At 38.8% G+C, this 72,089-nt stretch overlaps 1 protein-coding gene and 1 long non-coding RNA gene across 2 annotated transcripts in view; one reads left to right on the top strand and one right to left on the bottom strand.

Annotated features, from left to right (window-relative positions):
• The first annotated feature begins 39,450 nt into the window (after positions 1–39,450).
• Positions 39,451–41,342, top strand: Fibin (fin bud initiation factor homolog). The gene has a single exon (XM_006980815.4). The coding sequence runs from the start codon at positions 39,847–39,849 to the stop codon at positions 40,498–40,500; it is 654 nt and encodes a 217-aa protein (XP_006980877.1). The 5' UTR covers positions 39,451–39,846; the 3' UTR covers positions 40,501–41,342.
• An 8,720-nt stretch (positions 41,343–50,062) lies between these two features.
• The window catches only part of LOC143272947 (uncharacterized), a 100,212-nt gene continuing 78,185 nt past the window's right edge, over positions 50,063–72,089 (bottom strand). The window contains exon 5 of the long non-coding RNA XR_013050636.1: positions 50,063–51,502. This is a non-coding gene — a long non-coding RNA (uncharacterized LOC143272947). The remainder of the gene's footprint in view (positions 51,503–72,089) is intronic.

The raw sequence follows: 72,089 nt of genomic DNA, 5'->3' as shown, positions 1-72,089 counted from the left end.
GTGAAGCTGGCCCTGGTGGTATGGGTGTGAGTGAGCTGGAATGAGGGCCTGAGAGCAGAGCAGAATTGGTTCTGCTCCTTGCAGCAGAGACTACATTGCAGCAAGTTGCAATGGTGGGCTGGCTGAGGCAGAGATGGAGAATGCATTGGGGGAGGGGGTTGACAATGGGGGAAACTTGGTGGACTGACTAATTCATCTGACCCCCAGGACCAGGACCAGGGCTGTGAGTTGGCCCACCCCAACATCTACCTCATCTATGAACAGTTAGAGTAGGAGGTGGCAGGGTCCTGTGCTGTTGTTCCCTTTGGGGAAGGAGGTGAGTAGGCACATAGTCAATGACACAAACTCTGGGAGAATGTAGAAACAAGCCCAGTTTGTTAGGAAGAGACAAACCTTATATGCCCTCCACCATGTCCTGGGTGAAGGTCTGATGAATATAAATCTGCTGGTGTGACATGGCTGCCTTTCATTGGTCCAGGTCATCTCCAGATCATGTCTCAGCTGCTGTTGTTAAGGCTGTTAGGCAGACCCAGGTTGGCTCTCAGGAAGTATCTTATGACTGTTTTGGGCTGGCTGGCCCTCAAGCTTGTTAGAGCTGAGTCATCCCATAGCAGGAGAAGGGTAAGAACCTACAAATCCCAAACTACAGGATCTCCACTACACAAGACAATGGGTAGGGGGGAAGAAGTGCAGGTGGGGGTTGGGGTGAAAGCCATTGTTGGTGACTTGACAGAGGACTGAGGCCTTGAACCAGACCTATGACTCAGGTCAATGAACACCTGTAAAAGAAGATGAAAGGCCTAAAGGATGAAGCCTCGCCACAACTTCCACAATAAAATTCTTTTTTTTTTTCCTGTCTTCCCCACCCCCTTCTTTCTTGTTTGACTTTGCTTTGTTTTGTTTATCTGGTTTGGTTTTGGGTTGTTCTTTTAAATTTTGTTTTGTTTTGGGGGGAGGTTGTAAGGGCAGAAGGCAGGTACAGGTGGATGGGGAGATGGGCAGGATCGGGATACATGATGTGAAAACCACAAAGAATCAATAAAAGTTATTTATAAAAAATGAAAGAAAGAAAGAAAGAGAGAGAGAGAGAGAGAGAGAGAGAGAGAGAGAGAGAGAGAGAGAAAGAAAGAAAGAAAGAAAGAAAGAAAGAAAGAAAGAAAGAAAGAAAGAAAGAAAGAAAGAAAGGTTATCTTCAGCACTCATGGGACCACCCCATCCTACATTCCTGTTAGTATGATTCTATTTACATGGCATAAGCCTATACTTCTTTATATAATAATCAAACACCTCTGTTGCCTTGATATTTATTTTAAAGGCTATCTTTCTGGGACTGTAGTTAATAATTCATTGTTAAGTACTTATTGAAAACTGACTAATATGCAGTAGGCTTCATAATACATGCAAAGAGAGGATTCAAAGCTGCTGACTCTCCTGAGAGACTTAAAAGTTAGTCTGCAACCTCAAGAAGTATGTCACTATACTACATCAACTATTTCCAAAGTCAAAAGACCTAAGGCAACCAACAGACAGAGATTTTATATGTGCTAAAATGATAAAGGGTCACTCCAAAGAGAACATAGCACTTTTCACTTGAATTACCCCCTAAGGAGAAGAATTCATTTATCATACAAATATTTATTTTTATATTGATAGCATGCCAGAAAATAGAATAACATTATTTTATTAAGAAAATTCTCTGATGTAACCTAGTTTTCAAAAGCATCAAGGGTTTCCCAAGTGCTCAAATGCTTTGCTAAATAGGCCTTCAGGAAAAAGAGATGATGCCAAAGTCAGTTAACACTTCCTTTGCAGAAGTCCACTGGGAAGAAAAGGAAGACACAAGAACCATGTATCCACATCTGTCGCCAATTATCTTTGATTTTCACTCTGCTAAGATGCATTTAACATCAATACCCTTGTTGGCTTATACAACTGAGTCATTGGCATTAGTCAGGAAAAAAATAAAAGACTACAGGCTGCTCATAGGCTGATGATTACACATTAGCTCATGATGAAAGACCCATGTATAGTCTTGCCTCATCACTACCCTCAGAGACCAGAAACATAAATCCAAATAATCTGACATCTACTATTGCTCTGTTAAAGTACAACAGGACTTAGACCCCAGAAAATATCTAGTGCGTAGAAAGACAAAATATTTACCTTATAATTTCATGTATATTCCTTTTTTCATATTTATTTATTTTTCTATTATCAGCTTGATACAGCATAAATTCTTATCCTAATAGTGAAATGTTTCAATGAGGCTTGCCCAGTAATTGAGTAAAACCAAAACTTATTATAAGCCATAGTCATCCTAGGGTCCCCCTTCTATATAGCCTCCCTGGTTCTGTGGGTTGCAGTCTGATTGTTCTTTGCTTTATATCTAGTATCCACTTATGAGTGAGTACATACCATGTTTGTCATTCTGGGTTTGGGTTACCTCACTCACGATGATATTTTCTAGTTCCATCCATTTGCCTGCAAATTTCATGCTGTCATTGTTTTTCTCTGTTGAGTAGTACTCCATTGTATATATGTACATTCTTGACATAAAAAGGTTCCAATAAAATAGAAGTAGCTTGTTGTAGCACTGTGTTGAGAGACTTCTAATCTTCTGGCTGGACTTGATGGGAAAATGTTCAGTAACTCATTAGTAATGCCTGCTTTCTGCATAGGAGAAAGAGGTAGTAGTTAAAGAAGTGCCATGTGTTTACAAACTAGGCCAATACTCTCCATATACAAATGGAAATACTGGGGCCAGGGATTCCAGGCTTCACTCAAGGTCACAGAGCTGGTTTAATATGAACTGACTTTATGATCAATGGGGTCTTTTCAATTGCTGTTTGTCTTTTTATTTAATATCCACCTTTGGTTTGCGAAAATTAAGCATATTAAGTATACCTAGACTCCAAGAGTGAGAAGCTCTTGGGTTTGATTCTGGCTGTGCTAACTAGAAAAATGAGTAAGACAAAATATGAACTGGCATACAACTACCTCAAGCACGTGCATTCATTCCATGGGTAAGAAAACAGATCTAAGTAGAGGTTTCAGTGAATTTATATTTATAATTTTAATATATATATAAAATCTGTATATAATTTTAATAATATACAGAAACTATAATTGAGTCATGCCTCCTATCTTCCATTTTCTGGTATCCTCCATGGTGACATTCCTAATTTATAAAATCCTCTTATTAAGGATTAGAAAGACAGTTCAGCAGGTAAGAATACATATTGCTCTTACAGAGGACTCAAGTGATTTCAGTTCCCAGTACCCACACTGAGTAACTCACAACCACTGGTTTCCTCTAGGAATCAATACCCTCTTCTGGCCTCTGAGGGTACCTGCATCACACATACACACACACACACACACACACACACACACACACACACACACACACGCACACATATTTAAAAATAACATAAATCTTTCTAAAAATTTATTTATGTAAATGAGATAGAAGAAATTATATTTGTTGTAAAAATCACTTATTAAATAAGCATTTGTAACCAGGTGGTGGTAGCACACACCTTTAATCTCAGCACTCAGGAGGCAGAGCCAGGCAGATCTCTGTGAGTTCGAGGCCAGCCTGGGCTACCAAGTGAGTTCCAGGAAGGGCTCAAAGCTACACAGAGAAACCCTGTCTCAAAAAAACAAAATAAAATAAAATAAAAATAAATAAGCATTTGTTTAGAGCCTATTATGTGACAAGCATTGGGCTATAGGCATGAGATTTGAAAAACAAAAGCAGTGGCTCAGTGGAGGAACTGATTTTGTTGACTGAGAACCACCCCCAAAAAAGGCTATGTAAACTTCTAAGAAACAAGGGAAAGGGCAGCTATCTTTCCAGGACATAGCAAACCCAAAGAGGAGGTGAGGCGTAAGATCAGCTCCCAGCTTTGGGAAGATAACTAAATTAGTAGAAATAAAGTAATCAGAGATGTGAGAGGCCAGCCAGGAAACAGCTTGAAAGCCCTATAGGAGAGAAACCGCTATCTAGGTTAAGTTGATATCACTATCAGAAATGACCAGGGACTAATTCAGTGACAATTACAAAGCAAGACCCATTGTATCAGCCACACACAATGAGAAAAAGCCAAGAAATAAACATAATGCATGCTGCTTACTCTTCCCTGTGGAAGAAATAAACTAATGTATGTATAGTAACCCTTTCAGCATCTCCTATGGTGCTAGTTTGATGGCCATGAACTCCCTTTGGTTCGTTTGTCTTCAAAGGTCCTTCCTTATTCCTTAGTCAACTTTAAGATGGCTTTGTTGGACTTAGCCATCTTTACTGGAAGTCATTTAATTTCAGGTTTTGAAAGATGCTCTGTCTTTTAGAGTTGCGTTGCTAGTGACAGATCTCCTAACTCTGATGTATTTTGACTTTGAAGATGAGTGTTTTCCTGCCACAGCTTTTGTTTCTTGCTTGGTATAGCTGGTGTTTTGACTAGATGTCATGTAGTAGTTCTTCTCTGGTCAAACCTATTTGTGATTCTAAATAAATTCTTCATGATTTTGGATCTCTATTTTGCTCTGTAAATTTTGGGAAATTCCTGCTATAATTTCACTGAGTAGATTTACTGTGCCATTAGAGGTTATTCATGTTTTCTAGTTAAACATCACTGTGGATGTAGAAGAGAAGGTATTATTTAATTTTTTATTTATTATGGCTTGCTTTGTGACCTACTTTAGAGAAGGTCCTTTCTCTACTGAGAAGAATGTGTATTTATTATCTATTGGAATTTTCTATAGATATGTTATGTACAATAGATCTGTGGTATAATTTAGCTTGAGAGTTATTTATTTAATTTTTTATTTGAAAGACCTATCTGGATATGAGTGTGGGTTGTTGAAGTCTCTATTATTACTGGGTATGTATCAGGCTTAGTTAAGGTTTTTATTGCTGTGAAGAGAAACCATGACCATGGCAACTCTTAGAAACATTTCATTGGGGTGGCTTGCTCATAGTTTCAGAGGTTCAATTCATTATCATCATGATGGGGAGCATGGCTGCAGGCAGACATGGTGCTGAGCTGAGAGTGCTACATCTTACAGGAAACAGTACGTCAACTGACAGTCACAATGAGGGAAGCTTGAGCATAAGAGATCTCAAAGCCTGCCCCCACAGTGACACAATTCCTCCAACAAGGTCATACCTCCAAATGGTGCCACTCCCTTTGGGGGCCATTTTTCTTTCAAATCACCATAGTACCCATGTGTTCTTTTATGTCATTGGGTGTTTATTTTATGCAAATACAATCCCCCTTGGTCTTGCCTGTTGGTGCTTTTATTATTATTATTATTATTATTATTATTATTATTATTATTGTGTTTGATAGATTGAGTCATTTCCAAAATTTCTGTTCAATACCTTTTTTGTGCCTCTATTTCCTTTCTCAATTTTCTTTACACAAAATTTTTTTCTCCATAGTTCTGATTCTTTCACACACTTTGATAATGTTCTTATCTGTCTTGAATTGACTTTATAAGCTTTTTCCATATCTTGGACTCAATTCCTTGTCTATTTGAGTCCTTTCCTTGCTCTTTGACATTTTTTTAAGAATAATATTCTGGGGACTTGGAAGATGTTTCACTTGTTAAGAGCCCTTATTGTTTTTGCAGAGGCCTGTGTTTAGTACCCAATACCCACTTGGTGGCTCATAACCCATCTATTACTACAGTTGCAGGTGATCAGAAATACATGCATGCATGCATGTAAAACACTCATACATATGAAAAAAGAAAGTACTTATGTTCTGAACTCTTTTTCTGCCATGTCTGAAAACTGATCATCTTTATTTTTGTTTACTCTTTATGGAGTTATCATGGTGCAATGCTCTCTCTCTCTTTCTCTTTGTTGTGTTTTATACATCTGCTAGAGTATATGTCTTCTGTAGCTTTTCTCACTTTATTACAGTTTTTATTTTGTTTTATGTGAGTTCTTCTGGTAGATTGTCTTCACTTGGATTTATGACTGGAGGAAATTTAACTTTTATAATAATTATGATGGCTTCATAAAAATTGATGATTGTTACAGAGGATGAAAATATGTTCTTGACTTTTATAAACTATGAGATGTGAAAACAGGAGGACTACAATACAATCTCTCCATATGCTATTCAAGGTCACTTGTTTTGAAGTTTCTAATGATGCAGTTCACAGAGATTCCTAATGCACCAGGAATCCTTTGAGAAGGTATCCAGCTTTCAACACTTCTATGGCTACCCCTGGAGACTTGCTTCTAATAGCCTGCTCTCGGGCCCCTTATTTTCCACTCTGTCCTTCACTGCCACGTGCTATACTCCATATCTCTGGGCCAGAGTGACCCAAGTGATTCACCCATAAGGTCATTCTGCTCCCTGCCTCTGCATGCTTTGACTCTCAGGGATTTGGGCAAGCTGGATAGTTCCATTCCCCTTCCTAAAGGGTCTGGGAAACCCATATAACCCCCTCGCCCTCCCCATTTCATCCATGGTCAGTCACTGTTTGTTTTTTCTTAAAGAAACTTTCCTACCTCATGAAAAAGGTATCTTCTCACAGTTTCTAGTCGTAAATGACATAAGAGCCCTTAAAGGAAATCACTGTAATTGAGTGGCAGACGATCTTTAAATGTGTGAATCTGTTTTGGCTGCTCTACTAGTAAGCAGCCAAATTGCACATTTTGATAATTAGCAAAACATCTGCACTGGGATTAATGTGTCAGAAAAAGCAGCTGCTTCCTTGATAAGAGAGTAAAGCAGGGGATTTGGGCATGAACTTCACTTTAGCCCAGCTGTTTTCCATTTGAAGAAAGGATAAAGGGTAGACACTGAGTCAGTGGGAAAGCATCAAGACAGAAATGAAAGGGACATGAATTGAAATCACACTGGCCCTAAGTTGACTCAAGTACATACCATTGGCATGTGGTGAACAAAGTTCTCCCGCTCTCCACAGTCCTGGGAGCAGGCCTCATCTGCCAAAAATTGTTCCAGTAAAAACATTTATATGAAAACAACACAAAGGCAGTGTTAAGAGCACTGATGACCTCTTGCAGTTTCAATCTTGTCTCTCCATAGCAACAGGACTTGAAAATTCTTCTCCCAGAGAATGATGCAAGACTCTGAGTGACACTAGGTGTTTTGAGCACATCTTCCTGGCAATGACCACAGACTAGGAGGAGCATAAGGAAAGCACAAGTGGATTATAGGAATCCTTCCTTGGAAGAGGCTGTTTCACTGGGAAAAGCTGGGAAAGTTATTACAAGAACTGAGCTCTGGCTATGTACCAAGAAAATGTACCTGGCTAAATTAATTCATTTATTCAAGTAAATCAACATATACTTATTGAGCACATACTATATTCAGGGCCATGTGCTAAATGCAAGGAAATAGATACACAAGGTTCTACCCTTATTATCTCAATAATCCATGAAAGATTAAAGATCTTAAAAGAATTCCTAAAATGGTTATTTAAACTTCAGTTGTATTACAAAAGTCAACCATGCAATGAATTTTGAGAGTTCACAGTTTTTACTACCTTTGATTGGTCTGTACAATAGTGTTTGTTAAGTGTGGTTAATACAACCTCTGTATCTATATCCATGAACCTTGGACTGTCCGTTCATTTACAACACCATCAGCTTAGATCACATTAGCTTGAGTCCTACAATTACAGTTTTCTGCATACCCTTCTTGCAGTATCTTCTTAGTTTCTAACTCATTAGCTCCCACTCTAAACCTTGTTTGTAATTCATTATACATCTATTTCTCCATATTCAGTACTCAGTAGATACCCTTTCAAGACATGATTCAATAAAAATGATAACATTTAATGAATGGCAGACATAGGCATAAGCTATGCTAAATTGCTGTTTTGTTTTGCTTGCTTATTTGTGTGTTTTTTTGTTGCTGTTTTTGCAGTAGCAAAGAGTTTAATAAAACCTTTGGTCAAATAATTGCATGACTTTTCCTAGAGACACATGAACAAATGCCTGCTCACCGTAGGTAGTAAACCAACAACAGATGAAAGTAATGATTCTACCAAAGTCCAACTTGGTGAACCAATGAGTTTATTGGAGCTACCAACAAAACATGAGTGATGGCTTACAGAAGCATAAGTAACTCAAAAACAGCTGCCTCACTTAAAAGCACATAATAATCGGAATGACGCAAGTAGCTGGAGAGGTCAGAGAATCTCCTTTCTACTCAGAAGTCTTGATTGATTATATAATCTTAGAGAGAGATGTTGTGAAACTTGTAAGTTTAGAAGACTTCCTGACATTTGTGAGTTGTTTACTTCCTCCACAATAAACTTTCTCCTTTGGAACTTCTTGAGTCTAAGTGAAACTCATTTCAGGATAGAAATACTTGGATTCCAAAACTATTGTTACATAATGGGTGGGAAGATAATCCCTGTCTTTAATGTCCTGGGCAGTGCCAAATATATACATGAGACATGATGGTGAAAGTCAAAATGAACAGATATGGGTTGTCTTAAACTCTTTCAAAGTGATATTGTTGCTGTCAAAGATACATCCATCAACCTCAACTTCAGCAGCACATGTTGGGAAAAATGTCATCAATGGGAAAGTTATCTCCACCTTGCAGTAGTAAGAGCTCACCGAAATCAATGTGATACTGGTACCAAGTATGCTGTGGAATACAATAGTGTCTTAACTACCATGGAGAAAGCTGGAAACCACTGAAATGGTGTGAAGCCAACAGAGCCATCTCCTCTGATTTTTATGAATGAGAAGAATGGCAATTCTCTCAATACTGTCAAAAATGCCTCCTGTACTATCAGTTATTTAGCCTCTGGCCAAAGTCAACCAAGACAACCTCAGCATTGTGAGGAGACATATGACCACAGTGCATGACATTGCTTCCACCCAGAAGATCATGGATGCCCCTCTGGGAAACTGGCATGATGACCATATCAAGAAGGTAGCTAAGAAGGCTTTGCAGGAGCCTCTAAAGGGTATCCTGAGCTGTACTGAGAACCATGTTGTCTCTTGTGACTTTAATAATGCCAACTATTTCATAACACTTTTGATTCTGGAGTTGGCATTGCCCTCACTGACCACTTTATCAAGCTTTTTAATCACCTTGGCTATTGCAAAAGGTGATAGAACTTATGGATCACATAAGCTATAAGAACTATGATCCTTGGACAACTCAACACAGCAAGAACAGGAGATGAATAGAGACTCTGCTGTAACTCAGCACTGAATACTCCTCTCACATTTCCATGCCAGCTTCCTTGAATAAGATAGACTTTCTTACTTTTTTACATGCCATCAATAAAGTTTACTATACCCCAAAACCCAAGATTGAGTATCTTTATTTTTAGCATTACTAAGAACAATAACTTTATATATTTTGTGTGTGTGTGTGTGTGTGTGTGTGTGTGTGTGTGTGTGTGTGTGTATCCTAGAGTCTGACTCATCAGGAGAATTCGATAAATACTTACCAGGGGAATTCTCTCTTTCTTTCTCTCTGTGTGTTTTGATTAAGGTAAGATAAATTTAAATTCAATTAAATTCAAGAAAATGAGATTGAAAAAACATTAACCTATATTTTCAAAAATTATACTTAATTATTTTCTTGTAATCCCACTGATAAAGATGATGGGGGACTCACTGTTCCTTGGGACACTGGGTGGGTATTAACCACCATGAAATGAAGCTAAAATTTGTTTTAAATATTACTATCAGTGTTTATGCTAATTTCTTCCCTGAGTTCATATTCCAAGCATTCCTTCTGGTGTTCAATCTCCTGTGAATAAGCAAAAACACTAGGATGGGGGCAATCTGATTCCATAATTAGCATGTGTTGGACACTCTCTTACTGCCTTGAGTAGAAGGACTGTCAGAACTGAGACACTGTGGCTTAATGAGGCCCTTCTGTAACTCTTTCCAGTCATATGCCTCTGGTTTTTAATTGTCAGGAAATCACAAGGATGGTCCACTAAACCCCATCTTACATATGAAAAGAACCAAGAGTGGTCAAGTAACTAGCTCAGAATATCTCCATGTATTTGGAGAATATGGAAAAGAGAGTGGATCCTCCTGGGTGGCCTATAGGAACTGAACTGAGACCAATGGGTAGAAATTGCTAGGAAAAAAAAAGTGTTCAGAAGAAAGACTTTCTATGAGTCAAAGCTAGTTTTCCCGGGATACTATTAACTATCACATAGAGCATGAGGTGTCCACCAACAACTGTACTGGGCAGTTAGTGCATTTCTCTTAGAGCAGTTAATGATATTATCTGGGGGAAAGAGTCCTGGTGCTTAGGTCTGACGAAAGTTGCACTAAAGGAAAGCTAAAGTCTGCCAGGATTGCTTTACTTTTAATTTGGGATTTTTATTTTCTAGTCATCTGCATTGGCATGTACTAATTGCATAAAATAATGAGTGTAATTGTACACTTTCCTATATGCATAAAATATATTTTGATCATATTAATTCCCATCACTCTCCCTTATCCCCACCCATGTCCTTCCCCTGGCTTCCTTCCTCTTTGCAAATAGGGTCCATTTTATTAAAGAAAAACTGCATCTAACATATGTATGCTTCACTTTTTTATTTTAATGGCAATTTTGATGGAGAAAATGCTTATAGAATAATTCACCAGTATTTAATTTGTAAAACATTTTGACTACTTCACAAACAGCTTTATACCTATCTTTAATCTTACCAGCCACCATGAGTTATGACCACTGTTCCCAAACCACAGAAGGGGAGACAAAGACTGTCAGAGGTGTAGGTGCTAGGTGCTAAGTTCAGTACCCCTGCCTACTTTATTCTTTGCCCCAATTATTTTGCATTTGACTACTGTAAAACCTTGGGAACTTGAGCTCCCAAGGAAGAGGTGCCATACATTAAGGCATAAGCAGGGTCACTCAGTGGTGAAAGATACATTTTAAATAGCTTTAACACTTTTCTGTCCAAGTTACCTGAATATTCTTTTTTCATGGATCCCTGGTTTGTTGCATTTACACATCTTCCTGGTTATTTGATGTTATGTAAAATGTTTTGAATAGCATTCTTTCCGATGAACAATCAACAAAATCATCAAAATATGGGCCCATCACTTCTTTCCTGGGATAAAAATGACACTGGAGAATAAAACAATTGGAATAAGAAAACAAAAAGTATCTTGGGAGCAAGATTTTAGTGCCAGGAAAGGCTCACAACTGGTAATGATTTTAGGTGATTCAGGCAGAGTCAAGGCTACATGAAATAAAAAACTTAACTCACAAATTCAACATTCAATGGGCTCTGGCACCAAGAAGCTAAAGACAAGATAGCCCCAAACTGCATCAATGGAAAATCCCAGCTGCAGAAAAACCACAGAGCAACAGCCAAAAACTTCCACCTCATTGCTTCCAATCTGTGTCTGAGACACCACACATTTATCAGTGGTCGGCAAGGCCTCCCAGCGAAGGAGAAAAAAAAATCTTTAAATACTTAAGCCATATTTTAATTTTGAAAGGACACATCTTGCTACAATTTTCTTCTCTGTTTTTTTTTTTTTTTTTTTTTTTTTTTTTTTTTTTTTTTGCTGTAACTGAAATACTTGTTTTGAGGTAGAATGTGACTCTTTCCTCAAATTGTGGTTAAGATTGTAGGCTCAAAACTCAGACTACCTTTTCCTTTGTCTTCAATGTTTGGCTCAGACATCTGCTTTAGAAATGAGAAGCACGTAAAGGTAGCTTAAGCCTCTAGACATCACTTTAGTTTGCCAACCTGTACATAAGGATCATTAGAGCATTTGTCTTACATGGTTTTTATGCAGGTAAAATGAAGTGATGCATGCTAAGAGCTTGAAATAGTTTCCAAAGTTTAGCAAACATTCTAAAATTAATACTTGATACAATTTTTTCTTGTTAAAAACTAATCTATGGATAGGGATAGGATGCTTATCAAATTCCCAAGGGCCACATTTTTAAATAAAGTTACACTAGTAATCTTCAGGAAAATTTGACTACTTTTTCTACCCACATGCCATCCTCCCTTCAAACTAGGTCTTCTAAGATGTTTACTATTCTATGCTGCCTCCGATTCTAGAAGCACACTCCCTCACAGTACAGAATGCCCTAGCTGCTTTCTCCATCTTCCACCCTGCTTTCCACAAAAGAATACTTTTCCCTCAGTCTATAAGGCTTTTACTGTTTCTCCAGAAGGTTCTCATTTTCAAGGTAACACCTAACTGGCAGAATTGTCAGGGGATTAAATGACATGATACATGTAAAGTGTTTTAGAAGTTGACTGATTATATGAATGTGTGTCATGTATTAATGATTAAATATTAATATTACTATTTTTCTCTTGACATAAAAATTATTAGAAATCTGTGTGTCCTAGTAAACCCTTCCACTCTCTCGTATATCATTTGTATATATATATACAAACCGTATCATTTCAACTATCTCCAGTGTTTGAGCCCTGGAATGTTTGAACACCTGGAATCTGAAAAGCATCATATGTCCCTGAAGGTAATTCAATGCCCCATCTGTATGTCTATTACCATAGTTTTTCTAATGAATCACTTTTGTAAATTGCACATCCACATTTAGACTGTGTACATCCTGAACACAAAAACCAATTAGATCATTCTGTTTTCCCAGAGTGTCTTTCAAGGGCTACTGTACAGTACATATAGTGTAAATAGTTAAATACCTGTTCTCAATAGAGAAGCCTCTTGGAATTAGTTCAAATGACAACATAAAGACATTGATCTCAAGCCAAGCAGTGGTGGTGCACACCTTTAATCCCAACACTTGGGAGGCAGAGGTAGGTGGAGCTCTGTGAGCTTGAGGCCAGCCTGATCTACAAGGTGAGTTCCAGGATATCCAAGGCTGTTACAGAGAAATCCTGTCTCAAAAAACCAAAAATTTAAAAAATACATTGATCTCCTGAGTTTATATAGGAATGAGCCACATTCCTATATAGTGTGTGACACAAATTTGGGGACACTATTTATGTTTCCATAATTTAGGAAGTTGGCTCACCTTCACTTCAAAACCCTAAACTCAAAATATGCCTGATACCTGACTAATAAAACATTTTGTAACTCAGGAACTAGTGTATTTCTCCTACTGGGATCATTTAACAGAAAATCCAAATAGGCTATGATGGAAGAAGACTATACTTTCTCCACTTTCTGCATCATACTTGTTTAAGCATCATAGGCCTGTCCACTGTGGTCCAGATCCACTGCAGCCCTCAGAGATAATTGCTTCAAATATGAAGCAATGCTCTGATATGTATATATATAGTATTGTCTATACTTTCATTTCTGGCATTACATCCTTTGCTTTTTTTTACTTTTAGTGGAAACCAGACATCACATCATTTGTGTGTCATCAAAAGCAGTGCCAGACTTTCTGCTCCCCCTGGGAGAGATTCAATGGCTAATGAAAACACATGGAGGAGGTCATCCCGGAGACTCAGCTCAAGCCAGGAAAGTGCTACATCCATCGGCCCAAGAAATAAAATGAGCTTTGCACTGACGGGATGGGGGCAGGTTTTGAATTAAACTTTTTAGTAAGCCTTAGATTCCCCTCAACTCACTCTTTGGCCTTTATATATGGCATTTCCATATTTATACTGTGGTGACTAGTGTTAATTGGCAATTGACAGAATCCAGAAGCACCTGGATTCCTTTTGGCATGTCTGTGTTGCAAAAATTGAGGTGAGAAGACCTGTCCACTGTGGGCAGTACCATTCCCAAGCTTGGCTCCTAGACTATAAGTGGAGAAAAGGGCTGAACTGCACCATAAATTTATCATTCTCTGCCTCCTGAGTGTGGATGCAATATGATCATACAGCCTCCTCCTCTTCATACCATGGCTTCCCCACCACTGCCCTGTCTTCTCCTGTCATGACAACCTGTGTCCCTTTGGAACTGTAACCCATAATAAAGCCTTTCCTCCTGAAGTTGCTTTTGTCAGGGTAATTTATCACAACAACAAAAAAGCAATTAAGACATGTTCCAATATTTGGGCCATGCATAAGAATTATAAATGAAAACTTTTCATTTACATGCCTATATGTATGTAGACCTAAATGCCTATGTGTGTATGCATATGTATGTACTCAGGGAAAAAATAGGGAGTAGACAAAATTTGAAGTTATTACCATTGTCCTTGGTTTCCTCCCAGAACTTGAAAGTAAGACCCTATTCCTGAAGATAACACACGCTTTAGACATAGGACTTGGAAGAATTGAGCTGGAATTGACCTAGAAGCCCTCTCACTGAGGCTTAGCTTTCATAGTATCCAAAGGTTCTATGCAAGCTGCCTAGGGAGAAAAGCAAAAGCAAACAATGACCCTACCCAGCTATAAAGCTATGGATCACAATAATCAGCTCAGCAAATGGTGTAGCAATAACATTCCTATCTTATGGGGTAGTCATCAGCTGTCTAATTGGTGTAGACAAATTTCTGAGTGGTCTTATTAAACAAAAAAAAAATGGAGCCAAATATAGGGGTGAAAGCCTTAGATCAGGAAAACAGGGAAAGCCACCAGCCAACCTTACCTCACCAACTCTGCAGCTTCCAAATGCAAGTTACTTCCTGTCTACCCATACAGAACAGCAAGGCTGTTCTGCCCTCTCATTGGCTCTCTGAGCTCAGCTACCTCACTTCCTCTTACTACACAGCTCTGTCATTTTTCTGTCTGTCTGTACAGACCATCCAGGTCTCTATGGTTGGTCCTGGGATTAAAGGTTTGTGTCACCATGCTTGGCTCTGTTCCCTAGTGTGGCCTTGAACACACAGAGATCCTGCCTGCTAAGGGATTAAGGGCATGTGCTGCCTGACTTCTTGTTTACTTAAAATGGCTTGCTATTTCCTCTAATCTCAAGGCAAACTTTATTAAAGCACAGATAAAATATCACCACATTTGTGCACAAATAAAATATCCCCACAAATTGGACTTAAGGCTCACTCAGTAGGAAATTATTCATGCCTGATACTAAATACTTAGCCAACTACCCATGGCTGGCAAGGTCATTGACTCTATCTAGAGGAGAACCTCCCATTGCCACCTTCCTACATTGGTATAATATCTAATTCCATTTCAAATTCATATGCTTATTCCCACAGATAAAGGTAGATTTTGGATTTAGTGTTTTTAAGGTACACTAGAATATAAATTATGTTGTTATCAAATTATATAGCAAAGTGTTCTACAGTATAGCTGTAGAGTACAATTTGTAATGAGATTACCTGATTAATATGTATGACAATATTCCCAACTCATTGTCAAAAATTAAGCTTAAAACTGATAGCTCATGACAGGAATTTCCTCACAGAAAAAATATTGAAAAACAGAGATCAAGCTAACATTAAAGGAAGTTTCAAAGTGGTTGTCTTTTTAATTGACTAAACAAACAAAAAATTGTTTATGATGAGTTAGTTATGTGCTGAATGCATGATCGCATCCCCAAATTGCTCAAATCGCTGAAGACATTGAGAACAATATGACTTAACTGTTTCCTTGAGTGAGTCACCAATTAGATATGTCATCAATGCTGCTTATCTGTCCTTCTTGAAGGGTCTAAAGTGACCGAAGCCTTGTCTTTGAGTGTCTGTGTGTCAGGCAACAATAGTTTCAAATCCAGTTAGACAGTTCAGAATACCCTAGATGCATCCGGAAAAAAAAGATTCAGTTGAGCAAATTCACAGTGTTGATTTCACAGTACAAGGTTTTCTTTAGCCTGTCATTCTTCATTTCATTGTTTATCAATAGAAACTTGGCAGCTTATAAGTAATCCAAAGTGACATTGTCCCAGTAGAATCAATAGAGTTTATTTCTTCCTGTGGACTTAATCATTGCCAGTTTTATAATGTTAACAGATTGAATCTGTGAATTGCTCTTAAGAATGCTAACTAATGCTGTCTCATGGAAGTAAGCTACTTAAAGATTTTTTTTTTTTCTGTTTCTTTGTGCACACATCCTATTCTGGACTTTTTTTTTTTTTTTTTTTTTTAATGAAAAGAACCATCCCTATTCAGTAATAACAAAAAATGCAGAACTTTGAGAATTAACACTTGCCACAAATTTGGTAATGTTTATTAATGAATTCAACTAAAATTATAAAGGCAAAACAATGTCCATTTGAAATATTTATAGTGAAATTAAGGCTTTTCAGTGACAATATTTGGATCAAACTAACATTAAACGGTTTTATACATTTTTGTGACATTAAAATCAAGTATCAGATCTTCATTCCCACACAAAACTGAATTCATTCAACTTCCAGATACTTTGTTCATCTGCAATATAAGTATGTTAAAAATGTACATATTTCAATTGTACTAATAAAAATCTACCTAATATCCAATTTTAGATAATTAATCTTCAATATAATGTATTGGTGAAATTATTAAGACCACTCCACATAGTTAAAAGGGAGGTTTATTTTGTGGGGTAACTCACAAATGAAGGGATAGGCTACAGGGCCTCGGGAAGATGTAGTGCAGTCCGGCAGTGTTCTCTGGAGAACTCTGTTCGATCTACCTCTAGCTTCCAGGGTCTAAAATCCAAGAGAAGCAGTGCATCCAGATCTCAGGTCTTCGGAGGTCCTCTCTTGGCTCTGCCTTGCAGGCGTGACATTTACCGAAGCCTCAATGGGGGTTGGAACTTCCAGATCAAAGCTGGAATGGCTACCCACTACAATAATGTTATACTAAAGCAGTGACTTGGGGATACTTCTGGGAGAGCTAACCAGACAGCTCAGTAGATAAAGACACTTGCTACCACGCCTGACAACCTGAGTTAAATCTTGGGACCAATACGGCAATACAGTTGAAGAAGGTAACCAACTCTTGTAGGTTGTCCTCTGACACAAATACATAGAAAGAAGAATTATAAATTTTTATATAAGTTAAAAGAGATGAATCTAATTGAATTCTACAAATCCTTCTAATCAGTGAACAGGTCTCATAAAATCATTCGAACATGGTTTAATACTAACATTCAGCCAAAATCTATGTGAAAAAACATTGTCAGTGAGAAAATATTTTAATACATAACATCAAAATTGGACCAGGTTGACACTGCCAAAGAAATTTTGCAACTGATTTTGTAGACTGTAAATTCTATTTTTAAATTAAAATTAAATAGTATTATATCTTCATTTCATTTTTCTCTTTAGTGGATCTGTATTACAAAGGGTACACTATTACATGGTAAGTTTTATATCATTATATATTATTACTACATCTTTTATTTAATCTCTAAAATTAAGGAACTTTCATCTTCTATGTTGTTATAAGTACCCATAATATCATTAGTTTTATCTCTTGACTCTTTAAAAGTCTAAAATAGTTACTATTTTACTCTTTACAGAAAAAGTTTGCCACTGGGCAGTGGTGGTGCATGCCTTTAATCCCAGCACTTGGAGGCAGAGGCAGGTGGATTTCTGTGAGTTCAACACCAGCCTGGTCTACAGAGTAAGTTCCAGGACAGACTCCAAAACTAAACAGAGAAACCCTGTCTCAGAAAAAAAGAAGAAAAAAAGTTTGCTAATGATTACATTATAATGTATAAAATGTCATAATGATGTTCATTATGTATCATTAATCTACTCTAATAAATTTTTCAATAATATAATGTAACAATAAACCCTGATACCTCGATGACAGTGAGGAATTTATACACTATTCATAGCTCAGTCTCAAGAGTATCTGATTTCCTCTTCTTGCTTTCTTCTAGTGGTTTACCAGTATTCCAGGTACTTCTGCCTTGCAGATCCATAATCTTTGGCTTCTTCATTTTCGCACTTGTACACAAGAAAACAAGGAAATGCACAATTCAGAATTGTCTTATCTTCATTGGAATAGAAGTGATAGATCATTCATGATCAAATGTGAGATGATGGACTCAGCTTGCACGATCTTGAAGAATGTGAGAACAAGATAATCTACAAAGAAAACAGTCAAAAGAAAACTGATTTTGTTCATAACAGTTTTTCTCAACATCTAAAGTACTAACCAAAATAAAAGAAAGATGCCTATAAACATGCTGTTGAGAGAGACTGACAGCTAAAGAACACCTAACAATTAATTTCATGGAATCTGATCTCAAAATGAAGCAAGACACTGTCATGTGTATGAGTGGTCTGTGTTGACATTAACTATCTGAACTAAAAGCAACACAAAGCTTCCTTACAATAAGAACCTCACACCTGTGTATGGAAATGTGATTTATAGTATCTAACTCAAAGCATCTATTATGAAAGCACAAACATAATAATATATACAAAAGAACTATGATTACTTCATGTTATGGCAGCAATTGATATACCAGAGGCTTCTCTACTCTGAACCAAATTTTCTTGAAGACTTAGAATTCTCCCACAACCTACCTCAGTCATTGCTTCTGACATACCACACCAGGTTTTACCAAACTGCTTTGGGTGAGGATAAATACAATCTAATAAAAATTCCTTCACTCTCAAGCCAAAGGCAAGACTTTGTAGAAGTAAGAATCTTTCAGTGAAAACAGAGTAGTGTGTTAAATCCCTCCAGTCTTTCAGGGATAAAGAACTAAAGCAACCTGGCAACTCCTGATCCACCTCAAGGCCATAGGCAGACAATGTAATCTATAGTCTGAGTTCTGTAAATAGTGCCTCAAACTTCAGAACTCATAAAAGCAGCTGAATGAAAGCTGTGTCTGACTGTTTCTGACACTTAGGCATAATGAACAGAGAGGTAAAAGTAAACAAATATAAATTTGTCTCAACTTAGTACCAGACTTTTCACATTGTAGATTTTTATTAAAAGATATTTACAAAAGTAAAGAGGTTGTTTAAGTTTTTATTTTTCTTCTTTGTTCATATTGATATATTAGACTCATTCAATTGAAACCATATGTTGGCGCCATCATTCTCAGTTGAAAAATATGTAGCATTTTAAGAGCCAATAAAAAAGCAGGGAGGAACTAATATAGCAGGGTAAATAGCCATGGACAGATGGAACTGGGCCTTTCCAGTCTGTTGGCAAGGAGGAAAACTATTTCTCTGATTAATTGCCTGTAGAGCAAAGGGGGCATGTAACTGAGGTAATGACACTCCAGTGAACTGGGGAGGGGGCCTTACAACTCAGACAGAACAAGCCTCCATTCAAATCCAGCTATTCTACCTTTGACTCTGTGCTCTTTTAAGCATTTGTCATTTCCTGTTATATGAAGTTCATTTCCTGTGTTATGACCTTGCATAACTGTTATGAGTGCTGAACAGGCTGCTTGAGTACACATGTACTTAGTACATGATTACAGTTCAACACTGAATAATATGAATAAAAACTTAGCAGCTCATTCTAGATTCTATGACTCTTATTTAATTTCAGTATTTTATTTTAATTTTTCCATCCACTAACCATGAAAATCTGAAAATCAAAGGTTATAGTAATTTGATAATAGACTAAAAGACGAACCATGTATAGGAATGGCAATTAATTTGAATTATTTTAAGTGCTACACTTTCACCAAATTAGTGTTACTAACAGAAAATTTGAAATTGAAGACTATAGAAGAGATTTTCTTACCTTTCTTCTGTTTGATTAGAGCTTTGGAGGCAGCAAGGGATTATATACATTGTCTTGTTTCCTTTTTTAAACTCAAGTTCATGCTACTGTACTTTATTCAATGCCTAGACCACTGCCTGAGATATGATAAGAGTTTTATGCATGCTTGATTAAACAATGAACACACACAGATGAGTAGGTGGTGAGATTAATGGATGGATGCATTCCCTCAACATCTCTTGTTGAGAAAGAAAGAAAATTTGTGATCTGTGTCACAGCCATAATATATTAGTACATATCATATTCTTGCCAACCTTGTGCTAGAGCATAAGTCTTAATTATTAATTTATTCTTAAGTCTCCTGGCTTGTTCCTATGCACACAATATAGGAGAAAATACAGTTAAAACAAAGTGATTGACAAAAATAGATTAGCTTCTGAGAGTTTAATCTTTTTTTTTTTTTTCTGAGAGTTTAATCTTAACAACATAAAGGACATTAGAGACTGAAATAGGCAAGAAGCTGCTCATGTGTGAATTAGTTATGGCAGTTAACTTCCTAGGGCATTAACTTGAATATGCCAGCCAGTCCAGAGTCAGAAGATTGAGAGTTGGTCCACACATAAAGAATAAAATAAAATAAAAACACAGTCAGAGCAACAATGCTAGCCAAATGCAGCTTGATGAACACCATGTCAAAGGTAAAGAGTATGGTTTTCCAGTCTTCTAATGGTAGGTAAATCTACGTGCATCAGTGAATGCCTCAGCTCAAGTTAGCGTGGTAGAGTTAAATATTCAAAATATTTAAGCTAAGGTGGCATGCAAAATATATTAAAGTTCCCAAGAGTACGGCCTCTAAGAATAAATATAATTTAATATGCTCCTGTTCTGCCTTGGGAAAAGATAGACTGACTAATTTGAGTCACCATATGTATGCAAGTCAGGAGACACGAGTATGTGTGATGGCCACAACCAACAAGTTTCATGTTGTGTCCAAGTGGCTTGAAAGTAGACTTATGCTCGCTGTAGTAATGCAAAGACACAGCCTAACCTGATGACGCACTCCTGTAATCCCAGTACATGGAAGATGAGGGCAGGAAAGTTAGGAACTGGTTACACAGCAAGTTCAAGGCCAGACCAGCTTTGGCTACATGGCACCTTGTCTCAAAAAATGGCCAAACACCCTAATTGTCGTGCTAGAAACCCCATCCAATGACTGAGGGAACTGGATGCAGAGATCCACGGCTAGGCCCCGGGTAGAGCTCCGGGAGTCCAACTGGCGAGAAAGAGGAGGGTTTATATGAGCAAGAATTGTTGAGACCAAGGATGGATAAAGCACATGGACAAATAGCCAAACGAATGGAAACACATGAACTGTGAACCAAAGGCTGAGGGACCCCCAACTGGATCAGGCCCTCTGAATAGGTGAGACAGTTGATTGGCTTGATCTGTTTGGGAGACATCCAGGCAGTGGGACTGGGGCCTGTGCTCAATGCATGAGTTGGCTGTTTGAAACCTGGGGCTTATGCAGGGATGCTTGGCTCAGCCTGGGAGGAGGAGACTGGACCTGCCTGGACTGAGTCTACCAGGATGATCTCAGTCCTCGGGGGGAGTCTTTGCCCTGGAGGAAGTGGGAATGATATTTATTCTTGGTTCATTCATTCCATTGCCTGAGGGACAGTAGGTAGGGTAAGTTAAAACAGACAGAAAAGTTCACTGCTGTGTATGATACGAATATACCATAGCAAGCAAATGTGACACAATCTGCATCTTTAGAGAATAGCACCAAAGCTAAAAAATGCACACAAGATGTAAAGGTTAGCTCAGAGATTAACATTCCCAGTGATGAAATAAACTACTTCTGACACATCACTTCGGGAATTCAAACTGACATGAATAGCTGCTTGCTAGTGATGTGACTGAGAATATTCCTGAGTGTTGGAATATGCCTAAGAAGCTGTCTAGCCATAAGATTCTATGATTCATTGGTTCTACAGAAGAACATAAAAAAAGCCAACTTGAGACCGGGCGGTGGTGGCGCACGCCTTTAATCCCAGCACTCGGGAGGCAGAGGCAGGCGGATCTTTGTGAGTTCGAGGCCAGCCTGGGCTACCAAGTGAGTTCCAGGAAAGGCGCAAAACTACACAGAGAAACCCTGTCTCGAAAAACAAAAAACAAAAACAAAAACAAAAAAAAAAAAAAAAAAAAAGCCAACTTGAGCCAGGTGGTGGCACATAACTTTAATCCCAACACTCAGGAGGCAAAAGCAGGTGGATTTCTGTGAGTTGGAGGCCAGCATGGTCTTCAAAGGTGAGTTCCAGGGCAGCTAGAACTGTTATACAGAGAACCCTTATCTCGAAAAACAAAAAAATAATAATTTTTTTAAAAAAAGAAAAAAGAGAAAGAAAAGCCAAATTGATTGATATTGCATACATGTAAGTGTTTTAGTTTATCTTTCACAGAGGAACAGGGAATTACATGTCTCATGGTGTGCCTCCCAAAGCAATCTGGTAAGTACATGTGTCAGAACAGACACTGTCTGTTCAATTCACTGGAAATAAAAGATACATTACAAACAGCAAACACAGAATCATTGTAAGCTGTCATTTATTTATAGTTACATGCCTAGGCCCAAGTGATTGGTGGGTGCTTGGCTGAGATAGACAAATGAGTATTATTCTCATGCTCATCTCAATACCAAGATTCATAATTTGAAAGGAGTTGACACTCCACCTTTCACCTTTCATGTGAGCTCAAAGAAGTAAATGAGAAGGCTCTTCTACCACATGTGGCTTTGGCCTCTGGAAATGCATGTGTTGTCATGGAGATTAACATAGTTTTTCCTTCATTCAACCTACATTCTTTGTCTAGCTACTTTCAGCATTTTTACATATATTCTTATAAAAGTAATTTCTTCTAAAAGGTGTGTTTTCTTAAAACACAATTTTGGCCATATTCAGAAGAGACAAAAACAGCATTTATTTATTCTTTGAGTATACAGTGAAAGTGTACTATTAGTCGTATAGTAGAGGATGCTTTGAGAAAATATAAAATCCAGAATAATGATAAACAAGTGTCCAAGTGGCAGCACAAACTCTTAGAAGCTTTGGCTTCATTCACTCCACTCAGCCTCAGAAGATATTTAGCACAGTAACAGAGAACAGCAGCACTTTCATCAAGCTGACTTACATTCAATTTTTCATTCTTCAGCTAGCAAGCTCTATGTCCTTAGGCAAGTTTATTCACCTCCATGGTCCTCAATTTTCCCATTTGCAATGTAGCGATGGAAAAAAATAATTCAAATATCCTAGCACTGTTATAAGATTTAAATAAAGAAAATATGTATAGCACTTAGCCACTAAGTGCTAAGTCCTAGCCTATCATAAATATTCATGTTGCATTTCTTTGCTTCTAAGACATAATCTTTGAAAACAAATCTCTGTAGTTATGACATGTTTCATAGACTAGGATCCATTCCCAACAGAAGATAACTTTTAATCCCTGTGGGCCAGGCAGCAACCTGAGTCAGGTGAGTTCTCTGTGCTTGTGGTTGTTTCTATGATTGTCACTTCAGTTGATATACGTATACAGTGGTTTCTATATGTGCTCAGTGTAACCAGCAGTTTAAGTGTATTTAAGAAGGTTATATTAGGGTCCTACATTGAAACAGAAGCTGTAGTACTTACTAAAAGCACACACAAAAAGGAATGTTGGGACACTTAATATTTGAATTGCTATTTTTGGCAAGAATGTGCTGTGGTATGTCTTTCTGTATGCTGTGAATATGTGTTACTCTGGTTGGTTGATAAATAATGCTGCATTGGCCTATGGCAAGGCAGTTTAGAGGCAAGTGAGAAATCCAGGCATATACAGGGGAAGAAGAAAAGCAGGGTGAGAGAGATGCCACCCTGCTGGCCAATGAACAACATGCCAGCAGATCAGTAAGCCATGGAACACGTGGCAAAACACAGATTAATAGGAATGGGTTAATTTAAGTTATAAGAGCTAGCTAGCAAGAAACCTGCCATATGCCATACAACTGGTAATTGGTATAAGCCTCTGTGTGTTTACTTGGGTCAGAGGAGCTGCAGGACCAGGCAGAACACAGGAAAACTCCTGACTACAACAATGAAAAAGGGAGGGGGAATCTAATGAAAGTCACAGTACTCACAAGGCCTCCTCCGTAAGGTTATGTAAGCAGTAAAGGACTGCTGGGCAGGGTGAACTCTTTGGTGGAGCTACCTGCAAGTTATGTAGGACATATCAGTGACACAGTTTTTACAGCTGTTACCCATACTAGCATGTGCTTTTCAACCACTTTCAGCTGCTTGGGTGACCTATGTTCCTGTAAGTCACCCCAATAAACTCATTGTCTCATCAACCTGGGTTTGTGTAGAACTGTTTCTTTGGTCTGTGTAGGTGTTTTATCTGAGATGAATAGATATTGTTTCTGTCTTCCTAAGGGGGGAAAAATAGATTGTCCCACCTGCCATTGGTTTCTAAAGGTAGAAATTGTAGGAGAAATACACAGAAAAATTAAATATTTTGCCATGTGACTTTGGAGCTTCCATCAGCTCAGACCCAGGTATAAACAATACCTTTGCAGAAGTGTTTAGGCAGCCGGAGTTTCCTAGAACAGAGAGCATATGTAGGTTTTCTCCAGGCTGAAGAGGGAACAAGAGGAACATTTCAAAGAAAGTAAAACAAGTAAATAGAACATTAGTAATCCTCTACCCTTTCACTCTAGAAACAGAGCCCTACAGTGGAAGAAGGGAATTATCCAGGATGAATTCACATCAAAAAGTAGAAAATTAAGGAGATTTATTTTTAGCTGAATGAAGCTCAGAGAAATGATAAGTGCCTTAAAGAAATATCATAGACTTTCAAGGTCTGGTAGTAACGCATATAACATAAGGTTTCCTGTATCTGAAGGCACCAGCAAGCTGAAAGAACCTTGGAATTTGCCATATGAGCAGAACATGTAGGAAGTGAGTGAATATCCCTGGACAAATATATGTCCAATCTAATGCCTGATATAGTTTTTACTATTCTTGCCATGTCTGGTTCTCATCCTAGTAGCATTCAATAATGCTTTGTTTTCCTTTTTTGTTGTTTGTTGTTTTGGTTTTTTGAGACAGTGTTTCTTTGTGTAGCCTTGACTGTACGTGAACTCACTCTGTAGACCAGGCTGCCCTTGAACTCAAAGAGATTCACCTGCTTCTGCCTTCCAAGTGCTAGGATTAAAGGCATGACCACCACCACCCTGCTTCAATGCTACTTTTATCATATGGAATATTGTGATGGGAAACTAACACTGTCCTGTCAAGGCGATTTTCCTAAATAAGAGCCAATACAACTTTTCTCATGGCTGCTTCTCTTGTGGCTCATTTCTAGCCCATAAGAGAGGAAGTGTGCTTTCCCAAGGTAGAATGTAAATCCAGTCTTCTTTTTAAAATTCCAATGAGTATAAAATGATGAGTCTCATTATGACATTTTAATACATGTATATATGCCCTTGGCCCACATTTACCTCCCCTAAAGGGAATGAGGTCACTCAACCCTAAAACAAACAAACAAGCAAACCAAATTGCACTATAAAAATAAAAATGACTGAATAAGTATAAAGTATCACTCCTACTTTATGAATGATAAAAGTTTTAGCAGCTTCATTGATATTCAATTGTCACTGTCACACAATAAACAATATGGTTCCAAGTATAAAGTAAGATCTTTTAGCACATACATTTACATGGTTTGCATCTATGAATTATTTATGATCACAATCAAGACAATGAATACATCTGTAATCCCTGTAATTTTTTTCTGTAATATCCTATAATTTTTGCACTTTCTAGAATTAAATGGGACTCACACTCTTGATCATCTGGCTTCTGTAGAGGACTATAACCACTGTGAGACTACTCCATGTTGTTGTAACTATTCTAAGTATATGGAATTGTTTTATTCACTTGTTGTTGGACATTTGTATAAGTTCTAGTGTAGAGCTCTTAACTAACCAAAGTGCTATGAACATCCATGAGTCAGTTTGTATGAACACCTGCTTTCATTTAACTTAGGTAGATACTTGTAGTGCAGTGACTGGATCAGGCAGCAGATCTGCATTAAACTTTAAAAGCTGTCTCTATTGGTTATATTTCTTGCTGCTGTAATAAAATTCAGAAGCAGTTTAGCAGAGGAGAGACATATTTTGGCTTACAACTTCAGGAGATACAATTCCTCATCATGGGGAAGAAGTGACAGTGTGAGCAGCACGAGTCATAAAAGGAGTGTATGACAAGGTTCATTCACATGTGGAGAGATAAGACAAAGAGCAGGACCAGAATCAGGACTGACTGATAGTCCTCAAAGACCCACCATCAGTGATCCACCCCCACCAGCCAGCCATACCTCCTGCCCCTACAGATCCCACAGCCTCACCAAACACCACTACCCAGCAAAGGACTGAGAGTTTAAACCCATGAGAGGGCCATTTCTCCAAATCCAACTGTTTTCTGTGTAGTTTTAGAGTTCTATTTCTGCCAGTTATGTGTGAGCTCCAGTTGCTTCACACCCTTGTAGACATAGTAAAAATTTAAAACTATTTGTAAATGTGTAGTCATATCTTGTTATGGCTTTGATTTGTATTTTACTGATGACTAATATTCCCAAGAATTTTTCATATGCTAGCTGCTAATGTCTAAGTGTCTGCTCAAATCTTCTATCCATTTGAATTGAGATGTTTGTTATTTTATTGACTTAGGGTGTTTTTACATAGTTTTTTATTAGAAAAGTGATGTGGAAATAATTTCTCCTAGGCTATAGCTTTTGTCTCTATCTTCTTAACAAAATATTTTGAACATAAGATCTTAATTTTCATGCCATCATTATCAATTTTTATCTTATAAATTATGATATTAATGTTGTCCTGGTTTACTTTCTGATGCTTTGATAAATGCTATGGCCAAAAGCAATTTAGGAAGCAAAGGAATTATTTCATCTCACAGCTCAGAGTCCATTGTGAAGTAAAGTCAGGACAGGAACTCAAGGCAGCAACCTGGAGGCAGGACTGGAAGCAGAGGCCACAGAAGAATACTCCTTACGGGTCATCCTCCAGGCTCACGTTCAGCTAGCTTTCTTCTACTTCCCAGGACCACCTTCCCAAGAGTATTACCAGAATGGGCTGGACTCTCCCACTCACCATCAATCAAGAAAATGCCCACAGGCCAATCTGATGGAGATATTGTCTCCCTTGAGGTTACCTCTTCCCCCAAATGACCCTAGTTTGTGTCAAGTGACAAGCAGCATAAATTGAATAGCTAATACATTTTGTACAATTCAAGTCGCATAACTTTTCTCATGTTATCTTCTGGAGACAGTCATTTTGGGGCTGAATCTTAAACCGATGATCCATTTCAAGTTAATTTTTTTATATGAGGCATAAAGTTTAATACATAATTATGTATACATACTATTCATTTTATTACAAACTAATTTTAAATTGTTTTAGCTCCACTTGGAAAAATGTCTTTGTTCACTGGATAATCATTGAATCTTTGTTTAAAATTATTTAACTGTGAATGTGCTGGTATATTTCTGTACTGTCTGTTCTTCTGTAGCAAATAGAAGTGGAATCTCTCTCTCCACCATAATACTAGTTCTGCCTGTGTAGTCTACAAAACTGGGGTTTTCTAATAGGTCTTAAAGTCATGGACTGTAAGCTACCCAGACTTCAAACTTGTTTTTAAAAGATTTGTTCATTTTTATGTTATGTGTCTGTGAGTACCATTCTTATATGTATGTGTCATGTGCATACTTAGTGCCCATGGAGCACAGAGGAGGGTGACAGATCCCCAAGAAGTGAAGTTACAAGTGGTTGTGAGCCACTGTAATGGTGCTGGGAACCAAACTGGGGTCCTCGACAAGAGTTACAAGTGATTTTAACCTCTGCATCATCTCTCCAGCCACTCAGAGAACTTGCATTTCTATATGAGTTTTAGAAACAGCTTCTGTATTAAAAAAAAAAGTTGACAGATCTATTTCAATTTGGTCAAAGAAAGTACCGGTCCCTCCAGGTTCCCTCACCTTGCAAAGGATATAGTATCCTGAGTCTCAGGAGTCATCAACTCATATTTTCAGATGCTCTATATTATTTAGGAAACTGTTTAATATATTGTACCTATTATTTTAGGTTCTCCAAGGTGAAAGACACATACAAACTATTACTCTATTTTGACTAGAAGCACATTGCAGGATTTTTTTAGTATCTTAAATTTAACTGTGATACCTGGGTCAACAGTCTTCGTGAACTCTGAATTTGACTTTTATTTATTTGGAGTGTTTTTTGTTTGTTTGTTGTTTGCCTGTTTGTTTCAACCAAGAGATGTTCCTCCTTGAATCTGGGAACTTTTTCTTGTGCAGTATTCTAGGCCAGGATTCCAATATGTTAGAAAATGCAGAAGAAAGCACAGAAGCATTTATCCACATAAGGCCAAGCCTCTGAATCCAGATGTTTGCTTTCCTGTGGACTCTGGTTCTGAATGCTCACTTTCTATTTTTCTTGTCACCTGCTGCTGCTCAGCACCCAGAGCTGCAAACCACAGTGAATCCAGCATTCCAAAACTAATCCCTTTCTTCTCTCTTCAGCCAGCTTTGGAATGCAGCCACACTGAGCCAGGAGGCTCCTTTTGTATAAAACTAAGAAATAATTTCCTCTGGCTAAGGATCGTAAAAAAAATAAAATAAAATGGATCTATGAGTGGAAAGCACATTTCTAAATGACAAATCGCTTTCAGTTGTTTTTTTTTAAATGTGTTTATATCATTCCTAACAGGAATATTATTTTTCTTTTATTGAAAACACTTTAGTCCTTTTCCATTTGACTTCTAGATTGTTTTTGTTTTTATTTTTGGTTGTTGTTTATTTGCTTAAGATAGAACCATTATCAATAAACAATTTCAGGAAAAAGTGGGGAGGATGGTTTTTCTTAGACAGTGAGCCTCAGGCTAATGCTATGCATATATACAGTTGACATGGGCTCCAGCACGGACCTCACATCCCATGCATATACATGGTAGACATGGGCTCCAGCCTGGACCCCACAGTGAGGTGGCTTGCCCTTCTTTACACTTACTAGAATGTCTAAGATGGGAAATAGTTTCCTATTGTGTATTTTTTTTAACTGAATATCTTGGAGCCTATTATTTTTCTGTTCTACCACAACAGTGTTATTACAAGTCACAAATATTTCCACTAGTCATAAATTATAAACAGCTGCCAACTTGTACCAGACATTGGTGTACTTTGGGAGGAAAAAAAGTGTGTTCTATCTTTTATAATATTGAGTCTTTACAAACATCATCTGTTACTTGGTTACTTGGAGACCACCTTGGTAGCATATTATCTATTTTTAAACATTAAAAAAAATTGATCATTAGTTTTCATAGCTTAGAATGCACGTCAGAGGATAATTTGCTATGGTTAATGTTTGAACCAAGAGAGCTTGTTTTGTTTTTAATTTTATTAAAATTGTTACCATTATCTTTTATCTTTGAAAATGGGAAATTAAACATTTTGTTGTTGTTGTTGTTTCCCTTTATAGTAACATTACTATGTGGGCGGTCACACATTCTCAGTCTTTGTTTAACTAGCTCTGAGGCAAAACTGCATATTTTACAAAAATGTGGTAACTATCTTTCTATGTGCATTTAAATTTTTTCTTCTCATCTATAGGTAGCCAACCAGATTAGAAACCTATTGCAGGGAACTCTTTCATTTAATTGTGTGAGGCAACGTTTGTGTTTGTGGAAGCAGTATTATTCCAGTAAATACTCAAATGACCTGGAATTAAGAAAAAAATTTAAATTCAGTTATTTAGAACTACTTAGAACTGATGATAAATCCTGAATTTCAGGATTTCTGGTTAGCTTCCTACTTGCCTCATATAGCCTCATATACCACAAAACAGTCATATAAGTTGCATCTCTCCTCACTTTGTTCTCCAATCCAGTTCCTGATGCTAGCAATAAAAAAAAATAGCCCACAGAAGTCTAGAAACTTAAGTGCAAATCCATAGTAATGAAACATGCTGATCTTATTTGACAATGGAATGAGCCTTCCAGAAGCTCCTGAATCCAAAGAGCATTTTCCTTTGGCACATAGCAGAGTGGTTTAGTTGATGGTGCAAATGAGAGTCTGCAGTGTGCAGAACCCGGCTCAGGAGGTCAGGGAAGAACCCTGTGGAAGGAGCTCCACAATAGGACTGCTACTAGACTACAAGTCTTTCTGTTCCAATTCCCTTTCTTTATTTCTCTTTTCTTCTTTAAATTTGTACTGCACATTACTATGGAAAATACAGATAATGCACACCATGCTACAGGCAGAGTTATGGCCTATATTCTCTGTGTAGAAGGAAGCCTGCTACATTTTGTCAAGTATCATCTTTGACTTTGTACTCAGTCTTGTTTTCTCCATTAAGTTTTTTTTTGTTGTTTGTTTGTTTGTTTTGTTTTGTTTTTAGACAGGGTTTCTCTGTGTAGCTTTGTGCCTTTCCTGGAACTCGCTTTGGAGACCAGGCTGGCCTCGAACTCACAGAGATCCGCCTGCCTCTGCCTCCCGAGTGCTGGGATTAAAGGCGTGCGCCACCGCCACCCGGCTAAGTATTTTTAATATAGTATTTTATCATAATCATTGCCATTTGTTAACATGTCAATAAAATTAATTTTCAAAGGTGTAAAATGTTTCCAATATATGTATATGGAATGAATTTAGCATTTTTTTTATTTCTATTAGTAGCATCTAACTTGTTTCCAGATTGCTAGTCTAAGAAACAATGCAACAATAAATATTACGTTTAAAAATTTTCTGTGATTATGCTTATTTCTCCAATATACATCTTAGGAGCCAACTTTTATTTCTTGGAGAAAAATCTTCAATTATCCATTACAGCAGCTTGATCATACCAAGTCAAGGAAGAAATAAAACACTCACAAATTAGGAAGAAAAAAAGAACTAATCCTTCTGCAAACTAGACTGGATGGTAACCCCAGAATATACGCTTCAGACATCAGAAAACTAAGAAAAATCTTTATCAGAAAAACAGCAAACTATCTTGCCAGATAACCTGTATCTTCCTCAGCTTATAAACCATAATCTCCCATGACTTTGTGCAGAGACTGCCCCACAGTTTACCTAGGATGGCAATCTCCTTCTGAGGGGCATTCACTCTCTGCTGCACATTCTACTTGCTGGAATCCATAGTGCTCCTCCCCTTCTTTCCTGCCAAGTTCATCCAGATTCCTCATGAAAACATCACACATTGACTGATGGTCAGGAAAAAAATGTGAACTCTGATAGACTATCTAACCTTTATTAAATAATAAAATTCCTCAAATTCCACAGTTCAGCTATCACAACAAATAGCAAGCGTTTGGCCGTAACTATGTACTAATCACAAAAATACAGAAGTAAACCTGAAGAGCTCACAATCTAATAGGGGAGGCATACAAATTAATAAATGAATCCAGAACAATGCAATACATATCGTAAAAGGGAAGGACAGATAGAGAATTCAGTGAGTAAGATGCTTGGTGTATGAACATGAGGATTCAAGTTTGAATCCCCAGCACCCACTTAAAAAGCTGGATTTGTACACATACTTCTGTCATCCCAGCACTCTGAGAAGTGAAGACAAAAAATTTGCTTAGAAATACTTTAACTGCCAGTGTCGCTCCAGGTTCAAGGAGAGACTATTTTTCAGGGCAGTACAACAGAAAATATTTGAGGATAAAAGGAGCACCAGAAAGTGGAATGGAGCTAAATTCTATGTTCAAGGAGATAAACAGATTAAGAAATGGAATAAAGGGAGTGGTGACTTCAGAGCAAGATCTCACCCAGCTAAGTTTCCAACTTGTTGAAAGGAATTGAAGAAAAGCTTAGAGCAGGGTGTGTTGGTACACACCTTTAGTCTCAGCACTCATAAGGCTGAGGCTGGTGGATCTCTGCGTTTGAGGCCAGGCTGGTCTACAGAGCAGTTTCAATGACAGCAAAGCTTAGGCAGTGAAGGAAAGCAGAAAACTGGGGAAGACATAATTGAACAAGGGGCAGGGGGCACATTCCAGCCTGAGCAAGCAGCAGAACTTGGCAACTTTGGCCACATGGTTCTGATTTAGAGTTAAAGATAGAAGAAAGTGACTACAGAATTTGCCTCCATGACCAAGAAAAGTCCTTGAGGCCAGGTTGCTGTGGGATGGTCTGTATGTCAAATCTGTTGCTCTGATTGGTCAATAAATAAAACACTGATTGGCCAGTGGCCAGGCAGGAAGTAGGTGGGACAAGGAGAGAGGAGAATACTGGGAAGCAGAAGGCTGAGGCGGAGACACTGCCAGCTGCCGCCATGACCAGCAGTATGTGAAGACTCTGGTAAGCCACAAGCCACGTGGCAAGGTATAGATTTATGGAAATGGATTAATTTAAGCTATAAGAACAGTTAGCAAGAAGCCTGCCATGGCCATACAGTTTGTAAGCAATATAAGTCTCTGTGTTTACTTGGTTGGGTCTGAGCGGCTGTGGGACTGGAGGGTGACAAAGATTTGTCCTGACTGTGGGCAAGGCAGGAAAACTCAAGCTACACCAGGTATGTGTCAGGGGTATCCCTGAATGGAGGCCTAAAGAAGCCATTTCATGAAACTATGAAATTGAAGCCTGGATTTCCTTGGAGAACCCCAAGATGTTGGAGATGCCAGATCCGTGGGATACGTGCTGAGGTAAACTGCTAACAGGGAATGGAACCAACCCAAGAGAAAGAATATTCAGTCAACAAAGCTGAAAGAAGTTGGAGATCTGAAGAGCGTTTTGACATCCGATGGGGAGTTTGACATGGAGATGCAGAGTTTGGAGTTTGTCTAGCTGGATTTTGGTCTTGATTTAGTTCAGTATTTCCTAACTATGCTCCCTTCCCTACATTTTGGAATGTTAATATATACCCTGTGCCATTATATGTTGGACATACGTGATCTGCTTTTTATTTTCATTTTACAGGGGATTACAGTTAAGAGATTGTATGAGTCCTAGAAGAGACTTTGAAATAATTTAAACTTTTATATTTAGACTTAATTTGACTTTTAATTTATACTTAAATATTTAAACTTTTAAATAAATTTGAGACTGTTGTATACTATGGGGACTTTTGAAGTTGGACTGAATGCATTTTGCATTATGATATGGCTACAAGCCTTTAGGGGCCAGGGAGTGGAACATGGTGGTTTGAAAGAAAAGGGCCTCCCAAGGGAGTGGCACTATAGAAGTGTGGCATTGTTGGAGTAGGTGTGGTCTTGCTGGAGGAAGTGTGTCACTGTGCAGTCAGGCTTTAAAGTCTTTTATATGCTTAAGATACCACCCAGTGTCTCGGGCCACTTCCTGTTGCCTGTGAATCAAGATATGAGGACTCTCAGCTCTTGTTCCAACACCATGTCTGCCTGCATGCCACTATGTCACACCATGATGATAATAGACTAAACTTCTGAAAATGTAAGCCACCTCAATTAAATATTCTTCCTTTATAAGAGTTGCTGTGGTCATGGTATCTTTTGACAGCAATGGAAACTCTAACTAAGACATATCATTTGAGATCAAAAGACCCACCCTAAATCTGGGACATACCTTCTGGTAGCAGCCCACATAAACAGACATGGGAGGAAGAAGCTCTGCTTTTATCCTGATTGTTCTCACTCTGGATGGCAAGTCCATCTAGTCTGCTACCAAGGAGTTTCTTCATTAGTATTTGAGTCTATTTCTTTGGGATTCCAATGTAAACTGAAGACAAACAGATATCTACATCAGGGACTGAATACCTACTAGATTCTTAGCATTTCCATCAGGAGACAGCCACTGTTGAATAGCCAGATTATAGTCTGTAAATCACTATAATAAATCCCCTTTTAATAAATATATAGATTTATTCTATCAATTATATTCCTAGAATACCCTGACTAACAGTAGATTTTTGCTTTGTATATTCTAGCTAGATACAATATATGAAATATTCACATTACTTAGAATAACCATATCCCTTTTGAGACTCTAATGGCTTCCTTCCCATCCTTAACCAATGGTGTTGTAGAAAACAGTTAATGTAGTAAATACGTATGTAACAGAAACTATATAAAATTTATTTAACTTTTTATTTCTGTTCTTCCTTTTTCCTTGCTACCTTCCTTCCCCAGTTCTTGCTCATCTTTTTCTCTTCTTTCTATTTCTGTGTGTGTGTGTGTGTGTGTGTGTGTGCCTCTCTGTCTCTGTGTGTGTGTGTGTGTGTGTGTGTGTGTGTGTGTGTGTGTGTGTGTGTGTGTGTGTGTGGTGTGCATGCATAGAGGCCCAAGGAAAATCTTAGGTATCATTCCTCAGGTGCTATCTACCTTACTTTTGAGACAAAGTCTCTCGCTGAACTTGAAGCTCATTTATTGAGCTTGGTTGACTAGCCAGAGAACCCCAGATGAACCCCAGAAAGTTGAGATAAAAGGTTATCTCTACTTTTCCATTGCTGGCATAAGAAGCATTTGGCATGCTTCACTTTTACATGGGTTCCAGAGATCACACTCAGTGCCTATGCTTGCACAGTAAGCCCTTTACCAACTGTGTCATTTCCATTGCCCCTCCTTCTCATTTTCTTTCTCTCTTCTTCCTGCATTCTCTAAACAAACACTGCTCAATTAATGCTACTAACTTTTAGTTGACTAAAGCATCCCCAAGGTGCCTAATAGTTTATCTATTGTCTGTGTTGTTCCCATCTACTCAATAACCTTGATCCTCTCACCTCAGGACCTCTATCTACTATGTCCCCAGGCAGCACCCTTTGTCTTTCATTCCTTTTGATGTGGTCCAGTTTGTGATATTGGGAATGTAATAGTGTCTCTTTCTAGGATCTCAAGGTACATTTTGGTGACCCAATCATTCTAAACTTTCTGGTGGTGAATATAACTAACTTGCTAACTTAATAGGATCGAGAATCACCTAGAAGACAAGTCTCCAGCCCTGTCTACGTTGGATTATCTAGATTAGGTTAGTTGTGGTGAAAAGACATGCTTCAACTGTGGGCAACACCATTTCGTGGAAAAGGGTCCTATACTGAATACAAACAGAAGACAAACTAAGTACTGACTGATCCCGCCCTCCCTCTCTCTCCCTCGCTCCCTCCCTCTCTCCCCAGTACTGGCTATAAATGTATTGTGACTAGCTGCCTCAAGCACTTACCACCATAGCATATCCACTATAATGACCTTTACTCTTGAACTGTAAACCAAAGTAAATCTTCCATCCACTCAGTTTATTCTCATTGGGTATTTTACCACAGCAACAGGATAAGTAACTAATAAACTCTTCATGAATGTGAGCCTCTCTTTTATAAAAGTTTTACTGTTATTATGATCAAGAATAGGCAGGAGATCAGAAAGCCTTTGAAAAAGTGAAGTTACAAAGTTTTAAGTTCACAATGTTAACCTAAATTCCTGCTATCATTTCCAAAGTCATAATTGATCAAGAGAAAACAGATTTTTAAAGTATACTAAAATGAAAAGGAATATGTAAGTTTCAGGTGAGCCAATTTTGCTGATGTTGTATGCTGGAAATTTAGCATTTATAAATAGTTGGGTTTGGGCAGAAGGATTCATTTGCTTACCTGTGTTACTCCAGAGAGGACTCCTAAGGTCCTCCAATATTCCTAAATTCCTTGATGTCTGCTTTTCTCACTTGTCTTCATGTTCTGTCTAGACTCAAATGTTTTCTCTATCAGCAGATAACACACCTCAGTTTTACTCTAGAAGACTCTGTCCTTATGCTGTGTTTGGACTTTACCTCTGGCTTCACTTCTCCTAGGCAAACTCCCAGAAGCCACCTTAGCTCTGACCCTAGCAGACTAGCCCAGGATGGAATCTGGCACATATTAAATATTAAGCAATAAAAACTGTTATGAGGTTAAAAAAAATGAAGTGTTTCTTCAAAAGATCATGGTGTGCTGAAGACAGCTTGTTGGAAATGGCTTGCACTGCTTATTGAGAGTTGATTGTTAGGTTTCCAGGAATTTTACAAGCCAATTGTTAAATACTACCATTTTAGAAATCTGCACCATTTAAATTGGTAACTTAAAAACTATAACAAAGGGGACATGTATGCAGAACTTATCACTTAGTGTTGCAAGGCTTTTACTACTTCCTGTTCTCTTGAACTCAGCTCATCTAATGTGTCTGTATGAGAGGAATGCTGTGTGGTGATATACTAATGTATTCATTTCCCCACCTCTACATTCAATAATGCCGGCCATAAATAAGGAGGAACTTTTTTCTTTATCGGTATATTTACACATGAAAATCAGCAAATGCAACATATGGAAGCCCTGCCCCATTAGCCAGCTACTAAACACTTGTAGGCACACTATTGCAAAAGGTGGCAGTGTCTCCCAGGTGTGCTTCACAAAAATGAGCTATGGTGTGGGGAGACCATTCATAGACAGTTTTCTTGAGTCTATCTCCATACTGGCCCTTTTCTAAACAGGACCCAAAATTACCCAGCCATTCAGTTCATATTATAGACCTTTAGCTGACACACAGAGCTCTTATTTTCCTAAACCAAAAGGCTTATCCCAAGACTTAGGCTATCATCATCTTAATTTATAGATAAATCCAGTGAGACCAGTCATGGGCACCAATGCTGATGCAAGAGGTCTGGATTGAACTACAGAAAATCTATCTGCTGTTCCTGTTAGATACAAACAAAGTGGCGTATAACTCTCGAAGAGATTGCTAATCTTGGAAACACAAGTGAATGGTGCTGCCCAACAATGAATAAAAACTAATGTAGTATATTGGGGGATTTATTAAGGCAACTCCATGTAGTTAAAAAGGAGGTTTATTTTGGGGTAACTTACAGCCAGTAAAGGGGTTGGTTACAGGATCTGGGAGAGGTGGGGTGCAGTCCAGTGGTGTTCTCTGGAGAACTCTGCTTGGTCTACCATCCAGCACCCAGGATCACAAGGAACCAAGAGGCCCCGCACATCCTGATCTCCAGTCTTCAGGGCTCCCTTCTGGGCCCCACCCCAGGGTCAGGTCATAGGTAGGCATGGCATTACTGGAAGCCTCACTAGGGGCAATACTTTCAGGTCAAAGCTGGAACAACTACCCACTACAGTAGTGGGACCAAGAGATAATAAAAGAAAACAAGGTTTTAGACCAAGTCTGTCTGAAAACGTAATCTAAAAGTGTATTTAAGTCAATGACTTTTCCTTTATGTCTAGTAAGAGTGAAATTTGCATGAACTCACTGGCACAGAAATAGTTCTTTACTGATTCAAGGTACAGTGTTTGTATCTTTAGATAAAATTATTACAGGAAGAAAGTAAATACTCCCATCTCTTCTATTTATGACTCTATGACTCTATGTGCCTGACTCTTTGGCTGGAGAACAACTGGTTACAGGCTAAAATATTTTATTGTACGTTTTGGTATATATGTTTAATTAAAGCCACATCCTGTAAGTAGGAAAGTGGTAATGAGTCATTAATACAACTTTGCATGATTGAATTGGTTTGTAAGTCAGAGGGGGTGGATTGTGCAAGAAGTAGAGTGGATCTGAGTAAATCCTTGGTCTTTTCTTTGGCCAAATAGGCAATTTAAATTCATCAGCTGTCATTCGTGAATGTCCCAGGGAAATGGAATGAGGCAATGTCTTGCGAGCCCCACAGCTCAGTCTCTAAATGAGAGAAGGTTGGAGTTTTCTGCTGGGACAGAATGAAAGTGAGCCTTGGTCTTCTACTTGACCTAAAGACTGAGGAAACATTGCTTTGGTCTACATTTTCATGATGTCAAATGTCTAGAGAAAAACTAAGATGTGAGGCCATCAGAATGTGCTTCGGAAAGTATGTGTGATTTTACATTAAATAAATAACTAGTTACTTGTTAGGTTTTTCATGGTCTGTCTAGAAGTTTGGATTGCCTGTGACGGTGACAGTGATGACAGCCCTGTCAACAGCATGGCCCTGTGCATCTGAATGAAAGCCGCCCCTTGTGGTGCCAAGGGGGACTCTACAGAACAGTGGACACTCAGTGTGAGGGGCTCAGTTACATTTCAAGGCAGAAAGAGCAAATAGCTATGAAAATAGCTTCCTGCTTCTATTTTCCACCTATTTCTTGTTTCTTTTCTCCACAATCCTGAAATCATTCAATATATAATGTAAGTTTATTTATTTTACTTTAATTCTCCCTGCAATTCCAAAAATTAAAAGCTCTTGGAAAGCAATGGTTTGTTTCTAGTTTTGTTCAATGTTGTATTTTCAATACTGGAGACGGAATTCAATGTATAATAAATGCTCAGTAAACATTTGAACAAATGGATGGCCTATCAAATGGCTATTGAACAATTTATAAATCAAAACCTAAAATGGCCTGGTGGGAAAAAAGAGATTTTTTTTTTTTTAAGAAACTGGTAGTCTTTTCACAGTTTCACATTTCTAGGCACAGAGACGACCTTTAGGATACCACATGGAAGCTGGTATCACAAGTCCCACATGGTCCTGGTATCCATCAGGGCCCTTCTGAAGAGAGCTCCACCCAGCTCTACTGGCAACAGCAGCCCGCTATCTGCTGTTGTTCCCAAGGCTGGGGCTGATGACCCAGACGGCAGCCACTGTGCCTTGTGTGGCTGTACGCTCCCTTGTGGGGCACACATTGGGTTATCCCATCATTGGACCTTCAGTGAGTATGGTAGTGCTGAGCCCGCAAAACCTTGGCATCACTTACCAGAAGTTGAGAGGAACTGGGCAGTCACAGCAGCAATCTGGTGGCCCTTGCTTTCATGATACAAAACAGTTTGGGGAACATGTCCAGAACCAGAGAGACAAACTCTCTAAGGATTTCCATGTGGTGCTAAACACAGTGTAGACTTCCAAATGGATTAGTTCAATCAAGAAGTACAAGTTGAAGAAATTGGCTGTGATGAACAAGTTATATAAGTATTAAAAAGAGAAAAGCACTTGATGGAGAAAGTGCAAAGTATGAACCCACAACTTAAACATCATTAGGATCTCCATTGTTTTGGAATGGCCATGGGACTTGGTGTTCTGAGTATGTATATGTTTATGGAGATGCTCTAGAACTGGAAGCTGGACAGATGTCTGGGTTGCTTCTTTAAACCCACTGTGGTAATGTTAGTATTCATAAATTAATTAAATGAGGTTTTTTAAACTTAATTTTAAATCCTTTACCTTAGCAGCTGAACTGCAATCTAACTCTAAGACAGTAACAATTTTCTTAGCATTCTACTTGTGGATAAATACACCAGCTCTGTCTGTATCTGAAAGGAGCCCCAGCAGTCAAGGACTAAATAGACTCAGTCAGGCTCAGCAGGACTTTGTTTAATAGATTGCACCTCAGTCTCAGTTGTCCTTTGATTGATAAACTGAAAACTTCTACTTTTATTTGTATTAGCAACTAGGCACTATGAATATAGAAAATACATTTTCTATATTCATGTTATTTCTGAAACATTGATTGCTAAAAATAAGCTCTAAACTATTTCCAAATGAAAATATTATTTCTAATACTTCAAGTTTTATGCTCAAAGAAGAACGTTTTGAAAATGAGTACAAATATATATTACCTAGTAATTAAATGTGTGAGATGCCATTTCTTTAAAGCAATCACCTCTTGCCTAAATACACTAATAGCAGTTGGATTTGATGTTTCTAGTCATCCTCTAATATCCTCATTCAAACTAAGTCCTATTGTACAGGCTCTCTCTCTCCTCTTCCAACCTTGAAAAAGATACCCTGTACCTTTAATAAGGGACCTGGTGAGAGCTTTCTTTCCAAACTTGTTCCCTGGCTTCCAAGTGAAATGAGCTGTAATTTGAGAACCCTGCAATCCTCAGGATATCTTTAGCCAAAGGGAAAGCTCTCTGAATTCCCACCCAGTCCAGGGGTTGAAATAGTATCAGAACACAAGAACAGCTTCTCTTAGCTACTAGCTCCATCTCCCTGGAGCCAGAGGGAACTCCGAAGGTGGCCGCAGAGCCAGGACCTGGAACAGCAGGTCCCCACTGCTGGGGAGGGCGATCCTGCTGGAAAAGCCAAGGCTGAGGTCCAGCAGCCCAGCAGAAAGAGCAGGGACAGAGAGGAACTGGTACAGAGCGCTGAGCAGAGCCACATGAAGCCTGCCTGGGAACCAGGACGGGAGTGCGGCAAGCCGGCTGCGCCTGAGAAGGGCGCGGTCACCCCGAGCCACTGACTCCCAGGGGGGACCCCATTCCTTGTTCCTGAACTAAAATTCTTCTCCCAAATATCCAGAATGGTGTTCCCGAAGTTGATCTGGATGGGTTTCTTCTGCCACCTGTGTCGAGGCTACTTTGATGGTCCCCTGTACCCAGAAATGTCTAATGGGACTCTGCATCATTACTTCGTGCCTGATGGAGACTACGAGGAGAATGATGACCCAGAGAAGTGCCAGCTGCTCTTCAGGGTGAGTGATCGCCGGCGCTGCTCCCAGGGGGAAGGGGGCCAAGCCAGTAGCTTGCTGAGCCTCACCCTTCGAGAGGAGTTCACGGTGCTGGGCCGCCAGGTGGAGGATGCTGGGCGCGTCCTGGAGGGCATCAGCAAAAGCATCTCCTACGACCTGGATGGGGAAGAGAGCTATGGCAAGTACCTGAGGCGGGAGTCCCACCAGATTGGGGATGCCTACTCCAACTCTGACAAGTCCCTCACTGAGCTGGAAAGCAAGTTCAAGCAGGGCCAGGAGCAGGAGAGCCGGCAGGAAAGCAGACTCAATGAGGACTTCCTGGGGATGCTGGTCCACACCAAGTCCTTGCTGAAGGAGACGCTGGACATCTCTGTGGGGCTCAGAGACAAATACGAGCTGCTGGCACTCACCATCAGGAGCCATGGGAGCCGGCTCGGTCGACTGAAAAGCGACTATCTGGAGGGTGGGGGACAGAGGACTGGCTAAATTTTCCATTGTAGCTGTTTTATTTTATCCAGATTTGCACTTTCAGAATGCGTCTGAAGTCGTCTTTTTCAAACGAATGAAAACTTTAAGAGGTTGAGTAATTTTGATTTTGGTTTAGTTTGTGCATTATTTATGTCATTACTGAGGATTTTTCACCGGTTTAAAAAAAAAAAGTTTCAAAGTAATCCCTGGGGTATTTCCTAAGGGCTTCATAGCTCTACAGAATCATGTCTTTCAGCACCATCTAAAGGATGTGTTTGGTGTGGAAAGACTGATTAACCTTCCTCACCCTGAAGACTGTGTGGACACACCGAGGGAGACATGGTGGATGGCTTCGCTGCTTCTTCAGCCTTTTCTGAAGGCTGAGGCGCCTGCTTTGCAGATGAAGTCCCAGGTGTGTTGCACGTTTGCCAGCCAAGGAAAATGCTTGCTTCTTCTCTCGCTCTAATTTATTTACCATGTTCTGGGTTGTTTTATTTTGTTGTAAGAGTGCTATTGAAAGTTTATATACAAATCGCCAGCATTAAGATGTTCAAGTTTCCCCCTGAGGGTTTGTGTAAGTTGAGGATGCAGCATTTAAGGCCGCAAAGCTTTGGGGCTGTTGTTCATTCATGATGTGGATTTGCTGCGTCTTTCACTGTACCATCAAAAGAACAGATGGTTTGAACACACCCCTCAGTGTCTATGATTTAGGCTGCCAGTGTATTCTTTCTTCCTGGGGTAGGGAAATATTGCTTACTTTTGCTTATTGGAAACTTGTATTTTAAGGAGGAGGGTCTAATTCTAGAAACCCCCTAATCTAAGTTTTATTATTCAGCCAATAAATACGTTTTCATATATTACTGGCTCATTTTCTGATTGGCATCTTTAACCTCCATATTTCAAAGAGGGACAAGTGCAAAAGAGAGAGAAAACCTGAGTGAAGCCAGCTTACCAGACTACATGATAAGGATGAAATAAAGGATGGTAGTATATTTGGGATAGTCTGACCCTCTCTGCTCACAGACATCATCCCAGTAAAGAGGAGAGAAATCTAGCCTGTACCCGAATTGTACATTTGGTTTCTACTCTTCTGCTGAAAAGTCTTAAATTTCTCCATTTTTTCATAGACTTCAATGGGAGAGTATACGAAAGGGCCACACCTCCTGTGCTCTCATCTTAGAGAGACAGCATTGTATACATTCTCTGTTAGCGGTTGTTTGACAATTTGAAAGCTAGTTCTGTGCTCTCAAATTAAATGGCTTAAAACGTGAAAATGCATTTCATTTCAATTCTCCCCTGGCCTAATACTCGCCATCGCCTTAAGTATGCTTTCTTTTCACATGCATCCACCACAAAGTGCATACGAGTTCACATTCTTCTCTTTGTCAGAGAACCTTTACTCTGCCCTGTATGTGAGCAAAAGATCAGCATTTATCTGCTGTATAGATTTGTATCAGGGGAAAATTAAATGATTACTTTAAAGAGGTTACTTCTTTATTTGGCAAAGAATGAGGAGAAATAATCAAAATAAATATGATATTTGGTACTTAAATGTGTGGAAGGTCACATGGCTTCCTGACCCAAAATGACATATCACTCCAGAGCACTCAGCGACAGCACACAGACAAATCAAATGGCATCTTCTTAATTTTACAGTTATCCAGTGGTGACAGGATATTGGAAGGTGATGAGGCTGGAAAACTGTTTTCCTCCTGCATGACAATTTCAATCAGTTGGTAGTGTCTGCACTGGATTATGTTAAGACGAACTCAACAGGCACAGAAACTTGCTGTCCAGCATTCCTCTGGGTGCAGGAAGAGGCATAGTGACATGTCTGCTACAGAATTGAAAGCTGAAATAGATTATGGGTGAGCTCCTTTTCAGCACTAATATTCTTTATCCCAATAAAACCAAAATGTTCCATTCATGGCTAGCTAAGCAGCCTGTGAGCCAGAGTCTTGTGGAGATAATCCCAGAGAGCAAAGGGGAATTTCCAGGTAGAAAGAGATGATGGGAACAGTCCTCAGCAGACACCCCAGGTGGTGACATCACTTGGCCCTGTCTAACCTTCTTAAGGCAGGGACCCAGACCCTTTCCTCACTACTTTGTCATTGGATATTAGACTTGGTTACGCACATAGTGATAAATATTCACTCAAAGCAATAGAATTTTATTTCTTAGACAATGAAATGTCTTGAGAATCTGAAGTAAATCACATACTTTCTTCCCTGAGAAATCCACTTACAAACACATCCATACAATTTAGGATTTTTGTTTGTTTGTTGCCAGTATTTGCTGACCACTTATTCTGTGCCAGGTACTGAGCTCTGAATAATTCTTAAAAATTACAAAACCTTGGGACTTCATCTATCAGCCAAACATCTTTTGGATTGTTGTTTAAAACAGAAAGCAATCACATTTTTGTTCTAGCTATTATTAGACACAGTAAAAAAAATGACTGACATTTTTGAAAAGTCAATATTATTAGTAAGGGCCAACATTAAGAAGTAAGTTATTTCTTCTCCTTGTAACAGCAAACTATATGAGGAATTTTATTCAATTAAACAGTTAAGTTAGTCATGTTACATTGCTGTGATAAAATACTTGAGGACGCCCACTTAAAAGTGAAAGGATCGTGTTTTTAGAGGTATCAGTCCATGATCCTTAGTCTCTATTACTGTGCACTTGGGGCACAGTACAATGGCAGGAGGGTGATTAAGCAAGGTTTCTCTCCTCATGATGGCCACAACCACCCCCCCCCCCCCCCGCCAAAAAAAATAGCAAGAAAAGGGGGTGGGGCTGTGTATAAGATCTAGGCCCCAGTAGTCACATATCCCAAGCTTTACCTAGACCTCATCAAAGTTTTCATCACATTACAAGTTTTCTTCATGTTCTGAATCCTCAAGTTACAAAAACCTATCAAAAGTTTAATCTACTACCTAGGTCAGACTCCTTATGATCCTGACACTTTCCCAGTCTGTCTCTGATGATCTTACTACACTACAAAGGCTTTTAACAAGCCTTTGGTGGCAATTCCAGATCTAAACCATAACAGGAAATAATAGGCTCCCCCCCAAAAAAATATAATACATTTCAAATACCTCAAATATTACCTGAGGTTTTTACTACTGTTTCAAATATTATCAAAAATTTTATAACTGAGGCCCAGAAATCCTAGGCACTCCCCTAAGTTAAAACATGTGATCATATAATCAAGCAAGCTGTTGCCTTTCATTCATGATTATGTAAGTGGGTATGTGTTCAAGTAAGGGATCTCATAGCCATCTACTCCTTAATAGTTCAAATAGCTGATGCTATCTTGATGTCAGAAGATGCCTGGATCATCTGTGTATTGAATCATTTATTGGTAATTTTTCTGTGAGGTGTATAGCCTAATACCACCGAGTCTCACTCTCTCGATCTGACCACTTAAACAGTTCCATATTCTATTTTGAATCATTTTGTAGGTATCTATGTATTTGGGTTCTCATAATAAAAGACAAAAGGTGTCTATCTTCTGCAATGACCAAATCAGGCTGATAGATGTAATCATGACCACCAGAAGCCACAGGGCACTTTGTATGGTGATACCAAGAAGCTGTCCAATAGCTTACATGCTGCACATTGCCTTTTAAACTCTTATTTACAACCCACTAAGGAAACGGGCACAACATTTTATGATAGATGCTTTAAAACTCAGATTATAAAATATTTTAATAAATTATGAAGACATCCATAAAATTCATTAGTAATATGAAATCACCCGAAATAATTATGTGGTCAAACTGCCTTGGGAAATTTTCAGAAAACTAAGTATTAAAATCTTCTTGATATGAAATGTTACTTGATTAGAAAATAGAAATAGTAAATAAGCTTCTAAAATGTTTTAATATAGTAAAGGAAACAATTAGAGGTATGATAAGTCTTAGTTCTAAATAGCATACAGAAATTTGTGAAAATAATCCACCAAAACACAGAAGTGGACTTTGTAAATTATTTTAGTAAGTTTAGCATTAGGCTGATCTTTGGGGAATACTGTATCTAAAGTCAGACTGTTTAAGTGTATGTTCCTTATCAAACATTCTTGGTTTGCCACAATGTGATATAACTAGGATAGAAATGGCATGGACAGATGAGGGAGGAAAACTACCATGGTAGTATAACAATGTGGGGATTGAAGATTGCTCCAAAGCATTAGTCACAATTATCTATAAACATAAGACACAGTGAATAAAGGATTTGTCATAGTTATACATTCAAGAGATGCATGATTTTTGTTATTTCTGTTAATGTAGTTTCTATTTTTTTCTGATTACAAGAAAATCATATATTCTCAAGTTAGTGATATGGAAAACATAATAAACACAAAGAAGACAAAACCATTCATACCTCTAAACTTTCTCCACACACAGTATTTGCATTTACTGCGTATCTTTTCAGTACTTTTTGTGTACAGGTATGAAGCTTCAGCGCTGCTGACTAGTATTCATGGTACTATAAGGTACTCTGCACATCACTGAAGGAGTAAGGTGATCATCAACATCTCTTAGCTACAAACATTACAGCTTACAACAGTGACCTGTCTGCAAGATGTACTGGTATAATAGTGGCATAAATGTTGTGAGAGGAACCAACCACATTTTATTGGATCTAAGTCCCACTCATTGAAACAGAAGCCATTTCTGACATTGCTAAAGTGGCCAAGAATCTGAGACTAGATAAGCCATTGCCTAAGGAAAACCCTAATTCTATTATTCTGCTGAAGAAATATAGCAATAAAATGGCATACTGCTATACCCACAGACTAGTGGATATAGCATTAGAAATGCTTCTTCTTGCATTAGATGGGAATTAACACGAGAGATCCACAAATGAATGATGTACAGAGAGTGAGAGACTTCGGAGCACTCACAAGACCCATGTAGGTTCAAGGGTCCCATCCATCACTTGAAGGGGGAAATAAGCATGGATTCAACCCCTAACCAGGAAGCTATCTATAACTGATATACCCACAGACTTGTAAATTTATAATTAGGAAACAATCCACTGTTTTATAACCAATGTACACATTAAATATGTTTAGCCTCAAAAATGTTTCCAAAAGTCTTAGATCTGAGCCATTGAGATAGATCACCAGATAAAACTGTTTTCTACAGAATACTGGCAACCCTCCAGAACTGACATGCTGAAGGAGAGAAAGCCAATTCCCACACGCTGGCCTCGGACTACAACTCATTCCTCTTCATACTCATAAACAAATAAATACCTTTTTAAGTTTAAAAATCTTAGATCTACTCACAATGGATTCCATTCATGATTCTAAATTTTATCTCACATTAGCCATACAACTTTGAAAGATTCCCTTAAATATTCTGAAAGTCAGTCAACTTATTTGCAAAATGAACACTACAATAGCCAGAACTTATTAAGCAGACATGACTCAGCGTGTTTCCCCATCTGTTGAAAAGTAATCTTCTCAGGATTATGTTTCAGACAAACATTTTATTTTATTAATTTTATTTTATTAATTTCTCAGATAAGGAAACTAAGTAACAAGGGGGTAGAGTGACTTGTCCTAGAACTCAGAGCCATCTAAGAACATAGCCAATTTAAAAAAAAAAAAAAAAAAAAAAAAAAAAAACAGGTAATGTGACTATTGCATTTCCATAATAACCTCCAGATTATTTTTTCTCTTTCTGCAGGCAGGAGATTGGGCAGAAGGACTTGCCAGCTCACATTCTGTCCTAAGATTATATAATAAATAGCCTGTGAAGTGAAAATGGCGCTTACACAATTTTCTTAATTGAAAAAAATTCAAAGCTGATCTGGGAAGATGGCTCAGTGGGTAATGCGCTTGCTGCATAAGCAGGAAGACCTGAGTTCTGGTGCCCAGCACCCATTTAAAGTCAGGAGTGGAGACAACCTGCCTGTAACCATAGAACTAGAGTAGGAGGAGAGGAGATATGGGATCCCTCAGGGCTCACTAGCCAGTCAGCAGAAACAGGGACCTCCGGGTTCAATAAGAGACTTTGTCACACACACACACACACACACACACACACACACACACACACACACACACACAAAACAAAGGATAGAGAACTGAGGAAGACACCCAACCTCAACCTCTGACCTTCACAAGCACACACATTCATGCACGCATGTGCACATGCACAAGGCACACACACATACATGCATGTATCATATGAATACATAAAATAAATGATATGCATACATAAAATAAATAGATAAATAAATGAGTAAAATTTAAACAAAATTTTTATCTAATAGCTTTTCTAATTTTGGGGGGTAGTTTTTTATTTTGTTGTTTGGGGGGTTGTCAGTTTGATTTTATAGTGGGTGAAATGTAAACTTCTTGCCTCTGCAAGAATCAATCTGTGATTCTTTGCTTAGAAGCAGTTGACATTGTATTAAATATTACATTCTTCAAGAACCTGTATGTATATTATCACATTTTGACCATAGTAAATTTCTATACATGTACCACTGGCAAAGACACTTGCTTCATGGGCTTCTCCCTGTGGTAGCTGGGATCCCAATACGACTTTAAAAAGCTGTATTGTTTTGGACTCAGCAAGGCAGGCATAGAACACAGTTTTGACTCAGCTCACATTTGCTTAGGTGGCTTATATATCATACCATCAGCCCTTTTAAAATATTTCTTTGAAAACTGAAGGATATTTTGTATGTCAACAGTCTACTGTTTATGGAAAGGAAACTGACTGTTATATTTAACAAGGTGAAGTCTGCTTACTCCAGGACTGTCAATATGGCTTGCATTTTCTAGTTGTGAAATTCTCATTCTGCAAACTATTAAAGAAATGTATGTCATGGGTGTCTTCTATAGCTTTGGTTTTCACCCAGCTCTCATCCCAAGACCAAGCTACTTCAAAAGTGTAAGTTTTGCTGCCAGCCAGGGCCAACCACTGATACCTCCATAAGATTTTATGAACATTTCAACCAGGAAGAGCATGAGCTACAAGTTGTCTTCCCTCCAAATTGTATTTTTCCTAACTGACAAGTGTCACTTTGATCCCGCCCCAGTGCTTTCTCCCTTTGCTCCTCCCAAATCGCCCTTGTACCCCTTACCCTTGCCTTACAGATTCATTCACCCTTAGAATTATGGGAAGTAGTGGCAGAGTCTGGTTCACACTGCACCTCTACAATGTGTTAGCTTAGAAATCTGAGCAAATTAAGAAACCTTTTGGAGACTCTTATTCCTCCACCACTGAGTGGATGTTTTTTTAGGTTCATGTGAGGATTTGATAAAACTGTCTATGAAAGGGGTTTGCAATAATACCAAGCAAAAGTGACATTATTCTCATTGAGAAGTTGTAATGTATAGCTCACCAAGAAAAACTTGTTTTAAGGACAGGCACTTTGTGTGTTCTTCAAATTAAGTGAAAACATTTCAAATATTCTCTATCAGCAGCTCTCAACCTGTGGGTCGCAACCCCAATAGACCATTAGAAAAAGCAGATATTTACAGTATGATTCATAACAGTAGCAAAATTACAGTTATGAAGTAGCAATAAAAGTAATTTTATGATTAGGAGTCATTACAGAATGAGGAACTGTACTAAAAGGGCACAGAATTAGGAAGATTGAGAACCACTGGTCTATGTGTTTTCGATAAACTAGTCTTTACCTCTTCATTTCAAGAAAGTTTCTCAGAAGCCAAAGATGTTTTATACCCAAACACATGAGAGAAGTTCTTATAGATGCGTTTAGACCACAAACATTCCTGCCTTATTTGGCTGAAGAGAATGAAGGTACAATAGGAAAATACTGTTGGGAAATGTGCTTGCCCTCCACCTCCGGATGTTTTTGCTCTATGCCTTGAGCGTGGTGACACACATAGAAGAAATTTAGCATCATAGGAAATGGAGAATTAAGGAAACCCACAAGCCTGGCAATAATGACAAGAAAGGGGCAAGAATAAGAATCATGATTTCCTGGCTACCCTAGAAAAGTACAGCTTTTAGGCCCTCAGACAAAGTCCAGGTCTCAGCTGAGGTGACAGTCTCCATATACTCTCAATATGGAAAGAATTAAGGTGACAACATGATTCCTTTATGCAACTTTAGAAATACTGGTGGTATTTGCTGCACCTCATAGCCTAGCAGCCTCTCTGGCCTTCAGGACTGACTCTTCCAGGACTTGAGTCGACCAATCCAGCCTTATTTTGGATCTGTTGGCAGTGGTCTTCACTGGGAAGAAGGACCTGGACCAGTGAATCCCTATTTCGGCAGTGATGGCAATGGTTTCCAGTGAGGGCCTAGAGGCAGTAGCATGAAGTTTTGCAGACTTCTTGAATTAGGAGGCAGTCCAACTGTTCTGTAAACTGGCTGTTTCTATTCGTATGCCCTTTAGCTGGGCTGCAAGGAAGGGGGCCATGGTTTAGCTAAATTAGGACTGGGAACAGACATGGTCTCTCTAACATAAGCCCAAAAAATGTTTGAACCTGTATTCTGCTGAAAACGAGGGCACACAATCTGGTCCAATGAAAGCTAATATGTGTGTATATTTAACTACAAATACAAGGAGTTGAGAAGCATATTTCTTTTCTAAATTAAAGACATTTTGGTCGTTTGAAACACTTTCAAAATAGCACAACTTTTAACTGTTTGGCTAAAACAAAAACTCATTCAGGCTTAGAAACTGGCAAAGGCCATACTATGATAAATGCTTATCCCACAATCACATTTTCCACAAACCCTCTAATTTCCAAGAGTTTTACCACAGAAAAAGAAGCACAGTACAAGAGCTGAACAGACAGCCCACAGTAGTGACCCAACATTACCAGGCTGCCAGCATTTAGAGGCTTTTCCCATTTCCTCTGTAAAAATCTTACCATTACAAAAACACGCAATGCCACTTTCGCCTTTAAACTGTTGAGAAATGATTATTTATAAGAGAAGCTATTAATTCATTTCCATATTCACTCAACAAACCTTTACTGAGCATCCAGTACTGTACAGTCATTGTGCTACACTCAGATGATAATTATAATTATTAAGGATAAAATAGTTTATGCTACTTAGTATTTGCCAGGAATGCCATTCTAAGCATGCCACCCATGTTAAACACCAACAATCCACATAACAGCTCTTTCCAAGAGTTGCATATATGCTGCTCTGCTACTCATGTAGATCACCAAAGGCTGGCCAGCCCTTTTGTACTCTGCAACCTACAGTCATGCTTCCCCATCACCGGCTAGTGGCCTCTGCTGATCTGGCCCATGCTACACCCTAACAGAAACATCTTTGCCAAATGACCAGTACATCTTCAAATTAGAACTCAGGAGTGTATGGCTTTTGTTCAGTGGTCCCAGGAGCCAAATGAAACAAATATTGGATTAAAATGAGAATGTAATAAGTTAGGAAAAGTTTTTGGTATAGAGTCAGCCAGCCTAGGAGTGCAATGGAACATGAGCATTGTGATAACCCATAACAGGCAAAACTAGTAATAAAGCCATGCTTAGAGAGAGAGAGAGAGAGAGAGAGAGAGAGAGAGAGAGAGAGAGAGAGAGAGAGAGAGAGAGAGGTGGGAGGAGAAAAAATTGTAGTAATTACACTCCTTACTAGTAAGTCAGAAATAACAAATGGAGAAGCTAAGGCCTAGGAATGAAGAAACTTATTCTAAGTAATATAAATAACTCCTAGTAGAAAGAAAAAAGACACAATCACAGACCTAGATGGCCAGCACACCCTGTCCTCAGTGTCCTGACCCTTTCTGGGTAGCACAGCCTGCCACATGACTATAGCACAGGAATTAATCAAGTTAAAAGACAATTTTCTCTGGCCAAGGAGAATCACTCACTCATTAGGAAGATTAACTCCTAAGGGGATGTTTTGCACTTTTACTATAAAAACATTTTCATTGACAAATATACATACAAAATTATATATACTTATGAGATGTGGTATGACATTTTTGTACACATATATATTATTTAGCATTTAAATCACATTAAACATATTTATATCCTTGAATACATATCCTTTTTGCCAAGTAAGAATATTCAGAATGCTTTCTTCTAGCTTTTTGAAGTGTGCACCACTTACTGTTTTCCATACACACCTGACTGTGCACACATACAGAACTTCTCATTCCTATGTAACTCTCACTTAGCAACAACTAGTCAACCTTTGTCCAGCACCCTCTCTCTACTGGTAACCACCACTCTCCTCAACTTCTGAGATCAGCTTTCTTTTCTTGTGAGTGAACCATATGGAATTAGTTGTTCTGTTCTCAGCTTGTTTTACTTTATGCGTTGATCTGTTCCTACCATGTTGAGGCAAATAACAAGACAGAGGTCTAATTCTTTTGTGGCTGAATACAATTCCATGATGTATGTGGCCCACTTTTTCTTTATCCATTTGTCAATGATGAACATTTAGATTCCCCCCCCCCCATTTCTTATCTATTGGGAATAGTGCTGCAACAAGCATTAAAACTGAGAAGACTTTCTAACATTTGGAATTCATTTTCTTTGGGTTTATGCCAGTAGTGAAGTTGTCAGATTGCAGGGGATTTCTACTCTGTGTTTTTAAAGTACCAACATTCTATTTTCCACGTCCATATGTTTAAATGACCAGACTCAGTATGATAGTGTTCCCCTTCTCCATATCTTGTTAAACTTTTTGATACTGCACATTCCTGCTGGGATTAGGTGAAAGCTAACAGCAGCTCTCATTAGCGCATCCTAGATCATACATAGGTGATCCTGGGCCTCTGCTTTTGTTTTTGTCATTTTACTGTCTTCTTTTGAAAAATGTCTATTTAGCCTACTGGCTACTCATCGTGTTATTCTTTTTTCTCCATTTTAATTTTTGGTTGTTGTTTCTTATGTATTTTGATATTAGTCCATTTTCAGATGCACGGTTTGTAAATATTTTCTTCCATGGTGTGGCTTTTACCTTCATTCTGCTCTTTCTTTGTTCTTCACTTTGATGACACTCCATTTATTTTCATTTTTATTTCCTAAGTGTTGGATCTGGCCAAAAAGAAAGCAAAAGCAAACAAATAAGAATAAATGTATCCATTCCAAATATCCAGCAAAATTTATCCTTTGTCTCCTTCTAGTAATTTCCTAATTTGGTGTTGGATTAGAAGGCTTTAATCCATTTTGAGGGATTTTTGCTGTTTTGTTTGCTTGTTGTTGTCTTAATAACTGGAAACATTAGAGTCTGACTGCATTATTTGGACATAAATATTCAACATTCACAGAATCACTTGTGGAAAAGACTGTCCTATCCCCAGGGGTGCTATTGATGCCTTTGTGAAGAGTCGGTTGGCTGTAGATGCATGGATTTCTAGCTGTACTCTCTAATCTAATCTGTTGGTCAGTATGCTGCTCCTGTTTCTGTTTTAATTTTCTCAGTATTCACGTTGATCAAGATTTCTTTGCCTGCTTCATGGTTTTATACTAATTTTAGGGTGGCTTTTTTTCTCAGACTACAAAGAATATCATGGGTAATAAAGTTACCGTATGTAATCTGTAAATCACTTTGAGCAGTACAGCCATTTTAACAACATTGATTCTCCAAAGCCATAAACATAGGATGTCAGTGTGTGTGTGTGTGTGTGTGTGTGTGTGTGTGTGTGTGTGTGTGTGTGTGTGTGTCCTCCTTAATTTCTTTGTTAAATTAACAGGAGTCTCTCCTCATAATATCTTTCACCACCCAAGGACGCTCAGCCCTCATTTATTCCTTTCCCGTAGGAACTTGATCAAATACCTGGTAACTCCTTCCCTGGGGATCACATGCCTAGTTCCTTTGAGCTTTTCTTATGTAACATAAACAATAACTCAGCTTGCCAGGCTCTGGCTTTATAGTGTGTGGAAGGCCTCACAGATAGACCAGCTCATGGGCTCAGCACCAGTGCTTACACTAATGTCCAGGATCCTTATACAGCCATATCCTGAATTCCCTTTATATAAATCAGCAATGTTAACATCCACTTTACAGGGTCTGTGGTTAAATAAATGCAATAATATACATAACATCCTTAGTACCCTGTTTAGAACACATTTGAATGTATATGTGAATGAACTCCTAGTTGGGCAACTTGTCTAAACTCAGTAATAAGTGAATTTTGTACAACAAATGGCAAACCCTGAAAAAATGCTGTGTGCCAGATGGGTAAAAAAGCAATGAATGGGAAAGGCCCAATAAGAACCCAACACACTCAAAACTGATGATCTTTTCTTTGTAAGTAGTTTGCCAGTCACCAAATGACTGCTGGCCTTCAAACCCAGTGTTCTACTTGGAAAGGAAAGATTTCTAAGTGTATGTCTCTTCAGACTTACTCTGGACTTTGTCATAAAGGTCTGACCACATGCAAATTTGAAAGCCCAATACTGCTTTATTTGGGGAAAGTTAAAAAGGTACTATGTATCATTTTTTCCTCCCAAAAAAACAACTGAATAGACTTTCCTAATTCATTCCCAATAGCTTCATGTTTGGGCTGAGCTCAGTCCTGGAAGCTCTGTACAGTGAGGAAGGTCTGAGAAACTCATTAAAGGCAAGTGAGAGCTCTGGAATGCAAATGCACAGAGACCATGGAAATTTCATTGGCTTTTGGTCCCAGGTGATCCATCTTTCAATAACAGGAAGATGAGACCAAGCGAACTGCCCCAAGGTTGACAGCTAAATTATTACAACTTTAAACACAGTGAAAAACAGAGTCCAGGGACTGTCTGTCTCACTTTAAATCATGACTCCTCTCTTGATTCTTTGCAATGTGACATGTGAATGAAGCTGCCAAGGTCCCCATTTCCTACTCTGTAATATAGAAATAACAACCCCCACTTTGTATGATTTTGATGACTAAATGATAAAATCTAGCTTTCTGTACTCCCGGCACATATATTAAAATGGCTGCTTTATGTATGACACAGTGAATAATGAACAGTATCTGTCCCATTAATACTTGGAGATAAAGGATGAACAGCTAAGGTCCACAGTCCTTCCCCTCCCCCTGCCTTGCTTTGTCTCTACTCCTATGCTCTCCCTCCTGGGCACTTGGGAGAAGCAGTAGGGAGGGTCATATTATCTACCTACTTCCTAAGAGAGAAAAATGCTTATTCAAGAGGAAGAACCACAAAATGCAAGAAGGATGGAGCATAATGTGAAAGAAAATGGTAAGAAACCAGGGATGTTGCTAAGTATCCTTCAGTGCATAGGAAAATCACCTACAATAAAGATTTTCTATGCCAAATTGTCAGTAGTTCCAAAGCTAAGAAAAACCTGGTCTCAAATATATAAAAGACAAGGGTGGTTATATTGAGGATCTTGAATATAAGGATAAAATTTCTTCCCAAAGATAATGAATATATGCTAACATGTATGAAGAAAACAAAATCGGGGGAAGATGGATATTACAAGGTGTGTTTAAAGTGCTGAAACATACGGAAGGCTGGGCATCTTCATGAAAATTCACATATCTAATATAACAAAGAAGATACAATGCACCAACATCTAGATTAAAGCAAAGGCTTCTTCTATAAATGGGCTAATTTCATCTCTTTGGCATCAACAACAACAACAAAACTGGTTTTCCCATTGATTATGGCCTTCTGTATACATTGGTAAGATGATTAAAGGGATGTAAAGAGTCAGTTTAGTCTAACTGATAGTTTCACATGATGCAGACAAAACATCTGGTTGACTGGTCCTTTCAATTTTCACTTGGTGGTTTTGACGTGGACAAAACATAATTGTGGCTGTGTGCTGACTTGTCACCATTGCAAACCCATCCGATGACACAGGAAATTTAACTGGTTCTAAAGGAAAGAAATTGCAGGAACATCATGCAGCCCAAAAGACCACTGCTTAATAAAAAATAAGATCTCTAAATTAGAAATGATTAATTTAAACAGATACTCCTGTTATGTCTCATTATAATTATTCAACTATTCTATCAAAGCTGCCTATTGTCCCTGAAACTTTGTGTGCTCAATACCTCTTAGGATTGGGTCAAGTTATGTCACCAGACCAGGGCTCTATCTTCTAAAAGAATGGGAAGTTCTACATAGTCACAAATTCAACTATGCTCAAGAGATGACATCTACACCAAAAGGGAACTTCATATTTTGTCTTTTAAATTACCTGAACAAAAAGTATACCATTTAAAAATTTATTGTAATGAAACAATGCCAGACAATGAAAAATTTGGTTTCTGCCCTTTCAAATCCTACATATATTTCCAAGCCTATCTTGTCTCACCTTCTCAGAGCTACTGCCCACAGTGATTTAATACATGACAATACTCTGCTTTCTGGGAGAATGGTGCCATGAGGGGGTCTGTGTTTCCTTTCTTCATCCACTCTTGATCTTTATTGCCGTGGCAGTCTTTAAAAAAATCATTGTATATATTCATTGTACACAGTACTATGTCACATAAGATAATTCCATACAAATACATATTGTAACTGAGCGTATCTCCACACCACCTCTCCATTCCTTCTCTTATCCCTCCTCTTGTCATTAGTCTATTTTGTACCCCAAGATGGTATGTTTTTACTTTTATGTCATATTTACACATGATTTGTATAGAAAGCATGGGGGAAACATATGAGAGAAAATGTATGATATTATCTTCCTAAGACTAGATAAATTCTCTTAATATGACTGCCTCCAGTTGCATCTATTTTCTGCAAATCACATAACCACATTATTCTTCATGGCTGAAAAAAAATTGTGTGCATATATACCACATTTACTTCTCTCTCCTTCTTCCATTGGACATCTAGTTTCCATACTTAGCTATTGTGAATAGTGCTGCAGTAGACATTGAGCGAAGTATCTCTGTGATGTGTTGACTTGGAGTCCTTCAGGTACCCAGGGCTGATACAGATGGGCCATGTGCAAAAGCTGTCCTCAGTTTGTTGTCTTAGTCACTATCGATCTGACTGGGGCAAGATAAAATCTAAGTGTCATTTCAGTTGAGAGTTCTCTTAATGGCTAGTGAGGTTGGACATTTGTTTTACTTGCTTATTGGTCATTTTTGGTTCATGTTTTGAGACTTGTCTGTTAGTTTCATTAGCTTATTTATTAAATGGGTTGCTTAACTTTTTGTATCATTGTAGGGGATCTTTTTAGGCTTATATATAAATTTTCTGTTGTGTTATAGTTAAGAAAGTTTTTCTTCCATGCTATAGGCTGCTGTTCCACTCATTTAGCTGTTCCCTTTCCTCAGCAGAAGCTCTTTGAGTTCATGAGGTCTCATTTGTCACCTGTTGGAATTATTTCCTGAATGACCAGAGTCTTATTCAAAAAATCTTTTTCTGTGCCTGCATCTTGATAAGTTTTCTTCATTTTTTTTCCTCTAACAGTTTGAAATTTGGAGGCCTTGCAGTTTGAGATTTTAGGAGGCGGTCTTACATGAAGATATTTGATCCATTTAGACTTGTGTTCTATACAGGGTTGGAGATAGAGATACAGTTTCATTCTTCTGCATGTCCAGTTTTCCTTGCACCATTTATTGAAGAGGCTGTCTTTTTCTCCAATGTGTGCCTTAGACATTTTTGTGGCTATAGCTGGTTTATAGCTGGGCATTCGTTTATATGTTCCTGTTTTCTCTGGATTTGTGTGCTGTATTATATGATATATTTTAGAAAAGGTTCCATAGGCTGCTGAAAAAGAGTATATAATCTAAAGTGTTTGGATGAAATGCTCTATTGATATTTATTAGGTTCACTTGACCTATAATGTCATTTAATTCAGAAGTTTCTGCCTATATTTTGCTGGGATAATTTATCTATTGATGGGGGTAGAATGCTGAAGTCACATACTAGCACTATGGTGAGGTAATCCATGACTTTATATCTAATAACGTTTGTTTATGAAATTAGATGAATCTGTGTTTCAGAGCTGAAAATTATAATGACGTTTTGGCAGATTGTCTCTTTAATCAGTATGAAGTGATTTTCTTTGTCTTTTCTAATTACTTTGGTTTGAAAACTATTTTGACAGATTAGAACAGCAATTCTTGCTCAACTGGTGCCATTTGCTTGGGATGTTTGTCCATTCTCTAGGGTAAAACTACCTTAAAGTTGCCTCTTTAATGAGGAAGTGTGTTTCTTAGAGGCAACAAATTGATGCACTCTGCTTTTTAATCAAATATGATAGTCTGTGCCTTTTCATTGGGTAATTTAGGTCATGAATATTTAGAGTTATTGAAAGGTGACTGTTAAAGCCTATTGTGTTGATGTTTTTCAATTTGGGTATTTTCCTCTTATTCTTCATTTGCTGAACTACTGTTCCAGCAGTTTAATTCTTGTGGCTTCTGCACATACTTATATATCTATTCAATCCAAGGGATTCTGTGAACTGTCTGTAGAGCTTTACTAGTCATGATTCCAATCGCCTAATGTTTATCATGAAAGTTTTTTTCCTCCAGTTGTGCCACATAATTTTCCTGGGTCCAGCTGGCAGTTACTGCTTTTGAGAACTTGAAATAAATATTTTTAACCCGTTCTGACTTTTAAAGTTCCTCTTGAGAAATCTGCTGTTATTCTACTAGCCTTATATTTGTGTGTCATTTGGCGTTTCTTGCTTGTTCTGTATATCTAATGTTTTGACAATGAAATGACCAAGGGAGGTTATTCTAGTTGGCTTGATGCCCTAAATGTCTCCTGTATCTGGATTATATCTTTCCAGAGATAAGGGAATTTTTCTGCTATACCCAAGATTCATAGATTTAGTCTTTTCAGTGTTAATCTGAAATGTTCTGTTCTTACCTTCATAGACCCTTGTCACTGTCAGAAAGTCCCAAATCCTCTGTCTCATCTTAAGCCCTGATAGTCTATCCTTTTGTAGATATGTTCAGTTAGTGAGGATTTCTGTGAAACTTTTAAATTTAAATTGTTATCTTTCTTTTCAGTATTTTGGTTTTATTTATTTCAGTGTTTATGTCTTTACTGAGTTCTATTGTCATGCGGTTACCATATTCAGCTGTTTGTGTTCTCTTAAATTCATTCAAGTTTATTTATGTCTTTTTTATTTAAAATTTTGTCTGGGATTTTAGGGGGATTTCATCTAATTTTCCCTGTCATTGGAGGCTACTACTATGGCTTAGTAATTTTTCAATGAGTCATGTTGCCTTGGTTTTCCTATTTCTTGTGGTTTGCCTTGGTACTTAAGCATCTTGGGTTAGGTCACTGACTTTGTACTCATCTTATTCTTTCATGCTTACAATGTTTAAGAGGAACTGAATTGTACTAGGGTTGAGGTTTCATTGTGCTATGGTAAACTAGGATTCAGGACACCAGGCTCAATTCTCAGTACTTCCTGAAAGTAGGCTTCTGTCTGAATAATGACTATTAAAGGGTAGGCCTTCTATGAACATACAGTAATAGTCCAATATTAGTCACCCTTTAGATAACCATGCTACAATCCACAGACCCAGAGAAGCTAGGTAATAAGGAGGGTTCAATGGGGAATGCTGAGATCTCCCTGGAAACGGGGAATAAAAGAGATCTTGTGGATGGACTGAGGGCAGGTGGGGATGGGAACGTTAGGGGTCAGGTTGGAGGGTTGGATGGAAGGGTGAGAGTACTGAAGAAGAAGACTGGAAAAGGAAGGCATTTGGGGGTCAGTTAGTCAAAGCCTAGGGCAAGGGAAACTCCCAGGAATCTAGAAAGATGACTACAGCTAAGACTCTCACCAATAGTGGATACACAGCCTGAACTAGCTATCCACTTGTGACCAGGCAAGACTTCCAGCAACCCAGCCACATAACCTTTGGCCTACAGTCTGTCCTACCTATGGGATGTGCTTGGGTAATGGTGGCACAGAGATTGTGGGAGTGGTCAACCAATGACTTGTCCAGCCTGAGACTCATGCCATGAGAGTGACCCCATCCCCTGACACTGCCTGGAGTGCCAGGACCCAGAGGCTGAATGGCTCAGAGACCTAGGATAGAACCAAACATAATTGAGGAGGGGGAGTCAATATAATGATGCTTAGTAATACTCTTCTGTACTCATAGATTGCCATCCCAACTATCATCAAAGATACTTCATCCAGTAACTGATAGAAATAGATGCAGAGACCCACAGCCAAACATTAGGATGAGCTCAGGCATGCTGTTGAAAAGAAGGAAGGATTGTAGGAGTCAGAGGGGTCAAGGACATCACAAGAAAACCCACAGAATCAACTAACCTGGGCTCATAGGAGCTCACAGAGTCAAAATCAATAGCCAGGGAGCCTTCATGAGACTAACCCAAGACCTCTACATAGATATGACAGTTGTATAGCTCGGTCTATTTTCTGGACTCCTACCAATAGGAGCACAGGCTGTCTCCAGTGCTTTGGTTGACTTTGGGGACTCTATTCCTCATACTGAGTTGCCTTGCCCAGCCTTAATACAAGGGGAGGTGTTTAGTCTTACCTCAACTTGATATGCTGTTTTGTTAATATCCATGGGAGGCCTGCCCCTTTCTGAACAGAAACAAATAAGGAGTAGATGGGGGGGGGGTGGAGAGGGGATGTGGGAGGAAGGACTGGAAGTAGAAGAGCAGGGGAAACTTGAGGCCTAGATGTAAAATAAATAAATAGATAGATGGATGGATGGATGGATGGATGGATGGATAGATAGATTTAATTAATTAACTTTAAAAAATCACTCTTTAAGTTCCAATCATTCTAGGAAGTAAAGGAGCACTGGTAATATAATATGCAGTAACATTGTGGCTATTTTGGGTATGAATACACAGGAGAAAACAGTAAGAATAAGGAAAAATAGAATAAGAAAAAGGAGATGCAAGGAGAAACAATAGGGATAGGAGTAGAAATGAGGTAATTTTAGCTTAAGGTAGAAAGAAAAGAGAGAACTAAAGAAATGGAATTAGGTAACTAAAGATTCCCAGGTCTCGGGAAGCTAAACAAGGAGATACTGTAAGCTAGGCTAGTCTATGCTCTTTGAGAAAGGCTGTCAAAAGAAAATAATAAAGAAAAAGAAAAGATAGGGTAAGAATATAACAGGATATAACTATCTTGCAAAATTGACATTGGATATTAATAACAGAGGAGTAGGTGTGAAGGGGGCACTGGATGGAGATAATCTGAATGTAGTCATGCCTGCTTGCTGGTTTCAGTCTCAAACACTCAGCGTTTCTTGGTCCTTTGTAGAGGTCAGGGCACAGATGCTGGTAACAAATCTAGGTAGGCCTACAGGAGTCTAGTTTTAAACACTGGCCGCTGAGTGTCCTTCCTGATGTTGGCTGTACTGCATGAAACCTTACTCTATATTCCCTTGATGGCACTGTCTCCCACCACCGGGATGAATATTGTGCAGTTCTGACTTAATGTTTCTTCTGAATGCATTCTACTGACCATGTTCAGCATCCGGCCACAGGACACAATGATTTTCCAAGCTACCAATTCAGCAAGAGTCGTCATCTCACTACTGTTCCAGTCTAGCACCCAGGAACATGTTTTCCCAGTCTCTCTTTTGGCTTTTGATGCCACTATGACTTTGGACTACCTTACTCCCTATTTTTTTCCTCTATGAAATATCTGTTTCTGAAATAACAGTCGTGAATTTTTAGGCTATCTATCTTAAGTATAGCTTCAGTCATTCCCTCTCACTGGGAGAGGTTTGTTTTCCAGACCTGCCAATCTCTTTGAGGCAGATGATTTTTTTCTCCTGTTCTGTTTTTTAAATGTCCTATTTTGCTTTGCCATTAGATTAAAATTTTCAACGATTGTCCACATCTTCCATTAGTTGCTATTTGGCTTTCTTCAGTTTATTTCTAGGAGATTCTGAGAGACTACCTATATGTAATCATTGTCCTGGATCCTACTTTTTGTTGCCAGTACACAATTATATAAAAATATTGAGAAGCAATAGATATCCATGCTTTTGTAAAGCTTAACATCTAGTTAAAAGGCTCATTTAGCAAGTATCATCTAATTGGTGATGAACTAAGACAGACACTAATTACTTCATCCATAAAGAACTATCATGTACTTTCTTTCCTGGAATCTACATTATCTGTGGCTTGTCTGATCAATATAATGTTAGGAAAGTGTCACTGAGTTAATTCTGAGTCCAACTTTAAAAGGCCAAGAAGTTTCCATTTTTACTCAGTGGATGCTAGCCAGTAAGGTATGAGGCATGATGGTCTGGACTATTGAATGGAAAAACTCACATGCATATAGACTCTGAAAAGACAGAAGCCACATTGGACATGCTCTGCAGAGCCAACAAATCTACCCAAACATTGGCATGTGAGTGACTCCTCACAATATGAGTAGGCACATCAGCCTGACATACTAAACTAACCCAAAGGACTGAAAGACATTTAAATTATAACTTTTTAAGGCACAAAATACAGTGGTCCTTTGTATATAACAGACCTCCCCATGTTCTCCCTTCTCTCATATTATCCTGTTCTATTTTCTTTATAGCTTTCATAGTCTGGAATTACTTATTTAATCATCTTTTGTCTATGCTGTCCAATAGGAGAAAAAATTTGTGACAGCTGGGACCTTATTGATGCTATTTCCTGTTGCCATACCTCACCTGGAGTAATGTACAATGCAAATAAAGACTAGAGCTGAGTGGAGCAGAGTTAGCAAGTCAAAAATAGATGCTGCTATAGCAGTTCATCGTGAATAAGTTCTCAATGAGAGTTTAGGGAGAAAAATGCTTCTATGGATGAAGGTTGCCTATGTGCTGTCTAGGATAAATACAAAGAAAATATTGTAGTATGAATCTTAAAGGTACTTATTAATAAAAATCAAACCTGAGGCCAGTTATTGGGGTGAATGCTGGAAGATCAGAGAAGCAGAACAGGCCACAGCCACCTCACCTCACCATTTCCTCAGCTGATCCTGTTTCCTCAGACTGGAAACCTCTGAATCCTCATCTAGAATGAATCTCAGCTGAACTGCTGCTCCAAAGCCTGAAAGTTTAACCAGATAAAAGCTTCTAGTTTCTGGTCTTCACGCCTTATATACCTTTCTGCTTTCTGCCATCACTCCCTGGGATTAAAGGCTCACTTTTTGGGATTAAAGGCATGTGTCACCATGCCTGGCTATTTCCAATGTGACCTTGAACTCACAGAGATCCAGATGGATTTCTGCCTCTGGAATGCTAGGATTAAAGGCGTGAGTGCCACCATTTTTTAGTCTCTGTATCTAGTGGCTGTTCTGTTCTCTGACCCCAGATAAGTTTATTAGGGTGCACAATATTTTGAGGAACACAATACCACCACAAAATATACCTTCTAATAATTACTCCATTGAGTCTTCTCTTACAAATGACATTATCATTTAAAATTTTCTGTGTTTGCAGAATACAATTTATATCAAAATATTTTAGAACAGTATACCGAGGGCCTAGCAATTGCTTATTTACTTAAATAGTTAACTGAATTAAGAATCCTCTAAATTTCTAGAACATTTCTCAAAAAAAACTGAAAATAGGAAGAAATAGGATCTAACCTGTGCTTCTGCCAGAGCCCTACACTAGAGGGATAATTCTTCTATCTCAATCTGAAGAAGTATCTCCTCATAAATTAGATTTTCTAATATATTGTATTTTGTATTCCTAAGCACAAACTCCATTAGAGTTCTTTCTTTTCCTTTTTTTTAAATTAGGGAATGTTTTATTCATTTTACATACCAATCACAGATCCCCCTCTCTTCCCTCCTCTCACCCCTCCAGTCTTCCCTCCCCAACCCAGCCCCCATTCGCTCTTTCAACAAGGTAAGGCCTCCCATAGGGAGTCAGCAGAGCCTGGTACATTCAACAGAGGCAGATCCAAGCCTCTCCCCCTGCATTAAGGCTGTGCAAGGTATCCCACCATAAGTAGTGGTCATAAGGGAATAAGCCACTGAGAGAGAAACAGGGTGGGGTGGGGAATTCTTTCTTGGCTTCAGGCAAATGCTTTCTTACTGGGAAAGAGTAAAGTAGAAAGGTTGAACACTGAGAGACTAGCAGCCAGACACATTATTTTGAGGCCATGAGAATCACTGAGCAAGCAGCTAAGACTCTCCTTTTAAGTCAAAGCATGAAAATGAGACATGAAGGTCAGGAAGAGGAAAAGAGTTCAAATGAGGACAGTGACTAGTAGAGACAAGGCCAATTTCAGTGTGTGTGTGTGTGTGTGTGTGTGGTGTATGTGTGTGGTATATGGTTGTATTGTGTATGTATATATATATATGTATTTGTGTGTGTATGTGTGTTCTGTTTGTATGTATGTGTGATGTCTATGTGTGTATGTGTATATGATTACAGAACAGATTCTTCCACTAAGTTGAGAAACATTTAAGAACATTCTTCTCTGTTGTGCTATGGGAACTTATGGTTCATCTAGGGAAGGAGCTACCTATAAAGTAAATTGTAAATGAGCTGAGAACCCACTAGAAACAGTCTGATTAACAAAGCTCCCTTACAGTGTGTCTGAAGTGAGCTTCTAAAACAATGCATATAAAATCCCAGGCCCTGTACTTTGCACAGTATGTACAGAGCAAGCTGAAGTTTTCCAGTTCTTTGGCATTTAGCAAACAGAAAATTAACACCCAGTATGTCCTGGATTTCAAAGGATGACAGGGCATGTACTGTGTCTGCTTATTCTCTCACAGTTCTGGTGCCCACACAGAAATACTAAATGCCAGAGTTAATCCTTCTTCACACTTTGTTACCAAATAAGAACAGAGCTTTCTAACACTGACTGCTCTTGAATGGCCAGAACAACACCTCATCTTTTACAATCCCTTGGAGAGCAGCACAGTGCTAAGTAAAATATCAAAAGTGACAACCAATCATAAAACCCTAGAACGCTATGAAAAGGGCACTGCCCATACACTTCTTGCCTGTAAATCACAAAATCCCCAAATACCGTAATCTCTGTCATTGAGTGGATTCTGAAACCATTGCTTCCTTCAGAAAATACTCACATGAGAGAGTACAAATAAAACAGGTATGCTCAAAAAAAAAAAGATAAAACATCTCCAGAGAAAGTAGGTAACAAGGAGGACCCTGAGAGGGATGAATGGATCACCTTGGGAAGGAGAAATAGATGAGATCTCCATGAGTAAACATGGGGTGAGGGGGGAATCATAGAGGGGAAGGGATGAGGGATGAGTACATGAGGGAACAGGATAGTTGAGCTGGGGGAGGGACCGAGTGAGAGAGCAAGGAAAGAGATTTCTTGATAGAGGGAGACATTATGGGGTTAGAGAGAAACTTGGTGCTAGAGAAATTCCCAGAAATCCACAAGGACGACCCCAGCCTAGAGTACTAGCAATAGTGGAGAGGGTGCTTGAATTGACCTATGTAGCTAGAGTTTTCCTGCCTTGCCCACAGTCAGGACAAATCTTTGTCACCCGCCAGTCCCACAGCCGCTCAGACCCAACCAAGTAAACACAGAGACTTATATTGCTTACAAACTGTATGGCCGTGGCAGGCTTCTTGCTAACTGTTCTTATATCCTAAATTAATCCATTTCCATAAATCTATACCTTGCCATGTGGCTGGTGGCTTACCGGTGTCTTCACATGCTGCTGGTCATGGCAGCGGCTGGCAGTGTCTCCCCGCCTCAGCCTTCCACTTCCCAGAATTCTCCTCTCTCCTTGTCCCACCTACTTCCTGCCTGGCCACTGGCCAATCAGTGTTTTATTTATTGACCAATCAGAGCAACAGATTTGACATAGAGACCATCCCACAGCAGACCTACCCTGGTAATCAGATTGGTGAATACTCTAACCTTCATCATAGAGCCTTCATCCAGTAACTGATGTAAGCAAATGCAGAGATCCATAATCAAGCAGTAGGCCAAGCTCCTAGAGTCCAGTCAAAGAAAGGGAAGAGAGATTATATGAACAAGGGGGAGGGGGGCAAGATCATGACAGGGAAATTTACAGAGACAACTGAATCAAGCTCATAGGAACTCATGAACTTTAGACCAACAGCTATGGAATATGCACGGGACTGGACTATGCCTTCTGCACACAGGAGACAGTTGCGCAGTTTGGTCTGTTTGAGGGGCCCCTGGCCTCGTGCATGAATTGGCTTTTGGGAGCCCATTACCTATGGTTGGACGCCTTGCTTAGCCTAGATGCAATGGGGATGGGCTTGGTCCTGCCTCAACTAAATGTACCAGGCTTTGCTGACTCCCCATGGTAGCCCTTACCCTTTTGGAGAAGGAGGGTGGGGGTGGGTAAACAGAGTGGGGGGAAGGCTGGAGGGGAGCAGAAGGAGGGATGAGTGGGGGATCTGTGGTTGACATGTAAAATGAATTTAAAATATTAAATAAAAATATAAAACATAGCACAAGTATAAAGAATATCAAGATACTCCATGTTGTAAACCCCTGCCATGAAGTTTTGTCCAACAATCTGTTCTCTAAGGCTCCTCTCAAGAGTTACTTCTTAAAGATGTTCTAAATAAAGCAGGCAGTAAATAGACTTGTTGCTAGAGAAAATCATCCAGGTAACTATTAAGAGGCATCTCCCTGTATAGTTTACTTTCATGGCCCCAATAAAGTGCAGGTTCTGACTCTCAGGATAGCAGCCCTAGAAACTAGACAAAAACAGTTCTACAGAACAGATCATACTTTAAATGTGGAGTCATGTTAGTAACAGTGTCTTATGTTTACCAGAAAAGAATGAAGCTATTAAGTTATTTCTCTGGGTTGTTCATTTTTTCCTAAGTAAGAGTGATGTAGAAACCAGAGGTTACCAAGTTTGGGGGACCCATGGCAGGCAAAGACTTTTATCTAATGCTATTAAGCTCTGAGGACTGGAATCCTCATTAACATTCATGCCTGCCTCTGTGCGATAACACCGAATCTGCCTGGGAGAAATGTGTGTTGACCTATCAGTGCACTCCCTCCCCTGGCTTGTGTCTGTCTTCTTGTATTGACCAATGTTCCTTTGGAATCACACATTTTTTTCTTTTAGTAAGATAATATCATTCAATTTAGTTTTATCCCCATCTTACTGACCTGAAGAACATTCCATCTTTCTTGAAATTCTATCTCTTTTTTATCTCTCTAACCTGAAGTGATCATTTATATTTAAATTGATCTTTGTTGGATGTTTATATATAATTTATAAATGTACATATATATCAATACATATACATACACATATATAATATATGTTAGATGATAGATAGGTAGATATTTTTGTTTCCTCTCATTTGGTCCTTGACATCCTAAGTTAGATACTGTCATAATTTCTGTGACAAAATAAAAAAAGATCTGTAAGGGAAGAAAGATTTGCTTTTGTAGCAAGAATCTTAAAAGGTCTTATTAATAAAAACAAACCTGGATTCAGGTATTGGGGTGAATGCTGAAAAATTAGAGAAACAGAACAAGTCACATCCAACCTCACCGTGCCAATTCTTCAGCTGATCTTGTTTCCTCAGACTGAAAGCCTCTAAATTCTCATCTGAATGGATCTTGGCTGAACTGCTGCAAAAAGCTAAAAGCTTAAAAAAGCCTCTAGTTCCTGGTCCTCACACCTTATATACCTTTCTGTTTCCTGACATCACTTCCTGTGATTAAAGGCATGTGTCACCATGACTGGCTGTTTCCAGTGTAGCTTTGAACTCACAGAGATCCAGACAAATCTCTGCCTCCTGAATGCTAGGCATTAAAGGCGTGTGCTATCACTGCCTAAATCTATGTTTAGTATAGTGGCTGTTCTGTTCTCTGATCCCCAGATAAGTTTATTGGGGTACACAATATATCAACCATATGCTTTGGCTAATGGCTTGTCAGAGTCCGGTCATTATCGTAAGGAAGATATGACAGAATATGGGGGGAAACCTGGAAGCAAAAGCAGGGTATGCTGCTCTTCGCTTTCCCCTTTTTTATTTAGATCGGGATCCCAGCCCATTGCATGGTGCCTCCCAAATTCAAGGTGGGTCTTTTGCCCTCAGTTAAACTTCTCTGGAAACTCCATCACAGAGATCCCAGAGACTTGTCTTCTAGGTGATTCCAAGTCCAGGCAAGTTGACAATGAAGATTGTATTCATTATTTTTCTATTGCTGAGATAGAATGCCATTACCAGAAGTAACTGAGAGAAGACAGTTTATTTGGCTTACCTGTTCCAGAGAGAAGTCCATAATGACAAGGAAGGCACAGAAGCAGACGGCTGGGAAGCCGAGAGATCATATTTGCAACCACAAGTGAAGCAGAGCACGAGCTAGCCCTAGTGTGAAGCTCTGAACTCTCAAAGCCAATTCTAGCTGTATAGACTTTGGATCTGTTCAAATGGGGTATGTACTGTTTTTATTTACATGCAAGAGATTTTTAATAAGAAAGTTTAGGTTTTTTTTTTTTAAAAAAAAAAAAAAAAAAACTTTCAACATCTATCCACAGTGATGTACATCCTCCAGCAAGGCTTTATTTTTCCTTAACCTTCCCAAATAGAAGCACCAATCTGAGACCTTGTATTCAAATATATAAGCCTATGGAGGACGACCTCAATTCAGACCACTGCAAAGATAAAACATACATCTCACTGCTACCCTTTGATTCAGTTAGCCCCTGAAATCCTACCAGTTGTTTAACACAGTCAGGAGAGTTTTTACTACACATTACCAAGAAGATTTTTCTTTCTAAGTAGATTGTAAGCAGAAAAAAAAAAAAGGAATTTCATCATCTCTGCCCAACTATACTTTATACATAAAAAGTCAGCATAACTGAACTATATGAGGCATTAAATACTTACCATCTATAGTTGGGTTGAACTTAATTCAATAGAACTGAACGGACCTTTCTTCTGTTCACATAAAGCTGCAACATTTTACACACATTCAAAGAACTGTGGTCTCGGCCGGGCGGTGGTGGCGCACGCCTTTAATCCCAGCACTCGGGAGGCAGAGCCAGGTGGATCTCTGTGAGTTCGAGGCCAGCCTGGGCTACCAAGTGAGTCCCAGGAAAGGCGCAAAGCTACACAGAGAAACCCTGTCTCAAAAAACCAAAAAAAAAAAAAAAAAGAACTGTGGTCTCAAGATAAAATTCTGGATTCTTAACAAATAAGATTTCAGCAACTCCTTACTAAATGCATCCTAGAGAAATCACATGTCACACTGTATTACTAGATGTCCTGGCAGGTCACTGCAAGTGAAACACACAAAACCAAGGGCCCATGTTTATAGGTGGTGAGTCATCAAAAGGGACTGAAGTTGACTGCCGTGCTGGTTCAAGCCACTGAGTTAATGACAGCCAGCAATCAGCAGCTGCACTGATTTACAGAGGAAAATGGAGGGACACTTACTAAAGAGCAACTGCAGACAACGCTGTGAGTTGAGATCTTTTCTTCTGGGGACCAAGGGGGAAATCTCCTTTCTTGCTTTGTCTGTGGGTTCTTTACAGAACCCAGATTATACCTCTTTAATCCTAGATTATGTCAATCGTATTTGGCAGCCATTGAAATCTGTTAAACAAAACTGAGACACTACATGTTGTGCTTCTGGGCAACTCTTCCTCTTAAGAAAGCTATTGAATAAGGTGATCCTTAAGTAAGTAAGAATGGACTCTGATTTTTAAACAATAGCTAGTAGCTAAAGGGTTAACAAAACAAGACTTTAGGCTTTGTCAAGCAGTAAACCTCTCTGTGGGGAGACACACCATTGAAACCAGGAGTCACTGCTAACCACAGTAAGTAAGTCTGGATTTAATCAGTGAGTCCCCAAACATCTACTGAGCAAACCTCTATCATGAAGATAAGGGCATCTCGGCAGTCTTGATATTGACAAAGTTTGCCCTGCTCCAGTGCCAGAGAACACTCAAACCTGAATCATGTGATGCTTCAGATGGGGATGCCATCCTGAGAAACGTGCCCTTAGACAATTTCATCATTGTACAAACATTGGTGTATATAATGGCACAAACTAATCACTTCAGCTCAGGGCAGTGTCTGGTAGAAGCTATTCCCTGATTTACAAATGGCACTTTTCTGTCTCTTCATGTGGTAAAGTGCAGAAGGGATGTCCCTCGTCTTTGTTCTATGAGGGCACTATCTACACTGAACAGCCCCACTTTCCAAGACCATCCCACTGATGACCAAGTCTTAACATGTGAATTGTGGAGTGAAGAATACAAATACAAGACTGTAGCAGTAACGATGGTACATGTATCTCAGACAAGAAATGATGCGGGTCGGTGAGGCACCATACAAGACCTTTATCTACGTAGAATACCAAGCCTACATGCCAAAAATCATGTGATGTGCTGTAAAAAGCACTGGGAGTTAGTAATCTACATAGGAAAATATAAAATTGGATTTCCAGATGTTCTAAAAATAAGTCAATTTAGCACAAACTTGAGGCCTAATATGAGAAGGAAAGATTCTAGTGGAAAATACAGGTAACTTTCTTCTGACCTTATGGCAGAAATGGACTCTTTCTTTTCTTTTTTTTTTTTTAACTTCACAGTGACTTAATATAATGTGATATGTGTCCTGTTTCAGGAGAAAATAATTTGACTGTGTAACATTTATAAAAAGATATTTCCATAAAATATATTGTAATGTTATAGTATTTTTATTATATGGTACATTTTTACTATAAGAACACTAAAAATGTCAAAAAGCTATACAATGTGAAACTCACACATGGCTTCATAGTCCCACAATATCTGCTCATGAAAGAATTGGATAAAGAAAAGGAGAGTTACATGTTTTGTTTGTATATTTTTGAAATTGTATTTTAATTACAACCGTTCTACCTCCTCTTTCCTCCCTCCAAACCCTCCTGTATACCCCTCCATGCTCTCCTTCAAATACATGACCTCTTTTTCATTAACTGTGCTTGAGATGCACACAGTTAAGAACTAGAGATGCCAGGAAATTTGAATTCGAAGGCATCCTTCAAAGGAAAGAGAGGATCAACCTGTCTTCCTCCTGGAATGCTGGGAATGGATGTAGTTTACCACCTGGTGATCCTTGGCTGTCTGGTGAACCAGGCTCTGCCCATATCTTCCAGAAGTTGTTTTACTTATCCCAGACCCTTTTCCCCTCAAACCTTAAGCATTGCTTCTAGGCCATAAAACTCATCCTTGTGAGAGATGTCCTTTTTATTTTACAACAGTCTAAGTGACTTCTATGTTTTGTTAGGGCCAGGCCAAATCCTGACTACACAGGGATTATGTTGACCTCAGCCATTCTCCCCAGACCCTTATCTTGAGTGTTATTTCTAAGTCAACAAAAACCTATGTTATGGACAAAGCCATAAAGAGCTTCAATGTAATCATGTCTTAGGTTTTGTTGTACTCACGGGGCTGATTTAATTGTTACCTGAAAAACTTTTTTTCAAAATTGTGCTATGTTTAAGTATGGCAAAAATATATGAACTGATGTCAGATCCAAGAAGTTTTGGCCTTGTACTAGTAACCTAAATCAGGCTGAACTAGGTTTCATTTTTCCCTCACCTGGATCATTTTCTTTGCCAAGTGTAAAGCCTGCAGGGATCTTCCATAGCCAATAAGTATCTCAAAAGTCAACCAAAATCTTCCAGAAGAATAATACCCACTGGAGACCAAAAGTTCCAACACAGGACCCTGTTGAGATATTTTACCTTGAGATCATAATATCCCAAGCAAATCAGTATGAAGTTCCTCCTGATGATGGAACTCAACTCTGTTCTTCAACTCGTAATTATGGAAAAGAGGGATGTGCTGATAGAGTCTGTGTACTCATTAAGACAAGGAAGAGGAAACAACAAATTGTAGGAGCAATTACTACATTAAAAAAACAGTGTATTTTGGATGTTGTCCAAAATCTTTTCTGGGTCTTGTTTCTCCAAATAGAGCACTTTCTTTATTTATTTTCTATTTTGATTAAACAGCAATTATAATCCAAAACATTGACAATCAATCCCCTCACCATATTCTCCAAAACTAAGACTTTAAAAAAGCAAAGCCTATGCAAACAAAGGAGTTTTGGCACAGAGTGTGGCTAGGTTATTAGAGAAATGTGGCAAATATCCCACAGCTAAGCATGTTTATACTAGAATGGTCCATATAGGCTTGCATTGGTGTGGGCTTTTTGTAGGAAATGTGTCTCTGGGATGGGCTTCAGGGTTTCAAAAGCCCATGCCAAGCCCAATCTCCTCTCCTCTCCTCTCCTCTCCTCTCCTCTCCTCTCCTCTCCTCTCCTCTCCTCTCCTCTCCTCTCCTCTCCTCTCCTCTCCTCTTTTTTCCTCTCCTCTCCTTCCTTCTCCTCTCCTCCCTTCCCCTCCCCTCCCCTCTTCTCTCCTCCTCTCCCCTCCCCTCCACTTCCCTCTTCTCTCCCCCTCACTCCCCTCCCTCTCTTCTTGCAGATCAGGATGTAGCTCTTAGCTACTTCTCAGCTACTTCCCCATGCCAATCTGCCACCATGGTCCCCACCAGGATTAGAATGGACTAACCCTCTGAAACTCTAAACAAGCCCCTAATTAAATGCTTTCTTTTATAAGAGCAGTCTTGGTCATAATGTCTCTTCACAGCAATAGAATAGTTAAGACAAATAGAATAGACTAAGTTAATAGTTAAACAATAGAACAGATTACAACACACAGCTATTGAATACCTACTATGTATCTGCTATAGAAAACCAGTTATTCATTCACATTGATAATATAAGGTAGTTGTTAGTATTCTCAATTCTCATACAGAAATACAGAATTTGGAACATTTAAACTTCCTAAGGGCATGTACCTAGGAAGTAACAAAACATGAATTCCTCTGTTACCAACACTTTTCTTTTTTACTATGATGAGCAGCAGGAGTATAGCTCAGAGACAATTCTGTCATTCACAATGTCAATCAGAGTGAAGATGTCCTGAGTTTGGCTAGAACATTTCCAATAGGAAGCCTGCGGTCCCAATACCTAACCCAATTTTGGCTTACCACAGCACAAGTGGCAGGCAGTTGAACTAATAAATACAAAAGATTAAGGTTTTCTTGATTTAGTCGCTGTAGACATAAGCTTATTCCTAGGTTCTTGCCTGTTTAAAAAAATTTAAGGGTGTCCATTTTTAACCAAGGCAGTCCACTCATATTACACCCTGCAGACATAACAAGTTTTTAGTAGCATGACTGGTCTTGACTGGAAGCTCCAGTTAACTAAATATTACACAACAGGGAACTAATGTGAAACTTTTCCTATCTACTTCAAGTTCACTCTTGCTATCTAGTGCTAATGTGATTTTGTTGTCCTTACTGTTGTTTTAAAGGCAGAACAACCATGGGCCAGGATCTGACCTAAGCTTATTGCTTTTTTGTTTTGTTTTGCTTTTCCAGTCAGGGTTTCTCTGTGTAGTTTTGATGCCTGTCCTAGAGCTTGCTCTGTAGACCAGGCTGGTCTTGAACTCACAGAGATTCGCCTGGCTCTATCTCCCAAATGCTGGGATTAAAGGCATACGCCACTGCCGCCCAGCCTGAAGCTTATCTAATAGAACTGTCCTTTCTAACTCTAATTATGTCTCTAGCTTTTTCTTTCTCCCTCCATAGTCTTCAACCTATGTAAACAGAAAGTTAAGAGAACCATAAGGGCCCAGGAGTGGGATTCGGTGGTCCGGGGTTAGTGTCTTTTCCTTAACTTCTCTGTTCTGTGAGATGGAGAAAGATGCCCTT

Source organism: Peromyscus maniculatus, chromosome 4 (assembly GCF_049852395.1).
Source record: "Peromyscus maniculatus bairdii isolate BWxNUB_F1_BW_parent chromosome 4, HU_Pman_BW_mat_3.1, whole genome shotgun sequence".
Taxonomy (NCBI): domain Eukaryota; kingdom Metazoa; phylum Chordata; class Mammalia; order Rodentia; family Cricetidae; genus Peromyscus; species Peromyscus maniculatus.
Note: the sequence above shows the minus strand (reverse complement) of the source record. Positions and strands in the feature narration are given on the sequence as shown.

What these genes read in the sequence shown, in the direction of transcription:
- Fibin (XM_006980815.4), top strand. Translation starts at nt 39,847, where the DNA reads ATGGTGTTCCCGAAGTTGATCTGGATGGGTTTCTTCTGCCACCTGTGT.